The following is a 72,089-nucleotide window of genomic DNA, read 5'->3' as shown; positions in this document are numbered from 1 at the left end:
TGGTATTTTGCTTTCTGAAAAAAAAATGTGTTTTTATTGAAGATGTGTTACTATTAAGAGTAGAATAAGGAATTTGTGTATTTTGATGATTTTTAAGTCTTCGAATCTTGAAGGGAAAGAATCTAACAAGGTTTTATTAAGAACTCAGTTGAGATTTACTGGTTGGAGAGATAACTACGAGTTGTGACGATGGAACAGGGATCAAAGATCTTGTTATGACTCCAACTGCCCCGCCACCCTAATTTCGCCCTTCAGGGAAGAGTGAGGATGAGGCTGAGGCTGCCTACAGGGGATTTATGGCAATCTGACTCTCTGACTGTCCGGTTGGTTGGGCTGTAGGGAGCGGAGGGAACACACATGCCCTCAAATTATCAGTTGAAATGAGGCAATGCACCTTAATATTATTTAAACGAACAGGAAAATAGAGTATTTGCAGAATTAGGACCGGTCTGAATTCTCACATAACCTGGAATCCACGGAGGCCATCCGAATGCCTCTGACGTAGATTCGGTTGGAAAATGGAAACATACACTTCAACAACGGCGAATAATATTTGGGGACTCGCTGATTTGAGATTAAGTTGCCACTTAGATGGACCCTTACCCCAAAGCTATCAGAATGGTGCAGCCAACAGATTTGTCTGTGAGGGGGAAGCAGAGGAAATGCATTGGGTCATTTGAAATTAAATCCCTCGCAGCTGACCCATGAGAGGTGCTGATGGCTTCCAGATGGGGTTTTGTCCAGTTCCCATTGGCCAGATGTCTGGGTCTGTCCGGCAGGATTGTTTTGTATGTCGAGTTGGGGAACCATGGAAATAGCATCAAGATTGACCAAAGTTTTACCCTTGACATAAGAGCATTCCACTCAGAGGTGTGGTCTATAGCTTGAAGCTTATTCAGTGCACTGACTGGCTTCAAACTCTGGCTCTATCTCATCAGAGCTCTGTGCCTTTGGACAAATTATTTAAACTCTGAGGATTAGTTACCTCATCTGTAAGACGGAGGTAATGAGAACACTGCTTCACAGCAGCATTGTGAGGAGCACAAAGATGATCTATGTTACGAGCTGACTCAGTAGGACTTAAGAAATGCTAGCCATTTCTAATTATGAATATCATCATCATCTTTCTACAAACATTGATTGAGCACCTTTTATGTACCCATAACCGCATTAGGTGCTAAACATACAAAAATGCGTAGAGCGTCATTTTGACCTTCTGGTTTGTTAGTCAATTATGGAAGACAGGTGAATAAAAAAAGTAATTGTCCAAAGCAAGCGAGTGCTGATAGGAATCCAAACACAGTGCTGCAGGAGAGGGGAGAGGAACGGGACCATTTATGCACACCCACCATTGCCATTCCCTGCCATCATACTAGACAATGCCATCTCATTAGGTTTAATGCAGCCCCATAAGACAGCCAAGATTTCCCCCACTTAACAGGGAAGAAGCAGGCAAAAGTAATTTACTCACATTCACATAGCTGGTAAATGGCAAAGTTTTGTTTGTCTTACTTTGTCCCCTCTCTGCTCCACAAGGCTGCCTTCTGAGTACCAAGAATGCCCGGATGACAGGAAGTGACAAAGAAGGGTCAGAAAATGTTTCATAAGCGAAGTGAAAATTTTTATTCTTGATGAATAGATGAGTTCTCTAAATGGGTAAAGGGCAGAAAAACACAAAGCAGTGGGAATAATATGTTTAAAAGTATGCAAGTATGAAATAGCAACCTATCCAGAGAACTACAGTTCCACTAGGTCTAGAAAACAAGCTTTGGTGTGAAGGTGGAGGTCTGTGAAGAGCCAGAAAAAAATGAGTGTGATACTGTGAATATCAGTGGGAAGTAGATCACAAAAGGATACTGTTGGGTGCTCAGAAAGCATGTGCTTCTTTGCTATGATTTGTGCCTTTCATCTAGTTATCTCCTGGGCTTAGCATAAGCCATGGGGCAGCCATTCAGTGAACCTACAGCAGAAAGGAGGGATGAGCTGGAGTTGGTGCGAATTATGCAAAGATCTTGACACCTCCAGTGGCCCCAGAGGCAAAGAAAATTGGGTTATGGATTTGAATGCAGTTCTTTTATAAATGCAATCAATTCCAAAGATAGTTACTGAGCATTTACTATGTGGCATGCCTGGTTTTAAGTGCCAGAGGTGTATATGCATGACCAGAACTACTTTCTGTCTTCATGGACTGCACATCTTAGTCAAGAGAGACAGAGACTAAAAGCCCCAAACAAGTAACTCATGCAGGATGGTGACAAGTGCCATAGAAAAAACAGAGCAGAGTAAGTGGGGTACATAGGGCCAGATGGGGAGGCAGCTTTTGCAATTTTAAAGGGGGTGGGTGCGGGAGGCCTCATGGAGGAGATATGAGAGCAAAATTTGAAGGATGCAAGAGAATGAGGTGTAACTGGGAAAAGGCAATTCTAGGCAGAGAGAGAATTCCTGCGCTGGGAATTCCTGAGGCAAGAACATGCCTAGTGTGTTTGAGGAACAGAAAGGAAGTGAGTGAGGGAATGTGAATATCAAGGGGTCGGAGGTGCCTCTGAGGTAAATGGGGAAGGCATTGGAGGGATCTGAGCAAATGAGTGACGGGGTCTGGTTTAGGTCTGGCTGGAACCGTCACACTCTGACGGCTATGGTGAGAATAAACATAAATAACAATTTAAACCAGGAGTAGCTGCATGTCTCAAAGGTCGTACTTGAATGTCTAAATCAATGACTCTAAAACTTTTTGACTGTGATCCATGGGAAGAAGTACATTCGATATGATAACCAGTAATAAATGCACACACCTATGTAACTGACACAAAATTATATACTTAACACTGGTTACTCATGCTATATAAGTTGGACTGATGTTTCCTCTCCTAGTTAAGTTTATTCTGATTCATCCTTGAATTTTCTGCTTGTCACTCAATAAATTGATTTTATGAGTTTATCTGTTACAACCTGTAGACTTAAAAAATACTTGAAGAAGAATCTTTGCACAAAATGTAACGTCATGTATCTCAAGGTGGTTAATAGTAATCAGTCTTGTTGCCTAACACCCTGGGTAAGGCTGGGTAATATTAACACATTAATTTTAATGTAACTGAAATAATATTAAAGTTAAGAGCAATATTCCTCTGGTGGAGGCAACTGATGACAATATTTGTGTTGGGTAATTCACAAAGCCACAACCTATAGATTAAACTATCAGATTAGACAAATTGATGTTGCATATTAAGTGGAAAATGAAATAATACAATACTGCTGCTCATTAGAAATCATGTGTGTATACAGTGGGTTAAAAGTTGAAATAAAGAATGAAATTTTAGGACTTCCCTGGTGGCGCAGTGGTTAAGAATCCTCCTGCCAATGAAGGGGACACGGGTTCGAGCCCTGGTCCAGGAAGATCCCACATGCCGCAGAGCAACTAAGCCCGTGCGTCACAACTACTGAGCTTGTGCTCTAGAGCCTGTGAGTCACAACTACTGAGGTCCGCGTGCCTAGAGCCCGTGCTCCACAACAAGAAAAGCCACCGCAATGAGAAGCCCGCGCACCACAACGAAGAGCAGCCCCTGTTCTTCGCAACTAGAGAAAGCCGGTGCCCAGCAACAAAGTCCCAACGCAGCCAACAATAAATAAATTAATTTTTTTTTTAAATTATTAAAAAAAAATGAAATTTTAGCTTTTCCCATGACCATGCCTGGCTAGATATTTGTACTCAACCAAGTTACTGGATGCTGTTTTTTGTTTTCTTTTTCTTTTGTCATGGAAGGAACATTGTCAATTACAACTGACATTTTTTGTAGCCTTGGAGTATCATGCCTATTGAACCAAACCGCACACCCAGTGCCATGCTACTGGGGACAGCCAGGCAATAGGAGAAGTCGATGCTCACATGGCTGGACCCATAATCAGTCACTTTTTAATTTATCCTAGGAGCACATTATTTATGTAACGTTGAGTGACCCTTTTTCAGGCTCTTAGCCACCCTTTGAACCTTTGCCCATGTATATTATCAACCTTCGGTTGATATGCTGAAATATTTGGATGCAGAGTTTATAGCAGAGACTAAAGCTGGGGGTGTCAAAACACGACAAGAAAGGCTTTTTCTTGTTTGATTTCTGGCAGGGATCAGAGTGGAAGTGATGGAAGGCTTGGGAAAGAGCCCAATCCTGTCAGTGATTCTAGCCAACTTGGCCGACTCCATAGGTTTAGAGGGTTCATATGAGCTTTGTGTCCATAAACCTTTGAATACTTGCAGAGGAACTAATCTTACTGTCTGAACTTTTCTGAGGTTCAACACATCTAATTGCTCTGGAGCCAAACTCCTAGCTCCAATCAGACTCTCTACCACCACCCTCACCCCCCTTCCCCCCGACAAAGGCATTGAACTCTAATCAACTGTGCCAAACCTAAACTCACATAGAACGGCAAGAAAGTTGACCGAGTATAAGTCCGGACCTCACCTGCATTGAGATTGTTAATTACCTGCTCTGCTTTGCTGCATACATACCTTAAAAAATATCTGGCGGCACTGTCTGTCTGTTTTTGTTTTGTCTTCATGTTTTTACAGGTAGTAGAGCTAGGCAAACTAAAAATGGCCTCTATGCCACATATCCTTTAAATACAGAAATTTCTACTCTTCCCCTAGAAGATTTAGGCTGATTTTTATTATTATTTCTAGCAGATGAGGTTATCAATTCATATTTTATAAGTGAAGTACGTGGGTATAAAATTACTTGTGATCGACATACACCCTACATAGGAAAATAACTTGTGATCTACACATACTCCACATACTCAAAAATGTCATGATTCAATTTTTGATAACTGTATTATAATTTGTCCTAGGCAAACGCTTAGTAAAAACAAGATTTTCCAAAGAAACCATGCTATCTGGCAGCGTGTCACGCTGAGAAAAGAAGGAGACGGTCTCGGAAGGAAGATGAGCTTTTTTTTCCTAAATTTACTGTTTTACATTACACAGATCTCAGATATTCATCTTAGGGCTTTGCAGAGGTCTGTGCAAGTCTCCACTTAGATCTAAGTTATCTCCAATGCACACATTTCCTTGAGAGCGTTCTTATTGAAACCACATTTCCATCTTTTACGTCCCTGGCATTACTGTGCCCACGAAGCTGGCTCAGGATCAGAAATATGTCTCACACATTCCTGCCACATTTCCTGAGTGAATTCAGGGTTCCAGTTGCAGCTGCAGTTCCTCTAAATTGCAGACACATTCAAGAAAGACCATGTCCGATGGTCGGAGAATAACGACCAATAATGTCCTCTTATTCTGGCAGGTACTTCCTTAAGGCATGTCTTATATGCCCAATACTGCCAAAGAGTCCTCTGGATTTGTGTATCTTCCAGCTTTGGTCAGCAGGGTGGTTGGCCTTCATTTCCTAACACATCCCAAATGTAGAAGTAGGTCACCGGAAGTGGCCCCTCCTGGCTAAAAGCACAAAGCATTTACTAGAGAAGAAAAGTAGGCAGGGTAGGCAGATTACTGGTGCTTCCTCATCTCCCATATCCAGGATCTCTGGCCAATGTCTAGCATTGAACATCAATCATATTTCAAACACAGTATCAATAATGTGAAGAGTTTACTGGAACTTCCAGCAGATAGGTAATAAGCTTCAAATACTTAAGACAAACCGAGCCAAAGAATAAGAATAAGATAAACACTGTATTTATTTCTGCAAAGCTAGTTTTTTGTTGTTTTTTTTTTAACCACTCTATCATTGGTTCAACAAGAGGAAGCCTCCATTTTACTCCAATCATTTAGCATTAGTGTTTGTTTCCTTCTGTTTCTGCTCTGAGATAGCTTTCTAATGTGCTTATGGATTTCAACCATATTTGGGACCACATCCATGGAGCTCACACACTTTAATTTTAATTTGAAATTAGATTTACCATATGAAACAAAATTGCCAAAATAATTTTTTAAATCAGAAGAACTTCTGTACTTTTGAATGAATTTTAGTGTACTCCAGACACAGATAATTATTAGAAGGTATTTACAGCCTTTTCATAAAACTTTACATCTCTAGGGTTCCAAGAGTCACTTATAGTTACATAGTGTCTTGTGAACATTCTTATTCTGGCCACTGTACAAATAAAAGAAATAAACACACTGCCTTATAGAAGATAACATTTTAAAATTCATACTTAACTAGATAAACTCAGAATATTTACTAAAAAAAAAAAAAAAAAGAGTAAAAAAAACACTGACTCATCCATAACTTAGGAAACCTAAATTTCATTTCTATTGGTCTTTGATTTCACTGAACTGACCAATCTCAAGAGAATCGACATGTCTACATTTTATTGTGGGAAGAAGGTAATACAGAGTCTTTGCAGATTAAAGGCTTCTGGACCCAAAGGAATTCATTTCTAACGGTGCCATTTCTGAAACTGGGGCTGGCAGCTGGTACATCAGCCCAGTGGAAAGGTCAGCCATGTGTGTTCCTTGGCAGAGAGAACCATGGCTTTTCCCCTGCCCCCAGCCCATTCCATGGAACCAGCGCCAGCTCCTAGGAGCATACCAGACAATTAGTGAACAATTTCTCCATTATTCTTTCAGGAGGCACTAGCCACCAACCTAAGAACTTTGGAGAGGAATTTTCCTTGGATATATTTTAGACCTTCCAGACTTAAATGTAGATAGACAAGAGGGTCCCAATTCATCTAGAGCATGTGTATCAAACCACAAAAGAGCGTCAGTGTTGCATTCTTTTCCTACAGGCGAATGCAGGTTGGGAAGAGAGAGTCATGTGGGCAGAGACCATCTTGCCTGAGGGAGGCCTGAGGAGTGACTGCCTTCCCTACTGCTGGTACTTACTCAGCAGATAACCAACTCAGGTTACGTGATGAAGAAAAAGAATCACTACGGAGGTTTTAATCTATGGATTTGCCCAGGTGAAATGAAGAAGATAAGGCTCTCCAGAAGGAAAACGATACTGAGGTTCTCTGCAAGTAGCAAGGGTGTGTTTACCCCATCTGTACAGACTATAACGCAGGGCTCAGCTTCCAGCCAGAGCCTGGTAGGGAATCTGGCTCAACACACACGTTCATTCAATCAGACTGAGCGTTATGCATTTAGGCGTATATAGTAGAATATGCTAATGAAACCTTCCTAAACTCCCTGCTCTCAAGAAACAAGCTGTCTGTGGAGACATCACAGGCAAACTTCTATGATCTACCATTTGTAATTTCACTTCCTGTTGAAAGTAAATAGTGACTGAGAGCAAAAGAGGCCATGCAAGCTACCTGTTAATATTTTACATTTATTTGGGCTTAGATTTCTCAACCACTCCTCAGCTTATTTTGTTTTGTAAGAATCTTGCTTTTGAAAGCATTAAGTAGTTAGTAATAACTAGTAGGTTCTGCATCAGATTCTACATCAACCACTGGAGAAAGAGAGAGAGAGAGAGATCTTTAGAAAACTCATATGAAACAGAGAGCGATCTCCTCAATCAAAATTCTATTCCCGCAGAACACTCTATGACATAAATCACAGCAAGATCCTTTTTGATCCACCTCCTAGAGAAATGGAAATAAAAACAAAAATAAACAAATGGGACCTAATGAAACTTCAAAGCTTTAGCACAGCAAAGGAAACCATAAACAAGACCAAAAAACAACCCTCAGAATGGGAGAAAATATTTGCAAATAAAGCAACTGACAAAGGATTAATTTCCAAAATTTACAAGCAGCTCATGCAGCTCAATAACAAAAACAACCCAATCCAAAAATGGGCAGAAGACCTAAATAGACATTTCTCCAAAGAAGATATACAGACTGCCAACAAACACATGAAAGAATGCTCAACGTCATTAATCATTAGAGAAATGCAAATCAAAACTACAATGAGATATCATCTCACACCAGTCAGAATGGCCATCATCAAAAAATCTAGAAACAATAAATGCTGGAGAGGGTGTGGAGAAAAGGGAACACTCTTGCACTGCTGGTGGGAATGTGAATTGGTACAGCCACTATGGAGAACAGTATGGAGGTTCCTTAAAAAACTACAAATAGAACTACCATATGACCCATCAATCCCACTACTGGGCATATACCCTGAGAAAACCAAAATTCAAAAAGAGTCATGTACCAAAATGTTCATTGCAGCTCTATTCACAATAGCCCAGAGATGGAAACAACCTAAGTGTCCATCATCGGATGAATGGATAAAGAAGATGTGGCACATATATACAATGGAATATTACTCAGCCATAAAAAGAAACGAAATGGAGCTATTTGTAATGAGGTGGATAGACCTAGAGTCTGTCATACAGAGTGAAGTCAGTCAGAAAGAGAAAGACAAATACCGTATGCTAACACATATATGGAATTTAAGAAAAAAAAATGTCATGAAGAACCTAGGGGTAAGACAGGAATAAAGACACAGCCCTACTAGAGAACGGACTTGAGGATATGGGGAGGCGGAAGGGTGAGCTGTGACAAAGCGAGAGAGAGGCATGGACATATACACTCTACCAAACGTAAGGTAGACAGCTAGTGGGAAGCAGCCGCATAGCACAGGGAGATCAGCTCGGCGCTTTGTGACCGCCTGGAGGGGTGGGATAGGGAGGGTGGGAGGGAGGGAGACGCCAGAGGGAAGAGACATGGGAACATATGTATAACTGATTCACTTTGTTATAAAGCAGAAACTAACATACCATTGTAAAGCAATTATACCCCAATAAAGATGTTAAAAAAAAATTCTATTCCCACAATGAATGTCCTCCCCACCACGATGTTATGGACAAGTCGGGGCGCACAGATGTGTGGACAATTCTTTTTTGGGCTCACCCCCTACGTGGACAATCTTGATGTCCACTTTATCAAAGGTCAGCTTTCATTTAGCCAGTCTGGTGGGCCAGGCAGGTGGATTTGCCATTTCAGAATGGAGGAGTGCATGGGGACTACCCTGCTTGAGAGAGAGAGGCCCCCACCTTAGAAAAGGGGTCCAGGCGGCCAAGAGGAGGTTGAACCCAAGAGTCCAAGCAGGGAAACAAAGGGTTTTAATTCCAGTAAGACAGAGACGGAAGACGATCTTTCATGAATGAGCTAGGATGTCTTCATGGTCAAGACAACGGAAAATTGGTTTCACAGTGGGAAAAAAATGAGATGAAGAGGTGATAATAGGTTATGGAGCAAGCTCTCTGATGACGTAAATTGTGGGTGGGTAGACAACAAAAACATGTAACTATTTCTCCCAAGGGTGAGACTGAGCTAACCTTAATAGTAGACTCATTAAGATTACATAATTTAGGGAAAAATGACACACTAAACCTGTAAAATTACAGTGAAGAAAAAAAAAAAGGAAGGAAAGAAGGGAAAGAAAGAGTGACAGCAGAACAGAAGAAAAATATGATATGAAATCATTTCCTGGGCCTAAAGCAGCGTTTCCCTGATCGTCATGGTAGATGAGTGATTTTTTTAAACAATGTTTCAAACAATTGTTTCTATAGTCTTAAAATTCTTCCTCAGGGGACCCCAAGGGAGGTGGAGCTGGGGTAGAGGATAAGAGGAATGAGTTTCCAGGTCCAGGGCTCCACTACCTCTCAAAGAACAGTTCCCACTGGAAATATAAATGGTTCCCATAAAATATTTGGCTTCTGGGGCATGAAATAGTTTGAAAACAACCTTCTAAATGGTCATAACTTATGGTGGCCATTTAACCTTATCCTTGAGATAACATCCATGATGGGGCTTCCTTGGCATTCCTTCAGGTCAAGTGAAAAAAAAAAACTGGAAGGCTTAATTCACCTATCAATTTCTCTCTCATCCCCCATAACACCCAGTTACAAGAGTGTATTAACCCAGGCAACCAGCATGGTGTCAATTTCCTTGCCTCTCTTGGAGTGGCGTAACTGTAAATGGAAATAAGTTTAGTTATCTTAGTAACTTTGCAGGGAAAAGTATAAGAACCAATGAATCCAAACCCCTGGAGTTCTACCCTTGCCTCAGTCTTCAACTTGCTTTATTAAGAGATGGTCTGTGGGTTGTTTTTATATGTCTGGTTCCTGAAAGAACCCCGCCACCATCACCAAATTCCCGTCTTTGCATTCTCTTTGGAAGCTGTGCCCAGCCCCATAAAGCAACCACTTGTTGTCTAAATTCTAAACAAACGGAAAAATGGTCGGCAGCTTTCTATTGCACTTACATGGGAAATTTCAGGCAATGCCACAAGGGTTTAGTTACTAAGTGAGGTTTAAATGAAAACATTTTTCGTTGTAACTCAGACCTAAATCAGTGCAACTGAACACAGTCAAAAATATTGGTCAGAATTAATTCACATGGATGGGAGGGGGTACTCCAAATCTCATTTCTTGAACCAGATAGGTTTCTAGTCCCTTGTAGAACATCCCTAATCCACTATGTTTAAGTGTCATTGAGACATCTCAAAATCCTACCCATTCTGCCATTTCTAATTCTTAATAGATTTATAAGTTGTTTCTGCACTATAATTAGAGTATTATATTTCTAAATCAAAAACAGTCATCAATTTTCCTGTCCTTGTACCAGAATGTCTACCTATAATAGAATTGCTTAGAAACTCCTAGATCTTTGCTAATCACATTAGTGAATTCTTCCTTGGTACCCTATCTTATTATGGCAACAACATGTGCTTCAAATTTTGGCCACTCAAAAGTTATTTCTTACAGAAGAAGGAGTGCATTGCACATGGCTAAATGATGAGCATATGTTAGCACACAGACACACACATGAACATACTTTGAGTCAATGTCTGTTATTGGGACCATAACCCATCTGACAATGAAAGTTACAGATTTGCATTTGAGGGCTGCCTGTACTAATTCACATAATTAATAAAGCTTATTCAAAATGGCAATCTCATATTGTTATATTTACTTACAGTATCTCTATCTTAACTAATAGATTCATTTGCTGTTCCTCATTTCAAGCTGTGGCTTTCTGTTCCTTGGAAGTTTTCAGTCTGAATCAATTTCAGTTTATGGTCACCATGCCCTTGTATTCTATAGCCATCATGTGCCCAGTTACAATCCTTCTTTGAAGTACTGAAGGCATCCAACCAGAAAATATTTACTTTCAAAGCAGTTTCACATGCCCTTGGACACCTGCTAAATCTGACCACCTGTTGCACAACGTTGAAATTTCAAGTGTTTTCTGCTCTTATAAAATAGGAAATGTAAAAAGGGGAGTCTACGCAGGAGCTGGTATCACTCTTAAGTGAACTATTTAGCACACTATATGCCGTTGGTCTATAATTTTACAATGAAAGAATATTTGTGTTTGGCCTAAGATGGTTTAAATACTTAGTGAAGAACAGACTCATACCACAACTGCTCGTCCTGGAACCCAATGAAGTCTGTTTCTTGATGAAATTCACATTGGCAACATCACTTTTGATAACCAACAACCACTGTGGTAACAAAAACCTCTGAGAACAGTCCCCCATGACCAAGTGTAGTGAGTTGAATTGTGGCCTTTGAAGAGATATGTCCATGTCCTAATCCCTGAAATGTATGAACGTGACCTTATTTGAAAAAAGGATCTTTGTAAATCTAATTAATGACCTTGAGATGAGTTCATCCTGGATTATCAGGGTGGGTCCTAAATCCAGTGACAAGTGCTCTTTTAAGAGAAAGGCAGAGGGAGATCTAAGATAGATGACACAGACACAGAGCAAAAGGCCATGGGAAGATGGGGTCAAAGATTGGAATCATGCACCACAAACTAAGAAATGCCTGAAGCCACCAGAAGCTGCCAGAGACTGGAAACATTCTACTCTTGAGTGTTCAGAGGGAGCGAAGCCCTGTTGACACCTTGATTTGGGACATCTGGTCTCAAATCTGTGACAGATACATTTCTCTTAAGTATGTGACAGAATACATTTCTCTTAAGTCACCAAGTTTGTGATAAATTGTTACAGCAGCCCTAGGAAACGAATATACTGTGATTTGCTATCCCTCTGAAACAGCAGATAAAAATATAGGATCATTTAAGTGTCCATAAATGTTACCTTTCATTTTAGGAGGGAAAAAGCAAAGCCTGGGTATAGGTGTGAGGCTGGAAAGAGGAGACTTTTGTTGAATGATATAGAATTGATGGTATGATAAGCTGTCCCATTTCAAAATCAAAATGACATATTGACACCTGGAGAGGAAAGATAACTGACGTGGAAGGAAGTTTAACATAATAAGTTAGACATATTCAATCATCAGGTCAGAATAATTTTTAATAGATTTTGGGTTGCAATTTAAAAAAAAAAAAAGCACTGCAAAGAGAAGAATCTTATAAAAATCTCCAGATATAAGACTGAATAAATAGCCCACCTCCAAGAAAGTATGAGAAGGAGCTGAGGGTCTCCCAGTGTGTCTTGATTTTGTCCTCAGACAGGGTTTCCTTAGATGGACATACACTTTCCTTGTCACTTGATCCCTTTTGCATCTCCTCACAGACTGCACTTTGTGTTGTCTACCAAAGTTGGCACAATACTCCAAAGCTCACCATGTATTTTATTGTTTGTATTGTTCCCATTAATTTTTAGAAATACTGAGATTTTTAATTCAAGTCGTTTTATTTGGGGTTGCATACTGTTATTTCTCACTAGTTGTGAAATAGGTCAGGTGTCTTCTTGACTGTACTAGTCTGTGAGAACTCACCACTCGAGGTATAAAAGCACCAGCTTCCCTTCAAAAGGACCGCGGGATTTCCAGGCTCTACCTGGGGCTTCCCTCTCCAAGAATGAGCTGTGGTTCCATCCTGCTGCCATTTTCATCTTGAGGAGACATCTTGCTTCAAATCAATTGGTCTAGTCTTCTCATGAGAAGGTCATGGCAGGGTACCTCTTGTTGCCTAGAGCCTGGATTCCTTCAAGACGGTGTTAGTATTTTCTGTGTGGTTTTGTCTAAAGTTTGAGCCAGGCTCTGCCTCAATTTCCCAGAGTAATATGAAGACTGGGCTCCAGCCTCTCAGAGACTGCTGGAATTTGGGGAATAACTGAAAGGAAGAAAGACTCAGCAAACAACTTATGACTATGACCAGGGGCTCCTGGACCAATAAGGGTGACATCACTGCCTCACTTGCAGGTTTCCATCATCTTGAAGAGGCTAGTTGCCTCCCCCCCAAGAATTTCTCTTGAACTCTGGTCTCAAAAACCAGGCTCCAAAGAATTAGGAAGGGACTTCCCTGGTGGCGCAGTGATTGAGAATCTGCCTGCTAATGCAGGGGACACGGGTTCGAGCCCTGGTCTGGGAGGATCCCACATGCCGCGGAGCAACTAGGCCCGTGAGCCACAACTACTGAGCCTGCGCATCCGGAGCCTGTGCTCCACAAAAAGAGAGGCCGCGATAGTGAGAGGCCCGCGCACCGCGATGAAGAGGGGCCCCCGCTTGCCACAGCTAGAGAAAGCCCTCGCATAGAAACGAAGACCTAACACAACAAAAATAAATAAATTTTAAAACTCCTACCCCCAACATCTTCTAAAAAAAAAAAAAGAATTAGGAATATCTCAATCAAGTCCTCCTAGTCTTCTCTGCCCCAGCCTCTTGAGAAAGATGGCAAAAAATAAATTGAAAGAAAAACAAAATTTAGTTCAGTTCTGTGGCAACTCCTCCCTCTTTTCAGGTTATCAGGCCAGAAGCCTGGAGTCTTTTCTCAACTATCCCTTTCTCTCAGAACCCATATCCAATGCATCCATAAATCTTGTTAGTTCTACTTTCAGTATATATCCAGAATCTGGACTCTTCTCACAAGCTCCACCATTCTCACTTGCTCCAAACACCCATTATCTTTTTCCTGGGTTAATGAAGGAGGCTCCTACCTCACCACCATTTTTATACCTTGCTTCTTCCATCCCTAACAGCATATTCTCCACTCAATAGTTTAAAGGGACTCTGTTACCATTTAGGTCTGCTCAGAACCCTCCAAGCCTTTTCCAGTAACCAGTCTTAGAGCTTGTGCCCTGGTCCCCACATGTTCAAGCTCCCCTCCACCCGCAAGTTCTGGTTGACAGTTATTTTCAGGGGCCCAAAAAAGGTAATCACACAGAGCCTCTCCTCTCCCCTCCCCTCCCCCACCCCCATAATCACTGTTACCTGAGTACCCTGAATAGGAATCCTCTGACCAAATAGCCCCAGACTACTACTCTGTCTATCATCTCTAGGATAAAGTATGCAGGACCCACGCACACCTCTAAGCTTGAGGGATGGCCAAAAGGTGGGGTCGAGGGTGTGACTGTGGACTTTCATTTGTCCTCTTTCCCTAGCCCCAGAACTGTGAGAGGCTGGCCTGCTCTTCTCATGTCATTCAGAGAAAAGCCAAAATCTTTTGAAGTCCTCCAAGGTTATACGACACCTGCCTCCCCTGTTACCTCTCCAAGTTCATCTGGTCCACGCCCTTGAGTGGTTTCTGGGACACTTAGAGGGGTTTGCCTTTCTGGGCCTTTGCACTGGTGATTCCCTGTGCCTGGAATTCTCCTCCCTCCATCTCTTTTCCTGGATTACTTTTCGCCATAGCACAGATCACCTTATCATATTCCACATTACATACTACCATAATATTTTATATAACTGTATATACAGATTATGCTAATGTATAATTTTTTAAAAGGTAAAATCATAATTCTCGTACAAATATAAAATGAAAACAAATCAAAGATTTTATTTAGTTCTAGTGAATGAATCAGTAAGATTTTAAAACTGGTTCACTGAGAATTCATCTTGCAGATTTATATCCTTTACTTACCAAAATTCATTTGCATTGCCATGCACAGGAAGCATTTTCATTGCTATAGGTAGGCAACTTATAATTGTATCAGTTTCTACAACTTAAATTCTATCCCTACAGAGTTGTAAGATAGTCTAGTCTATCAAAGACAATCAAGGTGCACACCTTATAGATTCATATCATCCCCTGAGGATCTCCTAGACAAGATTTTCCACTGAAAGGACACTCAGTGATCTCTTTTGCCCATTTTCAACTCTTGAAGATATTCAATCCTGCCAATAACTATATACTCATATTCTATATTAATATACTGACTAGTAAATACTATGTCTTCATATATGACTATTTCCCATGGTAGAGTATAATTTCCTTGAGGGCAAAGTTTTTAGACTTTCTTTCATGGCTGTATCTCTTGTGTCTAGAATAGTAGTGAATACATAGTAAGCATTTAATGAATTTTTTTGAGTGAGTGAATACACAACTCCACCAGGATATGTAATAACTATATAGGCATAGAGGAGTCTAAACCTACACAGAGAAAAATAATGGTTATCCCATAAAAGTAGTATTATTCTATGAGGATATCATTCACATGACTCCTGCTCTCAGTTAAATTGTTAAGTAGAATGCTTAACTGCCGACCTTCAGCCTTTTTCAAGGCCACAGTCAATCCCCAAAATAAATATACCCTAGTGCTGTTTAAAAAACAAACTATACACCCAAAAGGTAAATTTAAATTTTTACTGATTGGAAGCAAGAACTGCTGGCTTGTTTTCTTTCCCATCTTCAAAATTCTTGGGATCTAGAAGACTAGGGTGCCTTCTACATATGTGGTTTTTTTTTATAAACTTCAGTGGATATTTAGGAACATGAAATATTTTCCATAAAAGTACTTTTTATTTTGATTTTCAGCTATCCCCATCTTACTAAATTGTTGGCTATTCCAGAGATAGGACACATTTTTTCCCCTCTAATAGAGCATGAAAAAATAACCATTGTAGTTCTCAACACATTTGATTTCTTACCAGAAGGCCTCTTTAGTTCAGCTCCTTGGATTTCAGGTCAGACTTTCAGTGGATCTGTTTTTCCCATTCTTGGGTTGTCTCTAGGACAGCCTAGCCATCTTTACAGATCTCATTAATAAGGTTGTTTTAAAAAGAAAGCAACAAACTAACTAAGCCCTCTTCCAAAAGCTCGTCAATGCTCTAAAAACCTCAAAAATGTTAAAGACATTCTTATAAGTAATGGTCACAGCAAATTTTTCACTCAGCTAAGTGGCTTGTGCATTCACTGAATGCTAGACGCAAACAGGTCAGTCTAGATAAAATCCTACTTCATAAGGAGGAAACCCATGCTTCCTAAGATTCCACCAAAACTGAGATTCTGTATATTGATTTCAGCCCAAGAAAGATGTACTGAAGACAATGTGTGGGAGGAAAGGAAATAAACAAACAATGTTTATTGAGTGTTTATTATGCCCCTGACAGTGGGCTAGCAATTTTCAAACACTATTTCCTTTAATTTTCTCGATATTCCTGGGAAGTAGTTATCATCTCCTCAATCTATCACCATCTTTATATATTAGGAAATTAAGGCTCATGAGGTTGATGACCAGACCAAGGTCACAGAGCTGGGGAGTGACAAAGGCAGAATTCAGAACTACATGTCATGTGCTCCCAGGTCCCTTTTTTTTTCTCACTATAGCAGGCAAGCTACAGCCGCAGTTATGTAACTCCTGCTTTAATCTGTGCATTTGTAAATTGGTAATGATGCTTAAAGTACAGCAGGAAGGAGAACGGCAGAAAAAACAGCTTTTAATCATATTCATACTTTAATATCTACATTTTCAAGGATTTTACGGTGATCCACTGTAGATGCACAGAAATGGTACCCAGTGAACTTCAGATGAGGGCTATGAAGGGTTCATGGGTGCCATAGTCTAAAGTTTCTTTCCTGGGAATTGCTTAATTCCTCTTATTCAATTGAAAAGGGCTTTGCCAATAGAATTTGCGATTCTATACAACTTAACCACTATATATACAGTATAAGGAAGGTTCTTGACTTAGCTATAAACAAAATAGCAGTATGGATTTGGGCATCTCTTTTCTGTATATATAATATTTTGCTTCAGTCACAGGGGACTGATCATAATACTTTTACCTGGCCTCACCGGGCAGTTGAAAGGATACAGTGAGATGGGAGATGAGAAAATGTTTTCAAAAACCTGGTAATAAATTTATTGAGTAACATCATAGTAGGAAGTGATAGAACACAAAAATCAGTGCTTTGAACTTGTCCTTCTCTTCAGTGGACGAGCTTGGTCAGTGAGTCCCCTATCTCTCTTGCTGTTCCTACCTGTAATAACAACAGTCATCATAAGTGTGCAGAGAGCCTCCTCAACTAATCCTCACAAAACCAGGGAACCTGACATCATTCCCACATTCTAGGTGAGAGAACTAAAGGCCAGAAATCTCACATAAATGGTTCAAGATCACGTAGGTGAGACTCAATCTTGTATCACCTAGCTCTAAACTATATGCTTGTTTTCCACACCGTAACACTGGAGATGATAGTGGTTTATTCCACACAGCTATGAGCAGAAATCCTCATTTAAGTGATAGGGTTTAGGCAGTGCCTCAGACTGGGAGATCACCCTCCACCACAGCCGGGCCTCGGCGCTGGAGACCTTGAAGGTCTCAGAAAAAGAATTCCTTTCTTTTGGAACAGACAGCACATCACTAAACCTCTCAGCTACTTTAGCTATTCTTTAGCTGCTTCGTTTAAATGGTTTGTCTAATTAGTTGGTTGCTTCCTACTGTCTCAAAGGAAAGAAAATGAGACATTTAGTTTTTAATCAGTACGAAGTTCAAAAAGGCCAGAATTTTAAATAAGTTCTGAGCTTCACCCAACCCCTTTTGTTAAACAAGAGCCTACGTTCGCACCTAAAGCTTATTATTTCATGGTTGCAATAGATGAATTTATAGGAAGTTCAGTGGAGAAAGAAGACTCTACATTAGACACTTAGCTGGGAATCACTTAGCACAGACGTTGAAGAAAGTCTGAAAATTTGGTTTGGATGAAATCAGCCTCAAGTTCTTCTTTCCTTTATTTTAACAAATGAATCTCATGACTTGACAAGGCAAGAATGTCCTAGTCATAATGGATATGATGAAGTGTGATAAGACAAAAGAAAAGATACTATGAATTGAGAGAAAATGTTTTCCGTTCATAAAAATATAGTAAAAACAAAGGGAAATGAATGAAAAACAGCACGGCCATTTGAAAATCTGGTTTTGTCTATAATGCCTGTGTGCGTAGATCCATATTTTAAAATAAACCTGAATATTTACCCAAGCCTAAATTTAGGTCCTCTATTATTTGTTCTGCCTGTCTTTATCATGATTCAAGCTTCATATTTCATTGTGTGAAAGAAGTATGTGGCAGGCTAATGGTCTAAATACCTAAGTCTCATTTTATAAATATTTATTGCCAACTGATGTGTTCCTATCTTTGAAGTCATATGCATGGCTCACTGTAAGCCTATACTTTCCTCCTCTTCTTGTGAAGAATAACTACACAGCACTCTTGTTTACATGAGGATCGCTTTAACACAGAGTTGATTTTTTTATCCACATCTTCTCACATCACTCATCTTTGCTTTGTTATATTTTCTTCCCCCTTTCACCTCACATTTCATGTAGCAAAGGCCAGAAGTAATAAACCAAACAACATGATCTGTGCTGCTGTTGAATTAAAGCAGTGGTACAGGCTAGGCTGATCATTCATAACCTGCCTGGAGTTGCTGCAGGGGACCTACCAGGTCCAGGGGAGAGAAATAAACAAAACCCAGAGAAGAAACTCAGAATAAAAGAAGCGAGCGTGGCGGATCCTGAACATCAAACCAAAACCGCTGGACATGATTCAATAGAGAGTCATTGGAGGTCTTGAAGCAAGAGAATCGAGTTAAGAAACAGAGCTTCAGGAAAATTAACCTACCTGCATTGTACCTGAAGGATTGCCACAGACTGGAGGAGAGACCAGTTAGGAGGCAACTGCAATAATATAGATGAGATGGGATGTAGAACTGGACATAAACATAGTTCCACTAAAAGTGAGGCGTTAGATGATGACAGTGGAAACATACAGGAAGGTGCCGATGGGAGCGGTATCGGCACCACAGAATTGACAAAATTTGGAAATATTGGATACAGGGCAAACTTGAGTAGAAAATGCAGTAAAATTTTTAACTATAGGGAATAGGAAAATGAGGGAGGCATTAATTAAAATTGAACAAGGAAGAGAAGCATGATTAGAACAGAAGATGATGTGAACTGATCATTTTTTGACATTATAAATTTTAAGTTTTACTGGAGCCTGAATAAAGAGACATCCACAGAAGTAATGGGTGAGAGAGGCAGGCGTGAGCTAAATATTTGGTTGGATAAGACATGGCAGATGAGGAAAAGAAAGGCATGTAGGAATGATTTCTGGTTTCTGGCTTAGATGGCCATATGGTGATAATGACCAGGATGAGTTATTGAGAAGGAGAAGCGTTGAGCAACCACGGGGGAGCCCATATATTCATGTTGAATTTAGGTTTCTCACGGGATATACAGGTGAAAACATTCAGAAAGGTGAACTCACCTGCCTGGAGCTCAGTGGATGGGTCTAGTTGAGCAATCTAGATTTGGGAATAGCAACAAGAATTTAAAACACTGTTAAGGGGAGCAGAGTTCCTCTTCTGGGAAGATGAAGTAGACATACCTTTCCTTATTCCTACACTAAGTAGAGCTAAAAACCCTGTACATTATTTATAAAACAAACTTAGGAAGATTCTTAGAGGTAGAAAGAAGAAGGCAGATCTATCAGGACCTTAGAATGAGAGGAGCAATATGTTGGGAAGTTTCCAGGGTTTTCTTTGTTCTCATACATCTCAGACTTGGGGCTGAAGAAGCTGGCCACCTGGAAACAACAACAGACACAGACAAAAGAGCCCAACAAAGCCTGCTCTTTCCAATCAAAGGAGCAGGAAAGGGGAAACCTATCAGGTCAGAAAATTTTAGACAATGACTGGTCTACTGCATCTAGTAAAGTACCACAGAAAAAACTGTAGCCCCTCCTCAACTCATGCTAGCTAAAGCCAAGTGGAGAGCCTAGACTTTTACTTTCATGAAGTTGTAACAAGGTGCCTCAATACCTTTGATCAGAGAAGGCCAAGTAGGGAGCTAGGACTTTCATCCCCACCAACCAACAGTGAGCTCCATCCAGTCCTATTGTATCAGTGGACACCACATGGGTATCCTGGACACCCAACCCCACTGGGCAGTAATGAGGCACCCCTCCCCTTCCCTGATATAGGGTGGTGTCATAGGAAGCCTAGTAGAGAGTGAGGACTGTCACTGTCACCCAACAGTAATAAGGCCACCATGCAGTGGAGTCTCAGTGGAGACTACATGCAGAGATGGAGCTGTCACCCCACCCAGGAATAACCAGGAATTTCCACCTTGGGTATCAGGGTGACTGGAGAACCTGGACTCACACATCCACCTGGCAGTAACAAGGTAGCTCCCCTTCCTCTCCTGCAGAATGAGTGTCAGTGGAAGCCAGCAAAAGTGGAAGGTTTAATATCCAGAGTCTTATAAGACAATATAAAAATGTCCACATTTCAACTGAAAACCACTCATCAAACCAAGAACCAGGAAAAGCTCAAACTCAATGAAAAAAGGCAATCAATATATGCCAACATCAAGATGGCAGACGTGTTAGAAGTATCTGACAAAGATTTTAAAGAAGCTATGTCAGATAAGCATCTGACAAAATTCGATACTCATTCAGGATAAAAACTCTCTAAAAAAATAGAAGCGGGGGGGGGAACTTTCTTAACTTGATGAAGCATATGAAAAAAAAAAAACCCTATAGTTAACATTATAATTTTAATGGTGAGTGAATGCTTTCCCCTAAGATCAGTAACAAGATACAAATGTTTGCTTTTATTTGACTCTAACTCAACTAGCTTACTCTTGCCAGTGCAATAAGGCAAGAAAAGGAAATAAAAGCATACATATCATAAAGGAAGGGAGGAAAAACTGTCTTTATTTGCAGATTACATGCCTGTATATGTAGAAAATCCCAAGGAATCTACCAAAATATTCTAAATAAACTAAAATGTATGCTCATCAACATCACAGGATACAAGATAAATATTCAAAAATCAATTGTGTTTCTATGTAGTAGCAATAAATGTGTGGACAATGAAATTAAAAATACAAAACCATTTACAGTCACTTAAAAAATAAAATCTTAGATAAAATCTAACAAAACCTGCACAGGACTTGTATGCTGAAAGAAATCAAAGAAGATCTAATGAATGGAGAAACATATTGTGTTCATGGACTGGAAGACTCAACAGAGTAAAGATGCCAATTGTCCACAAATTGATATACAAGCTTAATGCTATACTTAAAAACTCCAAATAAAATTTTTTTGTGGATATAAATAAGATTATTCTAAAACTTACATGAGAGGCAAAGAAACTAGAATTGCTAAATCAGTTTTAAAAAAGATAAAGTGGGAGGACTCAGTCAATTCAATTTTAAGATATACTGTGTAACTACAGTAAAGAAGACTGGGAGGTATTTGCAGAAGGAAAGACACATAGACCAATGGAACATAACAGAGAGCCCAGAATAGACCCACAAAAATATGCCCAACTGATTTTTGACAAAGATGCAAAAGTAATTCAATGGAGGATAGTTAACCTTTTCAACAAATGGTGCTGGGACACGAACACAGGCACTACTCAACCTAAGTATTGTGTGTTATACAATAATTAATTTCAAATGGATAGTGAACTTAAGTGTACAATGCAAAATTTGAAAATTTTTAGAAAAAAATATAAGAGGAAGTCTTCAGGATCTAGGGCTAAAGAATTCTTAGACTTGACACTAAAACCATGATCCATAAAAGGAAAATTTGATATCTTGGGCTTTATCAAAATTAAAAGCTTTTGTTCTGTGAAAGAACCCATTAAGAGGATGAAAAGACAAGCTACAAAGTGGGAGAAAATATCTGCAAACCATGTGTCTGGCAAAGGGCCCTCAAAACTCAAAAGTGAAAAAGCTAATACAATCAAAAGACATGAAGAGACATTTCATCAAAGCAGGTATATCCATAGCAAATAAGCACATTGAAAGATATTCAACATCATTAGCTATCAAGAAAAAGCAAATTAAAACTACAATGAGATACCACTACCAATCTATCAGAATGGCTAAAATAAAAAGCTGACACCACCAAATGCTAGCGGGGATGCAGGGAACCTGGATCACTCATATACTTCTGGTAGAAATGCAAAATGGTACAGTTTGGCAATTTCTTATAAACTTAAACAAGCAAATACCATATGACCCACAATTGCTCTCTTGGGCATTTATTTCAGGGAAATGAAGGTTTATCTAACTACAAAATGAACATTTATTGCAACTTTATTCCTAATAGCCAAAATCTAGCAACAATTCAGATGTGCTTCACTGGGTGAATGACTAAACAAATTGTGGTACATTTATGCAATGAAATAGTCCTCAGCAATAAAAAAAAGGACGAACTACTGATACCCAGAAGAACCTGAATGCAACTTGAGAGAATAATACTGAGTGAACAAAAGCCAACCTCAAAGGGTTGCATCCTGTGTGATTCCATTCTTATAACGTTCTTGAAATGACAAAACTACAGAAATGGAGAATGGGCTAATGGTTGCCAGAGGTTAAGGAGGCACAGGAATGGAAGGGAAGTGGGTGGCACTATAAAAGAGCAACAGAAGGGATCTTTTTGTGAGAGAATTGTTCTGTATCTTGACTGTATCCATGTCCATATCCTGATTGTGCTATTGTCCAGAGTTGTGCATACCCTTGGGAGAACATGGGTAAAAGGTACATGAGATCTCTGTACGATTTCTTAAAACAGCATGTGAATCTATGAATATCTCAAATTTAAAACTTTAATTTAAAAAATACTGTGCAGGTCAAGAAAAATGTTGTATTACCTGAACATGATCTACATGGTGATGGTTTACAAGTCTCTGGTAAGGAGCATAAAACAGAAGGCAAACATGGCCAACTGAGAAGAACCATTATTCAAGGGGCTATTGGAAGAGGAGGATCTTATGTTCATAATATTAATTATTATTATAATAATAAGGTCATGTATGATCAAACCCAAAGATGACTGAGCAAGGATTTTTCTTTAGTGCGTAGAACCAAGAAATAGCTAAAGAAAGAAAGAGACTCTTAGAAAGTAGAACTTAAGCTTATTTTGGAAGTAGAAAATGGATAATAGCTTACATTCAACAATACCCCTTAAATGCCCCCAAACTGCCAACTTTTATAGATTTTAACAAACTTGAGGAGGGGCTAAGTTTCCAGTCTGGTCAATTCAGTGACGACTGAGGAAGCTAAGGAAAAAATGAGGTCAGACCATAAGAAAATAAGCCATCAATAATCCCCACCCCAAGCAGTAACCACAACAACTACTTGAGGATGGACTTCAAGTCAATCTTGTTTTGATCACAAGAGTCACGGGGGGAAAAAAAGAGTCTGGGAAGTCCAATTTGAAATTTGGGTTAAAATTTCAAACAGGCTGAAATCTTTCATTTAAAAAGCTATCTCTCATTTTCTGCTCCTCTCTTAGGGCTGTCTGGTGTCTTTCCTCCCCTTTACAGTTAAGCTCATTAAAACAACACTTTCACTGTATTCACGTCTTCATTTTCCATTGCCTTCTTAAGTCAGAATAATCTGATTTCTGCTTCCATTACTCCAATGAAATGGCTCTCCCCAAAGTTACAGATGACCTCCCTGTTGCTAAATCCAACAGATATTTTTCAGTCAGTATCTTCCTGGGTCTTTTTATTATTGGGGCATTTGTCCCTTTTGAGCACTCCTTTCTTCTACACATGATTTCTCCACCATTCTTTCCTAGCACTATTCCTGCTTCTACAGCCACATCTTTAGACTCTTCATGTCCTCTCCTTTTCTGCTCACTCCTTGAATTTTGATGCCCTGTAGGTTCCTGTCTCAGTCTGTCCTTGGAATTGTGTTCAAAGCCTTGAGTTAATTACTCCCACATCTACACTGAACCAAGATCTCTTTCTCTTGTGATCTGACATACGTACCCAACCCCATATTGGACAGATTCATAAAATGTGCTATTCGTTCGTTCATTCATTCATTCATTCAAGTGTTTATTGGGCTTTTTGTGTCAGACACTCTTCGATGTTAGGGCCAGGTGGACAGAGCTCCTGTCATCAGGAAGCTCGTACTCTGGAGTGGATACAGCATTTATTGCATGTCATTTCTGCTTCTCAGTTGGACTTATGAAAATCTTTGCACTCTCTCTTCTTCTTCAATATCTCATCGAAGTGTCTCTCTGTTACCTATCCTGCCAGGTCCTCCCAGAGAGGACCATCCCCACCAGGTACAGCTGTCTTCCCCTGTGGGCTGTCTTCTAACCCTCAGGACACCAGAGTGAACTGTGGTTGCTGACCAAGTACAGGGGAGGAAAAAATGGACCTCTCCCAGGTTCTGTGCACTGACATCAGATGCCTCTACCTCAAGTCTTGAGGGGTATCTTATCCCATTCAGCTCACCCAACAGTTTAAGCACACAACTTAATTTATTTTTTTTTTTACCATATTTAGGTATATGTTCCTTAAAACCAAAATAAAACAACCAGTCTCCTGAGACTCAGCTCACAACACCAAGTATAATTATTTAGCAGCTCCTCGTGGGCTTTTCACGTTGTCTCATCCTTCTGTTTCTTTCAGCCTTTCCTCTGATCTCTCCCTGTTGGGAGCACTGCTCATTTGCTCCACTCACCCCATTTCCACCTCCCAGCTAAGATGAGCTCTTCCGTCTTCCTATCAACACTGGTCATGTGTTTCTGGCTCAATTTTAACAACTTTCCTAGCCCTAACTACCTCACTGCAAACCTGGCCACCAACCACACTCTGGGTTCAAATCCACAGGAAGGAATCCACTCTGGTTGATCTTTCTCCTAGTGATGTACATCAAGAACTTGTCCATCGCCTGAGGAATAGATAAAGAAGATGTGGTACATATACACAATGGAATATTACTCAGCCATAAAAAAGAACCAAATAATGCCATTTACAGCAACATGGATGGACCTAGAGATGATCACACTAAGTGAAGCAAGTCAGACAAAGACAAATATCATATGATATCACTCATATGTGGAATCTATCTTAAAAAATGAACTTATTTACAAACCAGAAACAGATTTACAGATATCAGAAACAAACTTACAGTTACCAAAGAGGAAACATGGAAGGGAGGGATCAATCAGGAGCTTGGGATTAACATACAGACACTACAATATATAAGACAGACAACCAACAAGGACCTACTGTATAGCACAGGGAACACTACTCAATATTCTGTGATAAACTATATGAGAAAAAAATCTGAAAAAGAATGAACATATGTATATGTATAACTGAATCACTTTGCTGTACACCTGAAACTAATACAACATTGTAAATCAACTCTACTCCAATAAATTTTTTTAAAGAAGATCTTTATCCATGTTGCTAATCAGAACCACTTCCCCAGAACAGCACATCTAGCTTCTCTCTCCTTGCAACTGTTCACCTACCCCCCATCATTCCACCCCCTGCTTCTTTATTCGAAAGCTTTCTAACATGGCGTTTCCTCCATTCTCTTCACCCTGAGTTGACATGTACCATATTTCTTTTCTCTTCTCTCTTTCTTCTTATGAGTATGTAACCACAGAATTTTCCCTGTCCTTTAGTACTCTGCTCCTATGTTCTCATGCATCCCCTTGACCCAACTGGAGGTCCCTTCTTTGCAGGAGTCACTGGAGGAGAATTATAGGGATACCTGTAATCCACACAAATGTATAACAAAAAAAAGAAAAATGTACCCAAATTTCTTATGGGTATCAGTTGACACTAGTGGACAGCGGACAGGCAACGGGTTGAGGATGCAGATATAACTGTTCTGAAATCCTATCTCTGCCACATACAAGCTGAATGACTTGGATAAGTTTAATAAATATATCAGTAATATTAATGATAAAGTCAGCTATGATTGAGGGTCTATTTCTTGTTTTGAACTTTGTATATTTTATATCTAAACTCCACAATGACTCAAGAGGAAGGTATGATTATCTAAACGTATAAAAAAGGAATGAGACTTAAAGAGGTTGGCAGCAGGCTTTGGTTCCTCACCACCCGTGCCTCTCCATGGGGCTTCTCTTGACATGGCAGCTGGCTTCCCCCAAAGTGTGTGATCTGAGACAGACAGAAAGGAAGAGGGAGACGGAGACAGAGAGATAGAAGCCAAAGGCCCTTTTATAACTGATCCCCAAAGTGACATACCATCACCTCTGCAGTATCCTACTGATCACACAGATCAACCCTGGTACAATGTGGCATGTGGGAGGGGATTACACAAGCGTGAGAATATCAAGACGCAAGGTTCACTGGGGGTGATATTGGAAGTTGGCTGCCACATCAACAATATCAGGACGGGTAGATGTTCCTGGTTAATATTTTTATATTCATAAGAGTAAAATTTGCATGCCATTAAAAAATCAGAATAAGTGTATAACGCAAACATCACTTCCCTGTAGGTAGCCTCCTCCTCTCCAACTGTTACAATTCTACTGTCCAAAGATACATGCTTTTCAACATTGTTAGCTTTTTTTGAGTAGTTATTCTAAGGTGATACACAACATACATTTATATGATTTGTGATCACCTCTAGAGATTGTCTTGCTGCTTTGGGTGAGGATGCAGCGTTCTTACCCCCGTAACCCAACAGCCGCCCTCCTGCCCCACCGTGCACATACGCATACCTCCACAATTTCATCTCTCCAATAGACCGTAAAAGCCTTCTTGCCTGATGTGGAGTTGGTTGGTTAACAGAAGAAGCTGGTTAAAGAGAGTAATTACACAAAAGGATATGTACCTTTAACATTTGGTTTTAACTTAAAGTATGTCATTGTACCTGAATTCCCCAAGCTTTTGATACACAGCCAAGGTCTTCTTTTTGCGAGTGGATCTACTGATCGGAGGTTGCCACCATTTTCTTGTATGAATTGCATTTATAATGCATCTTCTACCATTTCCAGTTTGGGAGTCTTTAAAGTAGAATAAGAACTTAACTTAAAGGTCCCTGCACAATTTTATGACTGTAGAATCTTTTCATAGTTTGTCATTTTTCTTCATTCTTCTGCAGCTGTCTCTCCCCTGGCTAATTTAGCCACAACATGTTTTTAGTGATTTTCCTTTAACTGTATAGAAGATTTCAAGTTTTTATGTAATACAATCACAACTACAACTGGCATAAACAGATTCGGGAACAAACACAAGTTTGTAAGCATACAACTCAACCAGTGAGAGCAAATATTGCACAGGTAATGTACAGAGTGACCCACGAGCTATAAGTACTCAATATTCTGAGGATATCAGACAATGTATTTTATGCAAGAAATTGGGATCATCTTTCAATCCCAGAGTCAGTTAAGTGGAATCCATTAAAAGATTTTCTGTGTTATTTCTTCTCGTAGAAAGAGTAAAGTAGGGACTTCCCTGGTGGTGCAGTGGTTAAGAATTTGCCTGCCAACACGGACAGGAGTCCGATCCCTGGTCTGGGAAGATGCTACACGCCGTGGAGCAACTAAGCCCACGCACCACAACTACTGAGCCCGAACACCTACAGCTCTTGCTCTGCAACAAGAGAAGCCACCGCAATTAGAAGCCCACGCACCTCAATGAAGAGTAGCCCCCGCTCGCTGTAACTAGAGAAAGCCCGCGTGCAGCAACAAAGACCCAACTCAGCCATAAATAAATAAATAAATAAATAAATAAATAAATATTTTTAAAAAAGAGTAAAGTTGGGAAAGGAAGGCCATCTGCCCCAAGAACTTAAGTTGTTAACATCACAGCAACTGAAGAGACAAAATATTCAGAAGAGCAGCCATAAAATTCCAAAAGAACCGTGAACTAGTTAAAGAGCAAACCAGCTCTGCCCACCTAAATAGTAGTTGATGAGATTATCACTGAATAATAATCTCTACCTCTTCATCTAAAAAAAAAAAAAAAAGACTAAATTATGATCAGTGTAGTCTATTTCAGGATATGGAGAGTGGGGACATGGTATAAAGATTTCCATCCAGAACATGGAAATAAAAGTTTGGTACCTGTGATGTGTAAGTCTCTACCATTCACCTTAGGAACCCCACATATGCAGCAGCAATGCAATTTAGGGAACTGATCCATTCTCAGAAAGTTGGTTCTGATTTGTCTTAGTCAATCATAGTCTTCTGTCCTTGTGATTGGCCTGTGCCCACTTAGGCCAGAAAGTCACCAAGAAAGATTTACTCTCCCTAACTTCTCTGAAATTTCTTCATTGCTTTTAAAATAAAGCCATGGGAAGCATTCTATGCTGAACGCAAATGAAGATGAATAAATAATGCCCAGGTTTTTCCTAAGGGCTTTGTTGAGACCATGAACCTGATGACAAAGTCAAAATACCGATGAGGGAAGTGATTAGAGAATTACAAAGAAATCGAGCCATGATCACCCTATGGCAGAAAACTTGGTTCCAAGTTACATGAGCAACAAATGTCCTTATTATTTAAACTTGTTTGGTCACATGTCTACTCCTTATATCCAAACCTGCCCTATTTTCTTTTTCAGTATTTAAAAGACTCTTCTTCAATTATGAAAAAGAATTCTCTATAGGGGGCACTTCAGTTTCTATCAATTCAACAAAACTAGGTATTACTTTAATTTATATATTAAACTAATAGAATTTGTTACCTCAAGAGGTAGACTAAGCTGAAAAAGACAGTTATAACAGGGTTATTAAAGAAAGCCCTTTGGGTCAAAAACAATAACCCTCTATGTTTGACATCATAGCAGGCAACAACATCAACTCTCAAAATATCCTGTGGGGAAACTGTCAGAACTCAAGTTCTAGAATGCATGGGCCAAGGGTCTAACTGAAGGACATGTTTCTGCTCACTCTTGGAGGGTGGAGCCATTAAAAACATAATTAGATATTTCTAGCTGGGGTCAATGGTAAACTCACCACGCCAGACACTAAGCTCTACCAACCAGAAGTCTTTCCAGTGGAAAAATATCTACCTAATATTACTTTTATCCTAAAGTAAAGGGGAGAAAGGAACATGGTTATTGAAGTTAAATAATTTGCCCAGCGTCACAGTACCACTAAATAGCTGACCTAAAATTTCTGTTACCTAACCTAGAAGTTATTCTATTCACCACTATATGTTTAACTGAATTCATTTCTTTAACTCAAAAGCTAAAAAAAAAAAACTTGGAAGCCAAGTATTACAGGGCATGCATAACTATAATGATTAGAAATATCTTCCAACACTTTCCTTTACTGACAGTTAACTCAGCTTCCTTTGTACCCTCTCAATGGGCCAAAGGGGTCCTTCTGCCTTTTCAAATAAAAGAGCTTTCTGTTGTGGGTTTCTGGAAAGTGGTACAATAAATGCGTTTGCAGTGACTTTACCTTGGAGTGAGATGGTAAATGTATAGCACATCAGTCCAAAGGGCTTCCGAGGCTGATTCCACTATTTTATGGAGAAATAGCTTTTCAAGTTTAGAAAAAAACTACTATCAAAAATCCAGCTTGATGAAGGTTAGTCACTATCATTCTTTAAAAACTATATTCAAACAGATTGTGCTTTTTCATCCACTCATCTCACAGTGGTGTGCTGAGTGGTTTGGTTATGACATCAAGTTATTGAATGAAAAAAATAAAGGTTAAAAAAAAATGGATGCCTCGGGAAGCAGGCTGGAATTGCTGGGGAAGATGGCGGAAGCGTAAGACGCGGAGATCACCTTCCTCCCCACAGATACACCAGAAATACATCTACACGTGGAACAACTCCTACAGAACACCTACTGAACGCTGGCAGAAGACCTCAGACCTCCGAAAAGGCAAGAAACCCCCACATACCTGGGTAGGGCAAAAGAAAAAAGAATAAACAGAGACAAGAGAATAGGGACGGGACCTGCACCAGTGGGAGGGAGCTCTGAAGGAGGAAAAGTTTCCACGCACTAGTAAGCCCCTTCGCGGGCAGAGACTGCGGGTGGCGGAGGGGCAAAGCTTCGGAGCCGCGGGGGAGAGCACAGCAACAGGGGTGCAGAGGGCAAAGCGGAGAGATTTCCACACAGAGGATCGGTGCCAACCGGCACTCACCAGCCCGAGGCTTGTCTGCTCACCCGCCGCGGCAGGCGGGGCTGGGAGCTGAGGCTCGGGCTTCGGTCGGAGCGCAGGGAGAGGACTGGGGTTGGCGGCATGAGCACAGCCTGAAGGGGCTAGTGCGCCACGGTTAGCCGGGAGGGAGTCCGGGGAAAAGTCTGGAGCTGCCGAAGAGGCAAGAGACTTTTTCTTACCTCTTTGTTTCCTGGTGCGCGAGGAGAGCGGATTAAGAGCGCTGCTTAAAGGAGCTCCAGAGACGGGCGCGAGCCGCGGCTAACAGCGCGGACCCCGGAGACGGGCATAAGACGCTAAGGATGCTGCTGCCGCCACCAAGAAGCCTGTGTGCGAGCACAGGTCACTATCCACACCCCCCTTCCGGGGAGCACCGCCACTACCAGGATTCCGGGATCCAGGAACAACTTCCCCGGAAGAACGCACGGCGCGCCTCAGGCTCGTGCAACGTCACGCAGGCCTCTGCCGCAACGTCACGCCGCCTCTGACGCCGCAGGCCCGCCCCGCACTCCGTGCCCCTCCCCCCGCCCCCGGCATGAGTGAGCCAGAGCCGCCGAATCAGCGGCTCCTTTAACCCCGTCCTGTCTGAGCGAAGAACAGACGCCCTCCGGCGACCTACACGCAGAGGCGGGGCCAAATCCAAAGCTGAGCCCCGGCAGCTGTGAGAACAAGAGAAAGGGAAATCTCTGCCAGCTGACTCAGGAGCAGCGGATTAAAGCTCCACAATCAACTTGATGTACCTGCATCTGTGGAATACATGAATAGACAACCAATCATCCCAAATTGAGGAGGTGGACTTTGAGAGCAAGATTTATTATTTTTTCCCCTTTTCCTCTTTTTGTGAGTGTGTATGTGTATGCTTCTGTGTGAGATTTTGTCTGTATAGCTTTGCTTCCACCATTTGTCCTAGGGTTCTATCCGTCCGTTGTTTTTTTTTTTCCTTAAAAAATTTTTTTTCTTAATAATTATTTTTGTATTTTAATAATTTTATTTTATCTTACTTTATTTTATTTCACTTTAATCTTCTTTCTTTCTTTTTTTCCTTCCCTCCTTCCTTCCTTCCTTCCTCCCTCCCTCCCTCCCTCCCTCCTTTCTTTCTTTCTACTTCCACTAATTCTTTCTTTCTACTTTATCTCCCTTTTATTCTGAGCCGAGTGGATGAAAGGCTGTTGGTGCTGCAGCCAGGAGTCAGTGCTGTGCCTCTGAGGTGGGAGAGCCAACTTTAGGACACTGGTCCACAAGAGACCTCCCAGCTCCACATAATATCAAACGGCAAAAATCTCCCAGAGATCTCCATCTCAACACCAGCACCCAGCTTCACTTAACGACCAGCAAGCTACAGTGCTGGACATCCTATGCCAAACAACTAGCAAGACAGGAACACAACCCCACCCATTAGCAGAAAGGCTGCCTAAAATCATAAAAAGTCCACAGACACCCCAAAACACACCACCAGACGTGGACCTGCCCGCCAGAAAGACAAGATCCAGCCTCATCCACCAGAACACAGGCACTAGTCCCCTCCACCAGGAAGTCTACACAACCCACTGAACCAACCTTAGCCACTGGGGACAGACACCAAAAACAACGGGAACTACGAACCTGCAGCCTGCAAAAAGGAGACCCCAAACACAGTAAGATAAGCAAAATGAGAAGACAGAAAAACACACAGCAGATGAAGGAGCAAGATAAAAACCCACCAGAACTAACAAATGAAGAGGAAAGTCTACCTGAAAAACAATTCAGAATAATGATAGTAAAGATGATCCAGAATCTTGGAAATAGAATAGAAAAAATGCAAGAAACATTTAACAAGGACCTAGAAGAACTAAAGATGAAACAAACAATGATGAACAACACAATAAATGACATTAAAAATACTCTAGATAGGATCAATAGCAGAATAACTGAGGCAGAAGAACGGATAAGTGACCTGGAAGATAAAATAGTGGAAATAACTACTACAGAGCAGAATAAAGCAAAAAGAATGAAAAGAACTGAGGACAGTCTCAGAGACCTCTGGGACAACTTTAAACGCACCAACATTCGAATTATAGGGGTTCCAGAAGAAGAAGAGAAAAAGAAAGGGACTGAGAAAATATTTGAGGAGATTATAGTTGAAAACTTCCCTAATATGGGAAAGGAAATAGTTAATCAAGTCCAGGAAGCACAGAGAGCCCCATACAGGATAAATCCAAGGAGAAATACGCCAAGACACATATTAATCAAACTGTCAAGAATTAAATACAAAGAAAACATATTAAAAGCAGCAAGGGAAAAGTAACACACAAGGAATTCCCCATAAGGTTAACAGCTGATCTTTCAGTAGAAACTCTGCAAGCCAGAAGGGACTGGCAGGACATATTTAAAGTGATGAAGGAGGAAAAACCTGCAACCAAGATTACTCTACCCAGCAAGGATCTCATTCAGATTTGATGGAGAAATTAAAACCTTTACAGACAAGCAAAAGCTGAGAGAGTTCAGCACCACCAAACCAGCTTTACAACAACTGCTAAAGGAACTTCTCTAGACAAGAAACACAAGAGAAGGAAAAGACCTACAATAACGAACCCAAAACAATTAAGAAAATGGGAATAGGAACATACATATCGATAATTACCTTACATGTAAATGGACTAAATGCTCCCACCAAAAGACACAGATTGGCTGAATGGATACAAAAACAAGACCCATATATTTGCTGTCTACAAGAGACCCACTTCAGACCTAGAGACACATACAGACTGAAAGTAAGGGGATGGAAAAAGATATTTCATGCAAATGGAAACCAAAAGAAAGCTGGGGTAGCAATTCTCATATCAGACAAAATAGACTTTCAAATAAAGACTTTAAAACAAAGAAGGACACTACATAATGATCAAGGGATTGATCCAAGAAGAAGATATAACAATTGTAAATATTTATGCACCCAACATAGGAGCACCTCAATACATAAGGCAAATACTAACAGCCATAAAAAGGGAAATCGACAGTAACACATTCATAGTAGGGGACTTTAACACCCCACTTTCACCAATGGGCAGATCATCCAAAATGAAAATAAATAAGGAAACACAAGCTCTAAATTATACATTAAACAAGATGGACTTAATTTATATTTATAGGACATTCCATTCAAAAACAACAGAATACACATTCTTCTCAAGCGCTCATGGAACATTCTCCAGGATCGATCATATCTTGGGTCACAAATCAAGCCTTGGTAAATTTAAGAAAATTGAAATTGTATCAAGTATCTTTTCCAACCACAATGCTATGAGACTAGATATCAATTTCAGGAAAAGATCTGTAAAAAATACAAACACATGGAGGCTAAACAATACACTACTTAATAACGAAGTGATCACTGAAGAAATCAAAGAGGAAATTTAAAAATACCTAGAAACAAATGACAATGAGACATGACGACCCAAAAGCTATGGGATGCAGCAAATGCAGTTCTAAGAGGGAAGTTTATAGCAATACAATCCTACCTTAAGAAACAGGAAACATCTCGAATAAACAACCTAACCTTGCACCTAAAGCAATTAGACAAAGAAGAACAAAAAAACCCCAAAGTTAGCAGAAGGAAAGAAATCATAAAAATGAGATCAGAAATAAATGAAAAAGAAATGAAGGAAACAATAGCAAAGATCAATAAAAGTAAAAGCTGGTTCTTTGAGAAGATAAACAAAATTGATAAACCATTAGCCAGACTCATCAAGAAAAAAAGGGAGAAGACTCACATCAATAGAATTAGAAATGAGAAAGGAGAAGTAACGATTGACACTGCAGAAATACAAAAGATCATGAGAGATTACTACAAGCAACTCTATGCCAATAAAATGGACAACCTGGAAGAAATGGACAAATTCTTAGAAATGTACAACCTGCCAAGACCGAATCAGGAAGAAATAGAAAATATGATCAGACCAATCACAAGCACTGAAATTGAAACCATGATTAAAAATCTTCCAACAAACAAAAGCCCAGGCCCAGATGGCTTCACAGGCGAATTCTATAAAACATTTAGAGAAGAGCTAACACCTATCCTTCTCAAACTCTTCCAGAATATAGCAGAGGGAGGAACACTCCCAAACTCATTCTACAAGTCCACCATCACCCTGATACCAAAACCAGACAAGGATGTCACAAAGAAAGAAAACTACAGGCCAATATCACTGATGAACATAGATGCAAATATCCTCAACAAAATACTAGCAAACAGAATCCAACAGCACATTAAACGAATCATACATCATGATCAAGTGGGGTTTATTCCAGAAATGCAAGGATTCTTCAATATACACAAATCAATCAACGTGATACACCATATTAACAAATTGAAGGAGAAAAACCATATGATCATCTCAATAGATGCAGAGAAAGCTTTCAACAAAATTCAACACCCATTTATGATAAAAACCCTGCAGAAAGTAGGCATAGAGGGAACTTTCCTCAACATAATAAAGGCCATATATGACAAACCCACAGCCAACATCGTCCTCAATGATGAAAAACTGAAAGCATTTCCACTAAGATCAGGAACAAGACAAGGTTGCCCACTCTCACCACTCTTATTCAACATAGTTTTGGAAGTTTTAGCCACAGCAATCAGAGAAGAAAAGGAAATAAAAGGAATCCAAATCGGAAAAGAAGTAAAGCTGTCACTGTTTGCAGATGACATGATACTATACATAGAGAATCCTAAAGATGCTACCAGAAAACTACTAGAGCTAATCAATGAATCTGGTAAAGTAGCAGGATACAAAATTAATGCACAGAAATCTCTGGCATTCCTATACACTAATGATGAAAAATCTGAAAGTGAAATCAAGAAAACACTCCCATTTACCATTGCAACAAAAAGAATAAAATATCTAGGAATAAACCTACCTAAGGAGACAAAAGACCTGTATACACAAAACTTTAAGACACTGATGAAAGAAATTAAAGATGATACAAACAGATGGAGAGATATACCATGTTCTTGGATTGGAAGGGTCAATATTGTGAAAATGACTATACTACCCAAAGCAATCTACAGATTCAATGCAATCCCTATCAAACTACCACTGGCACTTTTTACAGAACTAGAACAAAAAATTTCATAATTTGTATGGAAACACAAAAGGCCCCGAATAGCTAAAGCAATCTTGAGAATGAAAAACAGAGCTGGAGGAATCAGGCTCCCTGACTTCGGCCTATAGTACAAAGCTACAGTAATCAAGACAGTATGGTACTGGCACAAAAACAGAAAGATAAATCAATGGAACAGGATAGAAAGCCCAGAGATAAACCCACGCACATATGGTCACCTTATCTTTGATAAAGGAGGCAGGAATGTACAGTGAAGAAAGGACAGCCTCTTCAATAAGTGATGCTGGGAAAACTGGACAGGTACATGTAAAAGTATGAGATTAGATCACTCCCTAACACCATACATAAAAATAAGCTCAGAATGGATTAAAGACCTAAATGTAAGGCCAGAAACAATCAATCTCTTAGAGGAAAACAGGCAGAACACTCTATGACATAAATCACAGCAAGATCCTTTTTGACCCACCTCCTAGGGAAATGGAAATAAAAACAAAAATAAACAAATGGGACCTAATGAAACTTAAAACCTTTTGCACAGCAAAGGAAACCATAAACAAGACCAAAAAACAACCCTCAGAATGGGAGAAAATATTTGCAAATGAAGCAACTGACAAAGGATTAATCTCTAAAATTTATAAGCAGCTCATGCAGCTCAATAACAAAAAACAAACAACCCAATCCAAAAATGGGCAGAAGACCGAAATAGACATTTCTCCAAAGAAGATATACAGTCTTCCAACAAACACATGAAAGAATGCTCAACATCAATAATCATTAGAGAAATGCAAACCAAAACTACAATGAGATTTCATCCCACACCAGTCAGAATGGCCATCATCAAAAAATCTACAAACAATAAATGCTGGAGAGGGTGTGGAGAAAAGGAAACCCTTTTGCACTTTTGGTGGGAATGTAAATTGATACAGCCACTGTGGAGAACAGTATGGAGGTTCCTTAAAAAACTACAAATAGAACTACCATATGACCCAGCAATCCCACTACTGGGCATATACCCTGAGAAAACCAAAATTCAAAAAGAGTCATGTACCAAAATGTTCATTGCAGCTCTATTTACAGTAGCCCGGAGATGGAAACAACCTAAGTGTCCATCATCGGATGAATGGATAAAGAAGATGTGGCACATATATACAATGGAATATTACTCAGCCATAAAAAGAAACGAAATGGAGCTATTTGTAATGAGGTGGATAGACCTAGAGTCTGTCATACAGAGTGAAGTAAGTCAGAAAGAGAAAGACAAATACCGTATGCTAACACATATATATGGAATTTAAGGAAAAAAATGTCGTGAAAAACCTAGGGGTAAGACAGGAATAAAGACACAGACCTACTAGAGAATGGACTTCAGGATATTGGGAGGGGGAAGGGTAAGCTGTGACAAAGCAAGAGAGAGGCATGGACATATATACACTACCAAACGTAAGGTAGATTGCTAGTGGGAAGCAGCCGCATAGCACAGGGAGATCAGCTCGGTGCTTTGTGACTGCCTGGAGGGGTGGGATAGGGAGGGTGGGAGGAAGGGAGATGCAAGAGGGAAGAGATATGGGGACATATGTATACGTATAACTGATTCACTTTGTTATAAAGCAGAAACTAACACACCATTGTAAAGCAATTATACTCCAATAAAGATGTAAAGAAAAAAAATGGATGCCTTGGGAGATTGTATTTATTGACCAAAGAAAATGGAAAGAGCACTTTGACATAAGCTCAGTCTTATAGCACCTCAGGAACATAAGCAGAATAGGTATCATCAGCTCCCACATACAGAAGAATAAATCTAGAATGCGAACATCTGGTCACATCACCAAGTCCAAGGACAGCCTGGACCAAATACCTTTAGTGTTCACTTCATGATCCACTGATCTTCTATTTCTCCATGCGTACACAATTTCCAGCAAGGTGAATGCAGTGTGCAACCAGGTTGATTTTTTTCAGATATGAATTTATATGATTATAAAAATTGCCTTCATATTAAATCTAAAGGGAAAACAAGGAGGTAGGAATATATCACTATATATAGAGTTTAAAACCTTATCCATCTCTAATTAGATAACAACTACTAATAATCCATTGAAGAAAGTGTCTACTTCCTCATTCTTTACACCATGGGCTCATATTTCCTACCCACATTTCTGGAAAAGACTGTTGGAACAGAGAAAAAAACCCAGACTGGGCAGGTATAATTTTTAGCCACACCACCTACTACTTGCTCCCAGAGAGGAAATCAGGGTTACCAATACAGTATGGCAGGTCGCAACTTTTCTAATTTGGCTACCTCCATTCACTTGGAAAAACACCAAAACCAAAACCAAACCAATAAAACTTCATCCTCGCTGAGCCCTTCCCCTTTATTGACTTGTTGAATAATTTAAAAAGTGGAAAGCAGCAAGCTACTGCTCCAGAACTTTTATAAAATAGATTCCTGGTCCTATTCCAGACCCACGGTCTCAAAAATCTCAGTGAGTGGAACATGGAAATATGTATTTTTAAGAAGGTTTCCAGGTGATTGTGTATGTTAAAGTTGGAGAATTTCTGGCCTTGGGCATGAAGCCCCATTTGAAACTTTCTCTGCCTAAATGTTTTACTCTTAATGATCTTACCTTGGCTTTCAGAAAAAGACAGAAGAATACTCGAAAGAAATAAAGAATGATTGAAAATAAAAACACAGAAGCAAAAACTTACACTCTCTTTATAGTGAAAGAGAAAAGAGGTAGAAATCCAGTGATGTGCAGAGTGAAACACAGTCCAGAAATATATAAATGCATTCAAGAAACAGCCAGATAGGCTAAAAAGAACATTAAGTTGTACATAAATACATCTGCCATGTAGCCAAACTTCATCTCTTTGCTTTGACCCCTTCTTTCAAAGCAACATGAGTAATTCTGAAGCAAGTCTTCTAGCCAATTTGGTTGAGTGTTTTTGACAATTATTTTTTCCACAAGAAGTAATTAAGCCAAATGTTTCACTGTTGTTCCTGTTACAACAAAAGCACTGAATGGGACATCAAAAACAGAATGACAATCAATTTAAAAGTATATCTCATAATTAGGTATGTCCTTGGGGGTAATATCTGTTACAAAGGGGGAAGCAGGGCCTTTGGCCAAAAGATATGTGTCTAACCCAGATCTGGACAGTTTGGATGTTAGAATCTTGAGGCTGAAATGCACTTGGGGAGATTCTAACTCAGTTCTTTTTATAGACAGGGACAATTTGAAACCCAAAGATGTGAATGGGACTGAACAAGACAGAGTTATTTCATGACAGAGGCTGTCTAAAGCTTGGATTTCCTGACTCATACTCCAGCATTTTATTTCTCCTCGCTAAAATGTCTCTGCTCCGCAGGTTACCAAGTGAAGAAGTAGTTGGTTGTATCAGCTCTAAATACACAATCCACAGGCAGAAGTAGAATAAGGCATTTGTGTGTAGTCAGCAGAATCATAGGGTAAGAGCAGTCACGCTCTTGGAGGAAAGGCAATAAAGCATATGGCTGAGGGTGCAATGGTGGGTTCGAGGCTTCCTGGGGTTGAAACCCAACTTCTTGTCACATGCTAGGTGTTTCACCTTGAATGGGTTATTTAACTATTTTGTGCCACAGTTTTCTCACCTGCCAAATGGTGGCTATGGTCCATCTTTGAAAAGGAAGTCCCACCTCCTAGAGTTCTTATAAGGAGTTGCTTTTAAAGACTTTCATTAATAAGACCAATACGTTTGTGACTTGTTTGAATTTGTGTTCAAAAATATTTCCTGAGGACCTACCACACTTTTCTGTGTCACCATATATAATGCCAATGTAAACCCAGTTGCCTCCACCCTTACAAATCTGTAGAAGCAGAGATGGTAGCATTGAATAAAACAGGCTGAATTTCATCAGCTCTTGCCCCACCTTTTCAAAGATGGAACTGAGTCAAGTCCATAGCCCATCCCTAAATTTTATCCAGTTCTGCCTAGGAAACTTCAGGTGTTTCACATGTGCCCATAAACCAGCCAGTCAGCTTCAGTTCCTACAAGGTCTCTCTCAGGTTCTTCCATACCTCCAGTGGGGATCCATCATAATGCCACTGCTTCCAGAGGCCACCTTGACAATGCCAAAATCTGGTGAAGGTCCTATCTCTCACGGCTCCCAAAGCTGTTGGACTATTTTCTATGCATCACCCATAGTGTTATTTTCAATGCATAATTTGGGAATACGGTCCTCTTTTCCATAGAGTATCGCAGTTTGTTTCTTGGGTACCAAAGGAATAGCCCCTTTACATGGAGTCATTGATTCTTCCTTTTCTGCCTGCAGCCTCTTCTCTCCACTGGTCTAGACCCAAGTCCTGGAAGTCTGACAGGTGGAGGGTGCAGCTTACCCCACCTTACTTTCCCCTGGGCACATACTCCTCCTTCAGGAAAACACAAAAAAACCCTCAAGCAATCTGATTCCTAGGGGTCAGCACATGTACTGATCAGATCACTTCCTGATGAGGCTAAGTCACAGTTGACCTCATCCTTACCAGCCCTGGGTTTCATCTCCTTTCCCCACCCACCACCCACCATTTTTCGATCATCTGAAAGGTGTTTTTTAAAGGGATTTCCATAGAATGTACTTCCAGGGCCTAATCCATGTTCTCCCAGTTCTGGGATGACTGCTTTGAACGTCAGTTTTCCAAATGATGGATGGATCGAATCAGAAGCATAATTGGGTACTTGTTCCTTATAAAATGGGTTCACATTACATTTCCTGTCTTGTGAAGTGGTTAAAGCCCAAAGATAAAAGCTGCTCACCTTCACCCTATGATACCTGGTTGCAGGAGTGATCTGGAGGGGCCCCAGATACAGGCATGAGAACAAGCTCTCTTGGGAGAAGGAAGCCATGCTTATCCTGATTCTCTGTACCCTGTTGACACTTGGCTTGCTGGGACATTGATGGGGCCATCGAGCATTTGCTTTCGAGGAGTCACAGGGCCATCCTACCTACTGGGCAACATTTAACTTGGAGAAAACTCTTTTGAGTCCTCTGCCCAGACTGCTTTTGTAAAGCAGCTAAATGAATGATTAAATCAACCAAATTAGCTAGAATCTCCAATGTAATTCAAATCTTATCCCAAGTCCAAAAGGAAGAGGCTGTATTTGCTTGCTCCATGTTTTTAATCTGAGGCCATTAGTAGTAACTTCCTGGCAACATGGGCCTGTCCATGATCTTATGGAGACTGGTGATTTAGTTAGTTGAATTCATAAGGGTTAGTTGATTTCAGGATTGTGAACCCCCATAATAATTTGGCATAAAAATAGCTACTAAGTGTATTATTGCGATACCATTTCAAGCCATTTCATCTAGTTGGCAATTTGATCGTGTTTGGGATATGATTACTCAGATGGAAAATTAGTTTTATCTTCTAAAATAGCCTACTTAATGACAATTTTACTGAGAGTCTTTGAAGGATTAAAAAAAAAATTGACCATGAAACACAAACATTTGTTATTGAGATCAATGGTGAGAAGCCTCCCTGGTTCCATTTAGAAGGGTTTGATGATTGTCTTCAAAGTGCTTGGCAACTCTAGGACAATAAACACTTTGAAGACCAATGCTTTGTCATTCCTCTGCCTCAGGCCTGCCCTTTCTGGCATAAATTAGCAGGGTTTGCTATTTCTTTCTTTCTCTCTTTCACAATGGAAGAGTTTCCTCATAATGAATGTTTTTCTCCCATGTGAGTACCAAGCTTTTCAAACAGCTTAAGCTATGGTCCTGAACTGTGTGGACAACTTCATTGATGAGAGGCGTACTCCCTGGGATCTTTGTTGCCACATTATTGTATTTGTCTTAAAACACTGTGTCCCCCACATGACAATGATGTGGGCACCACCACCACCATGACAGTCAGAATGACAGTAGCAAATTAACTCTTGCCCTGGGTGACTCTTTCGATGCTCTTTTCTAACAGTGATTAGACCTTCTCTCAACACTTCCTCTAACTGCTTCCCGAGCAGAAATCAGTTTCTTAAAAAGACGATCCTTCGTCGTTTTTATTCAATCAGTTGGCCTAATATTTTGCAAAACTGTTTTCAGATTTTATCTGCCAAGTCTTCTGCAAGAAAAGTACTTCTCTGGTATCCCTCTAGTGAATTGAAGGCGTGGTAGGATTCATAGGATGACAGGCTCTTCTCAAATGTGGACACTGTCAAGTGGGGCAATCGTCTATGTCTAAGAAGTCTTGAAACAGCTCTGTGAGACTTGCTTGTGGATAAACAATTTGTCTTCCTTATTTTTTCTTACTGTAGGCACTGGTGACATGACAATTAAAGAAACCCTGAAAGGGAGTTATGGAGAATTTCTATGGATCCTGCCTTTTCATGGACCAAAGAGAAGAAAACATCGGATCATAGAAGAAACACCAAAATTCTTTTAAGGGAGCAGACACTTGATTTGATGCAGGAAGGAATTGCTGCACTGCTCTCTTCCCTTTTGTTTGAACACATCCTCAGACAACTGTTTTCTGAGAAAGGATCAAACCTCTAAATGAAATGGATTTAGATGTTTCCTTTAAATGATGACAAATTCTCTCTCTCTCTCTCTCTCTCTCTCTCTCTGCCCCATAGATATGTATATATACATCACATATGTTAGATGTGTAATATATGTATTACATGTACATATATGTGTTTTTACACATACACGTATTTATGTATTTTTCTATAACTGACTTTTGTTTTCTTTTAGTTATTTTTTCTTACTTATGATAACATCTGTATAAATTTCATAATAATGTTACTCATTTGTAATTCAGTGGGATTTTTACTTAGTTCCTAATTTACATTCATTATTAAACTTGACAGGAGATGAAGGCTAATGCATGTGCTAATGTGTGCACATACACACAATTACACACACACACAGATCACTGAGCCCATAAAGTAAAATACTTCGGACGAAAGGTTTCCTCTAGCAAAATATAAGCATAGAAAAGACAAATTAATAAATATAAAGCAAAACTATAACAATTCTCTTTTTCTAATTTTAAAAACTTGTAACTTTCCTACCTAAAACAGATAAAAAGGGTTTGGTATGAATTTACATAAACTGGGCATTTCACTTGGAGATAAGTAAACTGTCTGGTGAGTATAAATAAAGTACCTGTGTTAAAAAGTTAGAAGTGTGTTCAACACTCAACCCTCACCTCCACCACCACCTTTTTTTCCTTGGAACTAACAAAGAAAATGGAAGTATGGAACAGCAAAAAAAAAAAAAAAAAAAAAAAGAAATTAACTTGAGACTTGAATACAGACCTGGCTTGGAATCCTAGTTCCAATTAATGTTACCTAACCATGCCTCAGATTCATCTGTAAAAGCAGGCTTGTCAATATCTACTGTTCTGGTTGGATGAAACAACAATGTGGGAACAGCAAATAAGATGATGAATGGAGACATGCTTGTTCATATGGGCATTTATAGAAGTTAGTTTCTCCATATAACCCCTGGGATGGGCACAGATAATAAAGAAAATCCTGTAGAAGAAAAGGGTGTACGAGCAATTCATTCTGGACTGTACTTGTGTGATTCCAAATTGGTCTGGTTGGTCCCAGTACTTTTCTTTCCTATGTATGTAGTTCTTGAGCCCTGGTTGTTCCATGCAATTCCAGTTTTTTATCCAGAAAGAAAAGAAGGAAGAAAAAAGAGAGGGAAGGAAGAAGGAGGGATGAAGGGAAGGAGGAAAGTGGGAGGGAGGGAGGGAAAGAGAGAATATCTCTTTATTTCATGTTACTTGCCACTACAAGAATTTTCCCATTGAGAAATGGGAAATTTAAAAAAATGAATCGAATATAAATATTGCTGGTCCAAGTACCTGCAGCCCATTACAAACCTCTACCACAGCAATATATATTCTTTTTCTATATGCGCTCTCTCAATTTAGCTTTTGTTCTCTCTCTCCCACGCGATCTATTTTTCTCATACTCTTCCAGATAATTACAGTAGCAATGAAATTATCACCTAGCAAACAACGTGGCAATATGTGTGCGAGGTTGATCTTGGGAAACCAATAAGACAAAAAAATAAAAATAATAAATCCCAAACAGGTCTTTTTATTTAACATAAGGCCAAAGAAGCTATCAGGCGTTGCTGAATACTGTCCACTAACTGTACAAAATATTAACTGCATGCCTCGCAAACACCAAAATATCCGCTGGAATGCCATAGAAATAAATAACTTCTGCTATAAACACATGAAAACATATCAAACTGTTATCTCTTTAAACATATTGTAAATAAAAAAATTACCAGTACTTCTACACAATAAATATTAAGAAACCATTGACATAGTTGAAATGCACTCATATAAATTAACAACTTTAATTACATTAGCCAAACAGACATTGGTTAAAGAACTGCATGTGGTATGCCAAAAAAAAAAACCAAAGAAAAAAAAAAACCAAAATAAAAATCAAAATAAAACAAACAAACAAACAGACAACATAAACCACAGAACATAAAAGGTTTTAAAACGAAACAGGCTTCAGATTATCTTGGCTTTCATAATTATATTTTTCTTTTAAAGAAAAATATCAACCCATTGTCAATGCACTGTTTTTCAAAGCATTTAAATAGAGGGTAAACCCCATCGGAAATTAATACAGAAGAAATGATTCACTTTATGCATAAAAAATAAATAATAATGTAGCTGAGACATGTGGTTTGCTTCTGCTCTTGAAGACGTGAACAGCTTCTAAGCATTCATTTTTCTCTGACCCATACAACAGCTTCTCAGTGATAAAGGGTTTAATTTAAACACACACAGTGTCCACCCCCAAGACTTCTGCCCACTTCTACAAGTTCCATTTATTGTGTAGGTTTTCAGGGTGACTAAGTTTTCTCTACCTTGAAAAGGGAAGTCGCCAAAAGGCCCACAGGAAATCATTTTATCAAGTGAACATGATAATTTGAATCTAAGCTTAATACCTTCTCTGATTTTTAGAGTCATCTTGATGTCCAATCCCACGAGGGTGACCAAAAATTCACTTGCTCTATCTAAGAGGAGAAGGCAGGTACTCTCCTTAAAATCAGAGTGTGGAATCAATCTTAAATAAGTATGAAATTGGTTGACCTTCAGACACAAGAAAATCCCAACTCAGTGTGCCAGAATTCACCTTACTTTTTGGAAAAGGAAAGAAAAGAAAATGTTAATCCAATCTACCACATATTTATCATTCTTAAAAAAATATTTGGTAATAAAGGCTTTTCAGAGCTTTGAAGATTGGTGTGGGTAGATTTTTAAAAGCCTAGAGATGGCCCTACAGAAACAGTAGAGAGATGCAAAGATCAAAGGAAGCCACACTTGTTTTAGGAAAACAGACAAGGAAGACCCAATCTGGTAGAATTTAAAAGCTTTTTCTTTTGACCTCATGCTATTCCATGAAAAGTGTGGCTGTTCACAGAGCTGCATAACTTCCAAGATTATTAAAGATAGTAGCAATTTATCATTTTATTTCAAGGCCGTATACACTTAATAAAATATTTTGGTTGAAGTTCAAAGATGTGTAATTTAATGTAAATGAAATCTTCCCATTAAAATATTGTCGTATGGAATATCATTTAGCTCTGCTTCTAAATACTGTGGCCACTCATCAAACCCCATCGTACCTTCAATACGTCCAGGACTTAAAGGCTTTAGTAGATGGCATACGTATTTGAGATGAATGGAAGCCACAAAGGGGGATCAGCTGTTTTTTTAACCTCTTTTTCTTTGGCCATTGCCTGGGCCAGCTCTGTTATCACACAGTGAACTACGACTGGGTTTCCCAGGCTATTTACAGGTTCCCATTAGCTCCAGTGCCAAAAAAAGAGGCAGTTCAAAAAGCCCTCCAACCTCTAGACTTTAGTAAATATAGCCAGGTAACGACATTAAATCTGCCTCCATACAGCCTAGTGTGATAGCAGACTGATCCGGTCTATTTCTCAAGAAGAGCTAAACCACCTTGAGTAATATTTGGTTTCTCACTGCTATTTTATTTTCCTACTATTAATATTTTTTAAAAATCTATGAATTGACATAGGGCTGAAAGCTTCAATATTTTGCAAAATGCTAATAATGTAATTTTCTGAATTAGACTTTGTGTTTCCAATTTTTGCAAACTTCAAACAAGTCAGTACAAGTAAGGTTCTGTATTTTAAAAAGCACATAAATGAATAACTTCTGATCTAGGCAAGCTAAATACTGTAGAATAAATTAGTAACAATTTAGCTTTAAGCATGTACTTTGATATTTATAAAACACAGTGGTTTTTGTTTTTTGGGTTTTTTCCTTCTTGCATCCGAATCAACGCATACCAATCTATACATCAAGAGTTTTGGCTGTAAATTAAAATCTTCGCAATTTTTACTACTGCCCCCCCATCCCTGCTCTCCATTCTTTTCCTTACTCCTACTCTCTTAAACACCTTCCCCCGAATTATTTTTCATTTTACTAGTGACAACATGATTATTGAGCCCAGCTGTGCAGGTAGTATATCTCACAACCAGGCCTTAATCATAAAAAAAAAAATTTAAAAAAAAAACCCCAAACACAACCACCTCTTTTATCCTGGCCTAAAGGTTAATTTCTGTCTGAAAAGCTTCTGATTTAAGATTGATTCCAACAGATAATACATATGTTATCCAAAAATAATCAGCCTAGATTGAACATGAGTTTCCTGTTTTGTTTTCCCAGCAGGGAGTAAATAACTTGTAGAATGGGGGTGAAGGACAAGAGAGAGGAGGGAACTGGATCCCTGTACATCGAAAGAGGGTCTTGTTGAATATTCACTGGAATTCCGAGGCTTTTTCCCATCCAAATTTCTGAAATGTGCCCACCTAGTTCAGAGTAAAAGCAAAAACGATAGCCTATCCTTCTTAAAAATACTGTGTTTTGCACACAAACATTCATTGCTTTAAGAACATTAAAAAATGACAGCCTGAAGTGCTTAAAATGTGTATGGACACGATGCGCCACATGTATACATACACACAGACATGCATGTGCCCGAGCACTGTATATATACACATACAAGCATGGAGCGTTCCATGAATCTGATTGAACTTGATAGCCAACAGTGTACAACTACTGTACATCCAGTATGAAATGTCCTGTTTCATGGATGTAAAAGGAGTCAAAAAACCAAACTTCTCAGGTCTTTCAAGCCTGAACACAATCCACCTTACTCAACCTTGGATCCCAACCCCTGACTCATCGACGGTGAATGATACCAACCACAGACAGACTGTTTAAAGGCTCACACAAATGTCTTTGGTGTATGTGTCTATTTTTTAAGGTACAAAATAATAATAATAATTAGAATTATAATAATAAAAATAGCTATTTTGTGTGCTGTAGCAGTTCTTTTATAGCTCACATTAAGTGCAGCTCAGAACCCGCCCCGCCCCACCCAAAGAAAATACTTGTTAAATAAGGATTAGACAGGTCGAACACCATTGTAGTGCAAATAGTAAACGATTAAAAAAAAAACACAACATTTACAAAATATAGAAATGTTTGGATCCAACAGATGGACAAACATATTCCTTTCAAGTATCTCTCCTTGAAGAAAATAAAAATTAATCAGGTTACTTCCAATACAAAAAAGTCTCTCTTTTTTGTTCTCTCTCAGGTAAACAGTTTCAAACCTATTAGGTTGCATAGTTCTAAGATCATAAGCACCTTAACGAAATGTAACTTGGTATTCTTTTTTCCTTGATCTTTCATGCCTCCCATTCTTGTTCTCAATTTTTTTTTCATGTTGGTTTTTGTTTTGTTGTGGAAGTGGTGCAGAAAAAGGTGTGACCACCTGCACACTGGTGTTCTTTTACCAGAATGTGTGTGTGTGTGTGTGTGTGTGTGCGCGTGTGGTGTGGAAATGCCTCTGTGTGTGTGGTGTCTGTATGGTGTGTGTGTCTGTGTCCGTGTGTGTGTGCTGTGTCTGTGTGTTTGTCCGTGTGCGTGGTGGGCTGTGTGCGTTTGTGTGTGGTTGTGTCTTTGTGTGTGTGCATGGGCTGATATACACAGAGAGAGGGTCACACAGACATACCTTACGACCTGGGTTACTGGGTGGGAAAGTGCCTATAACTGGCCCTTTCAAACTCATGGCTTTCTAGATGCTACTTGGGTTATGTCAGCCCACATTACTGCAGACCGGACAAGTTGACTTCGAGGCTCATACCGAAAGGGAACCGAAAAGGAGAGGACAATATTCCCATTTGAGCAACTGCTGTCACCCCTTGAATGCTGGAGGGAGAAGTGAAGGGCACCCCATTTTCCCTCTCCCCCCAAATTCCCACCTCCTTCACTGTTTCATCTCTGAGCCCTGGCTAAGGAATTTCCCCACATCTTCCTTCATCTGCTTCAGGTTTTGTTTTTAGTTTATTTTTTTAAAAATTTCTATTCTTCTGGTTGTTTCAGTCGGAAACCTTAAACATGTCTTCATGTCACCACTGTCTTCTCTGGACCGTCTTGCTCCCATCCCCCCTGGGCTGAGTGCTCTATGAGCACCCACACTCCTCCACAATCATGTTCTGGATGTCCTTTTTGATGATGTTCTGCCCATCATCATAGTACAACATGGACATGGGTCTCAGCTTGGTGGGCACACAGCACGACTTGAGGTTGGCAAAGGGGCTGTGACCCCGCATGCGGTAGTGGTTGATGACCGTCGAGTGAAAGGACAGGGATGAGCCCGACGTTCCTGCTATGTGGCTGGGGCACTCACCCTCGCAGTAGTTGGCGTGATAGCCAGAGGGAGCGATGATCCAGTCATTCCAGCCAATGTCCTTGAAACTAACAAAGAACTGTTTCTTACAGCAGATGTTGACCTTGCCGTCACACTCCAAGCCCCGCCGCCGGCGCCGGTGAGGGTGGTCTTCAGACTGGCGGGCCTGCAGCATGAGGAAAGGTCTGTGCGACTGTTCCTTCTCCTCATCCCCTCCTGCCCCTCCTTCTCCGTCCCTTTTCTTCCCTTCCCCCTCCTCTTCTCTCTTCTTCTTCTTGCCCAGCAGCACCAGGCTGGCGCCGGTCTCGTGGCATTGATCACAGGCAATCCGAATGTCCAGGGAGCTCTTGCCCTGGTCCAGCAACCGCTGGATGCAGCTGGAGACGGGGAAGATGTGCCAGGTGCTCTTCCGAGCATCCACCACCTTCTCTGATATCAACACTTCATTCCTCTCCCCCATTAAGCCCACTTCCTCGGCCTCCTCCCCTGCGTCCCAGCCGCCCTGCGGGTGCTTCTGCTGCTGAAAAAGATGGATGGTGACTTTGGTCCGGGTCCTGTTGGCCTTGGGGACTTTCAGGAAGAGCCAGATTTCTGCACGCTCCACCACGGACAGGTCACTGCCTTCTTTGGAAATCTCAAAGTGCAGCGTCTTCCTGGCTGTGCCTGAGGACGAAACAGCCCAAGAGAGAGCAGGGATACTGTTAGTTCTGGGGTTCATGGCCACTCCCTAATTTCAGGCAAGCATGGGGGCCTCTGTTACAGACCCTCTCCAACCGGGCTCCTGAAATGAAGGCCCACAGATCTTAAGGACGGTTTTGACATTTTTAAATGGTTGAAGAAAACTAGGATGCTGTGACATGTGAAAATTATATGAAATTTAAATTTCAGTGCCCATAAAGTTTTACTGGCCCACAGCTAGGCTCATTTCTTTATAGGTTGTCTACAGCTGCTTTTGCACTAGAACTTGGATTTGAGGAGCCGTGACAGACAGCGCCCGTCTGGCCCACGAAGGTTAAGTGATTTACTCTCTGGCCCTTTCCAGAGAAAGTTTGTCAACTCTTGCTCTAGAAAGAAAAGAGTCTGGATCTGAGTGTGTCTGGGACACCGGGTCTGTTAACTAACTAACTTAACCTCAGTTTCATCTTTTATAAAATGGGAATGACATAGTGACATTTGACCCATTACCCCATAGGTTTGGAAGGACCCAATGGGATAACATAGATGAAGACACACTATAAACTCTAGCAAGATGTGGAAATACTATTTTCCCCAATGCAAATATGCACACACACCCCGCTGTGTAAGTCTGCATGGCGTGTACCCACAGAGCTAGCCTACTCTTCCTCCTTGGCCACAACCCAGCCTTTTCTTTTATGTGCAAGCAGCCAGGCCGGCATGGAGTCAGGGCCCCTCTCCCATCATTTCTCCATTAAGCAGGTAAAGGGATCTTTCCCACAGGCATATGTGTTTGCATCACTTGTTCCTTCCAATCCTTTACTGAGTTCTTTTTGCCCTCAGTATAAAACAGAAACTGCACAGAACTCTGGGCTCTGCCTGAGCTGCTCCCGCCTTCCAGTTCAGCTGTCTCCCACTGCCCCATCCTCATGGTACAGCCACGCAGCATGAGCATCTCATACAATCTCACACCTCCAGGCAGTGACACTTGCTGTTCTTTCTGCCGAGAAGACTCCTGCCCCCAAAACACCATCCTCAGTGGCTGCCCTTAATAAGGTTTCAGTTTTCAGACGGGACGACCCTCTTCCTAAGCCACCTCTGCCATCTCCACCCACACCCTCCTGCCAGTCTAGCTTAGGACGCCCCAGGTCTGAGGTCCTGTCTGTGTCATTCACTGTCATAGCCCAGAATTTAGCAGAAAGTAGGCAATTACTTGCTTCCTTATTAACACATGGAGGCGCCCTTAGCATTGAGTTAGATGAAGAGATCCATCTCCTACCCCCGACATCCCCCAGACCACTGCCGGCATGTACCTGCTTCCCACTCTCCCGAGTCCAAATCTGACAGCCATCTGAAAGTTCATCTTAGAACTCACAACTCCCTGGGGAGTGGGGGGGGGGTGGGGGGGTCTCCCCGCCTGGATGTCTATAGCTAACGGAAATCCAGCCATACTTATCACTTGCAGCCCTGAGATGTTTACGGTACTATAAATTTTAGGCCCGGTTTCAAGTTCTCTGCGGCAGAAAGCAGGCTCTTCTGTGCATGGCGAGCTGTAGATTCTGTTCTTAATTTAACACACCCTGCACAGTGTGACTGTGCTAGTGATAAATTCACGGAGGCCGGGGCCGAGAAGGTTTGCATAGGAGAGGTGCTCCTCCTGCATCTCTGTATAAACTTGGGAGGAACACTGGCCCTGATGGCGGTGGTGGTGAGGGGCAGACCTCGCATCTCTGGCGGGAGTTGAAATGAATCATGAAGTTACGTTTATGATTAGATCACCGGAGCGGGGAGCAGTCAGAGGAGGAAGCTGTCTTTTCTTAGGAAGCATGATGACTTTTTTTTTTTCCAAAATGGGAATCCAGTACTCCCCTTTGCTAAAAAAACGGCAGGGGGGGGGGGGGGTGGGGGGGGGGGGGGATGGTCGTTATTGTTTGTCTTCTAAGAGAGCAAAAGAGGAGAGTCCAGGAGACCGAGCTTCATCATTTCAATCTAAAAAGACGGTCGGCTGTAGACTTAACGTGGTAGGGTCCTGCCGAGACCGGAGGAAAAAGCTGCCGGAAGCTGCCCTAGGCTCTGCGAACCGGCCCGGAGGAGAGTGTGGTCCCCTCCAGCTCCTGCACATCCGCCCTGCTCCACGGAGGGTGTTAACAAGCTCCCCGCTGTTCTCCCTTCTGCTTCCGCCCCCGGCCGGCTTCTGAAACCCTAAACCGCACAGGGTGCCACTCTAAAGACAAAGAGGTAGTAGCTGCAAAATTAGAGAAGCCAGAGGCCACAAGGTTCTGTTTTGTTTTTCTAGGAAAGAGTGTGAAACGGGAGAGTCTGTCCGTCCCCAGGCTGGGAGAGCCCTCTGGGTTTGACGTAACTCATTCCCACAGGCTCTGCTCTGCTGTAACCCATGTTTGCCAGCGGGGCGCTGAGGGTGAAGGGAGATGGTCCCCGGGTAAAGAGAGGGTCCAGGCGGCAGGGTGGACCCACCCACACTGGACTTTCCTGGAATAAAATCCAGAGAAGTCTACACATGCTGGGAGGAGGTGGTGAGATGCTCAGTGGCCGACCTGTACAAGCGACAGCGCGTGCAAATTGCCTTTGGAGGGTCAGCGAGGGCGAGGCCCCTTGCTTCCAGGAACAGCCTACAGGGCGGCCCCTCATTTCACAAGAGCTGGTTTCTAATACAAGATATGCCTCCGCCCCTTCTTCGCAGGCAGCCTTACTTGGAAGCAAATGATTTAGTGTTCCTGAGAGAGGATTGTACAAAGAGAGTACTCATTAGAGGGGGCTCAATCTGTCAGGTGCTGTTATATTAGGATCAGAGAGTCATCATAAAATGACTTTCATCCTGGTCCTGGCTGGTAATTAACTGCATGGCATCGCCTGCGTACTGGGAAGAGGCACCGTGCTGAAATATGCATCGGTTTAATGATCTGAGCAGAGAGACTCGGTTCCCTGTATTTGCCTCCACTGCCTGCGTACGGATCTCTCCCCCATATTTCTGACATTTGGATTTTCCCCCTACTAATTGACATGCCTGTCGCCTCCTTCTCCTGGTGTCCATTTCTGGAACTGCTATTTGTATATTGCATGAGGTTTTATCAGGGAAAAAAATAAAACTGAGATCCAATTTCACGAAAATGCTGTTGCCATAATGCTCAGGAGAACGGGGGGAAGAGAGAGATTCAAGGCTTCCTAATGTCTACCTTACATGCAGGTACATTTTCAAAGTTCTATTGTATTCTGACTTATTAAGCAGTGCATATTTTTTTTCTTTTACATCTAGCTTTCATTGCAGAAGGGGGTTGGGAGAATGAGACAGCTAGACGCTGGATGGAATTCATATATACCAGGGCTGTAGGTCTCCGAAAGATATTACAACCCTCAAATTTCTTAGGCATGAAAAATATAAGTAGTCACTTGATTATATTTGCTTTATCTGTGTTTTACCTGAGACAGATGGCTATACTGCAGTGATGCTTTCAGGCGGCTCCAAGCCTCAAATCTCTACGCACAGCAACTCGAAAAATGGAAGGAGGTTGCCTAAGGCTGAGGTGTTTAGGATCAATTGCTAGTCAGTTTCAGGTTTGACTTAAATATCTCCTGCTATAAAATCTCAGAATGGAAGTCTTCCCATAGTGCTTTGTGGTACAGCATCAGTGTATACAGGTGTGCACTGGGTTCCTACACTGTTACCTACCTATCTAGATATCGCTGGAGGCTTTGCTAACCTTTCATTACCTACTCTCTGATAATATTCTTTTCATCCTCTGTGCTATTTTTTCTCTCCTGAGGCTTGTGAGCAAGGCTTGTATCACAGCCTGCTCCGCCTGAGTAATTCACTAAGAAAGTCCCACGCAAACGCATGTGGGTGATAATATTTCATCACTTAAACCTCTCTTGAGCTCGGTGGACACATACCCAAGGGAGAGAAAAAAAGGGCCTAAAAATGGGTAGGAGGGATGACTACTGCACCTCATAGGGAACACCTCAGAAATGTTGCCGGACGGGAGGAAAGACTTTGGAAGGCTGGAAGGGAGAACACCTGAAAGCACGTTTTCCTTTGCTTTTGTGCTTTCAGAATTTTTCAAGTGTTTTTAAGAACTCACTCAGTGAACCGGCATGCCAAGGGTTAAGCGGCCAAGCTCCTGGCTGTTCCCCTCCACCCACATCAGGATACAAAATGCTGCACATCCTTCCCACAGCCCCCTCCAGCATCTCAGGTTCACGGGCGCCTGAACAACTCCAGTGAAACAAGCAATAGTAATAAGCAGTGCTTCATTTTTGATATGGTTTTTTCCTCACCGGGGTCCTGCTCAAAGTATGCTGCCCTTCTCCATGTGGGTAATGATTAAATCCCTAATGTTAATGTAAAGAACCTTGTTGTTTATGGAGAAGTTAAAGTCACCATGGCGGGTGGAGGGAAGCCTCGGCGTAAAACGCGGCTATGACTTTAATTTTCCGTCCTTCACCAAGGTTTCCCTGTGCCTAGACGTGGTATAGTCATTGGTGGGAGAATACAGAGCTATCATGTGTGTTCCCTGAAGCACTAATTTTGCATTTGGACTGTTTCCAGGGGTTTCTGCAAAAAGCAGCCAGTGAGGCCTTAAAGGTTATGCCTCCTTTAACCTACAGGAGAGGGTCTTGCCTGTAGCAGAACTACACGTTTGGTTATAAATTAGCTTTTGATTTTTTTTAGCCTGACTATCTTTTCTTAGGATGTGCTATTGAATTGTAAATGTTCAGCCACTTTCCTGCATCTTTCATTTAAAGGGCGATGCAAAAGTTTAAATATTTAGAGAGAAAGGGATTTTAGTTTCCTAAAAGAAGTAGAGAAAATTCGGAAGGTTCAACCCACAGTCTTTCAGAGACTTCTTTCAAAGTTCCTGAGAACTCTTACACTATGGATTTTGGAGCTAGGAATCAGTTGGGTAGGAAGCATTCTGAACTACAGCTAAGGGATCGTGCTTGAGTATATTTTAGCAGAAGAGGGGGCAAGACGATTACGTGTTTTCAGGAAAAGTCCTGGGAAGGTACGATTCCTGGCTCACCAAATATGAAAACTGCATTTCTACCCTGACGCTCTACTCCAATGCACCTCCTCCACCGGCCCAAACCACTAACACATCTCTTTTCCCATCTTTTCCCAACCATTTCTCTCTAACACTCCCGGTTCGGAAACAAACACATACTCCAAAGCCATAAGCTCTGTTCCCACAAGGTGTTAAATAAATAGACTTTCTCCTCCCTGTTCGAAGTCACTTGTCATTTGTCGCTGTTGAAAGCCGTTGATAAGACAGGACAACTAGGCAACCACATCAGGGGAGATGGAAGAGGTTTTTTTGTAAAAGCCCAGGCGGCCGTATTAGGGAGAGATGTGTGAGCAAAGCAGTCTCGCTGATGATTCATGGTCACATTTCTCCCCGCTCTGCTTTGTTTGCTTCTGAAATTTATCATTCCTCTGTCTTCCATAGAGCTCCGGAATGTTCACTTGTATCACTAGAATTCCCATTTCCTTTCCTTCTGTCTCATTTAAAATGTTACAGGTAGTAGTCATGTCCCTCCCAACCCATAAAATCCTAACTTTTCCTGCAGAATGATAAGAAGGAGGGGGTAGCTGATAATCACCAAGATTAGGGCGATTCAGGCTAGGGCTTCCAGTAGGTGAAATTGTTTCCCTAAAAGATTAACTGGTTAAGGAGCAAAAGCCTTTGGAATGCGCCCTCTTGTGGCCGATCATTTCCCATTATTCCGCGAAGAAAGCGTGTAACCCCTAAAGACACCCTCCAGTGAGGGTGAACTCCCAGGCAAGTTCAGAAGACTGGCGTGGGGTGATGGGAGTCAACTCCACCTTGAGACGGCTTTCTTGGGGTGGAGGAAAATAGTCATCCCAGCAAGCTGCCTTCGACCCGTTTGGGAACATTTGTGTACATTTCTAACTCAAAGCTTCTGTACCTAGTATCTTCCAAGGGAGGAGCTTTATGTGTTGCTTTCAAACCCACATGGCTGGGCTATGTGAGCATTTTCTATTTCTTGGTGCTTGATCTGTCTTTCTTCGCCTATCCATTCTTCAACAAGTGCTATCAATTGCTAACTTCATTACCAGAATCAGAGTATAAATTTGGCCTCATAGGAGGACTCAAGGATACAAGGGTGGAGGGCTCAAGGGTGCTTTTGACCAGCTATTGTCACAAATGAAAAAAAAAAGAGAGAAATTAGGATAGAGCGGTCAAGAAGACCAGTGATTTTGACTTCAATGACAATTATGGTGAGAGTTGGCTTGGTCCTACCCATCTCTTCCTCCTTTCCTTTAAGGCGTTAAAGTAAACAACAGAGGATTATTCTGTTGCCAGCCTTGCAAAGAATACAGTCACCTCAGTGAGCAATCTGGGGTGACAGACTTGAAAATCATTTTTGTTTGTGGGAATACATGTCAGAGAGCCTGAGGGCAAGGCTTCGCTGCTTAGTCAATAACAACTCATATCAGCTTTACCAAGATGGGGTGCTTTCCACCTAAGCACAAGGGGACAGACTCAGTTCAACAAGTCCCTGGCCCTTGAGTTTTTGGAGTTCCTCAACTGCGGTGGCCATGTCTTGGCCTTATTCAACCATCCTGATGAGAAGAGGCCACAATTAAACAGGAATCCCCAAATGAGGAATCTTGAGGCTGAAGGATGCATCTAGGGGTGAACATCTGTGACATGCATGCAGGTGACAGATGACTTACTGACTGGATTCTATGCTGTACAGAACAGTTTCTAAAGGAAAGAAAAATGAACGCCCTTTGCTACCCCCCCCTCAGAACCTTGACGTTTGACGTCGTTTGAGCATTGCTAAGGTTGAATTGTTCCAAAAGTAACACGACATTTTCGTCTATTCACTACAATCAACCTGAAGATAAATCTCTTTCCTGGGTCAGCAAAAGAACAGCAAAATACTCACATGGTACTTACTCTATTTGGAGAGTAGATTGTCCACAGAGCAGTCGTTTTTGTGAAATCATACAAAATCGACTTAAAGTTGAGGCGTGAAACTTCTCAAACGAGAACAAGCAAGCGCGTCATAAACCTTTTCTAAGAATCCAGCGGCTCACCCAAAGTCAACTTGTAAACTCAACCAGGAGGACTTTTGCATTACAGACTTTAAACTTTAGTCAACATGTGAGTCAAATGGATCCACCTTTTCAAAAAGTAGCTCAATTTCTTTCAAACTAAACACCTACCGGAAAAGATCTTTTTAAAAATGACGAGATTTCATATAACTGAGAAAAAGATTGGCACTGAGACGAGGGCCATAAGTAAGAAAGAAGGTAAAGAGTCAAATTTTTTTACTGCAAAATCTCTCAATGCCAAGAGAGTGATTTGCTACACAAGTCAGAGAAGCCAGAAAGTGGGCATATTGCTAGCATCGGGCGTAGAGTTAAAAGTGGCCAAAGGCAGAGGTCTACCTAGTCATATGATGTGGGAAAAGCCAATTGAGGAAGAGCTGCAATTAAGGTCATTCTGTGTGGCAACTGGTATATAGAAACATATATAGGGTCCCTCTGTGGCAGAAGAAGCAGTCCCTAGACCACTGGAATCCCCATTCCCAGCTCAGGACCCCAGGAATGGTTGAGAAAAACTGGGTGGCAACTCAAAAACTCCAACCTGCCTTTTTTCACTCAATAAGCTTCACAAGATAAAGTCAAAAGTATCATGTCCTTTGCAGCTGCATCCAAAAAAAAAAGCTTTAAGCAAAGGAAGTCAGACGTTCTTGAAAAGAAAGAAAGAAGCTTCTGGTGAGACAGCTGAACTGCCCGCAGGACACCAGGGCTTTTCCTACGGGAAGCCAGCAAGCCTGCAAGCTATCTCCCCCAGAAGGATGCCCAGGTCTCTCATGGTTTTCTTGGAAATATAACATCTGAGTCAACAGGTTTTCAGGACTGGAAATTCTGAGTGTTGCCTTAATTGTTTATACTACTGCGGCAAACTTTTAAACAGCAATGCTGGGAGTCCCGGCACATACTTTACTGGCCATATGCTCCACCAAACAAAACAATGGCATTCCTTTCAAATGGATTTGGCAAGGGAGACAGTTCTTTAGCCTGGCATTACCATGAAAGTAACACGAAATTAACACATCTGTGTGCCTGGGCTGCATGCAGGGGCTTGTAGGCTGGCAAAAGGATCTGGGTCACCTAACTGTAAAAATAACCTGGCCCCCAGGGTCTCCAGCCCGCCCTTTTGACAGGTAATTTTTTTCTTCAGCAACAGGTTAGCTCGGTCCTGAGCCAACGTTGAGAATCTATTTATTAAAGTTCTTCCTCTTAAGGATTGAGGGAGCGCTCAGCGTAGTATCTGAGAGCACTTTGTCAAGGTTGCATTCCTTGGCCGAGAGCTCTTAGTAACTTTACAGAGAACAAAACTCTTTTTTTCTTTTTTCTTTTTTTTTTTGGTTCAGAGAGCAAAAGTCAGTGCTCCGAAAGGGACTGCTGGTTCAATGTCATCTGTTCCCTAACCCCCCAGCCCCCAAAGTTGCTTTTCGCTGCCTAGAATGTGATGCTGTGCTCTTACAGGCAGAATTTCTAAAGGTCAAAATGACTGTCACTAATATGCCCTGCTTCTCGGATGTGGCCCCTGATTGGATTTTTTTTAAAGAAAAGGGGTTGTTTTTGAGACAATGACTTCATCTGTGCCATGCCGCCCCGATCCCGCGCTCGCCGCCCCTCCCCTCCCCCCAGTAAAAACTTGGGATGGGGTCCGGAAGCCTCCAGGCTCCCCCGACACCCCCTCCCCCCGGCCAGCACCCGAAAATGCCCCGGCTTTCCTCCGGGCTGCTCTGATCTGGTTTCCCCGGCAGGCCGAGGGAGCCTCTCTCAGAGCGGCTTCCTGCTGCAGATCCGGCCGAGAGCTTCCTCCCGGGCGACGGGCTGAGATACGCAAGTGTGACCTAGCCACCTCCTGCCGGGGCTCAGCCCAGGAGCCCGGCTCTGTGCGGTCCTCTCCCCCTCCCATGCCGTCCGCTAATAACTCCTGACCTTGCCCGGCAGGGTACCCCTGGAGGGCAAGAAGTTCCTCCCAGGACTGTCAGAGCAACGTGACCCCCCCCCCCCCCTCCCCCCCGGGCCAGCACCCACCTGACTCCGCGAACGTGATGATCTCCGAGGTCTGCTCCATAAGTTCATTCATTTCTGCCCTTCTGCCGATGTCATCCTCTATCTCCACGTACCCGTTCTCCCCGACTTTGCCCACATGAAGCTTTCTGATCGCGTTCAGAAGCGCCGCCTTGGGTACCGGCTGGGTGACATCGGGTCTCTTCTTCAAGTGCAGCATGTTTAAAATGTGCTTCTTGACGGCCTCCACCATCTCCGGCTGAGAGTTGGGTACGTCCTTTGGGAGGGTGGCCAGCGCACAGGACGGGCAGTCGGGGGTTGCACTGTGCCCCTCGGATCCCGGGGTGGGGGAACTCCTCACTATAATCCAGCAACTCGCCAACAAAAATCCTCGTAGCCAAAGCAAGGGCATCCTGGCAGCAAAAGTTGTTGTGATTGCCCTTTTTAAAGGCTCTGCTTTTCCTCCCCCCCACTCACGCACAGGTTTTTTTGTTTTTTTTTTTCCTTTTTGGGTTTTTTTTTTTTCTTTCTCCTCTTCAGTCAATTCTCTGGAACAAGAACAAAAAGTTTTCTGTGAAGTTTTGTTTGCAGGTTCCCTCTCTGAATGCAGTCAGTGCTGTAGGTTTGTAGCTGTCAGGGAGGAGAGTTCTGACTGTCTCCCAGTAAAAGAGAAGGAGGGAGGGAGGGAGGGAGGGATGGAGGGAGGGAGGGAGAGACAGGGTGGGGGGGGGGAGACAGACAGAGACAGAGAATGGATGGGAGGGAAAGAGAGACTGGGAAAGAGGAGAGAGGGGGAGAGAAGAGAGAGGGAGAGAAGGGGGAGAGGGAGAGGGAGAGAGGGAGGGAGGGAGGGAGGGAAGGAGGGAAAGAGAGAGAGAGAGGGAGAGAGAGAGAGGGAGAGGGAGAGAGAGGGAGTGATTGGCCCTAAGTGAGTGAGTGAATGAGAGAGGGAGGGAGTTTGTCTGTGAGTAAAGGCTGTGCTTAGGAAGGGGAGGGACAGCCCTTTCTGACAGGCTGCCTGCCTTCTACTCACTGCTCCCTCACACACACCTCTCTTCAAATATCACCGATCTCCTCTGGAGTTCTACTTTCCCTTCTGCAAGAAATTCTCCTGATTTGCTGCTCTTGCTGTTGCTTCTTTCCCCTTTCTTTCTCTGTCCAGAGTCCCCTGGCTTCACCTTCTTCCTCTTTTGCAGGGGAAAGCAAAGCCCCAATCAATGGCCTGTCTCCATTGACAGGGAGGACCACACGGAAACAGCCTGCCCCCAGCACCCCTCCATCCTGCCCAGCCACAGCCTGGAAGGTGGGGCTCGGAAGGAGGGGTCACTGGGGGCAGCCTGATCGTGCTGGCCAGAGGGAATCCCTGCAGACCCTCCTTTTCCCCCATTCATTCATATTTCAATGTTCAGGGCCATCAACACTGGCAGGCTATCAGAGGGGAGCGCAATAGAACTTTTGTTTGGGGTCATGTAATACACTCTACTTTTCCCAACTGCAAAATGCAGCCGGGCATTGAAAGATCCACAGGCAGGCAGGCAGCATGGTACACGCTCTTGTCATGTGAAGCTCTGTCCCCTCTCTTTAGCCGCCGCCCCTCCTGCCCGGCACACACACTCCCGGATGACAGCTCACCACTGCTGGCCCTGACTTCACAGACAAAATGCAAAATTCCGTTGGCCTTTCCCACATTATTTTATACAAATAGTGCACTCCTGTGACTTGACTAACTGGTCCTAGGGGGAAAGAATCTCTAAAATATATTGGCAAATTATTTTCTCTGTCATGTGGTAGTTTGTTCAGCCTGCCCCCTACCCCGATCCCGGACCAGTCTGTTCACGGACTGGCCTCTTGATGGCTTCTTTTTCTCTCAAAGGAACAGCACAGATGAAATCATCATGGATTTCAGTGTTCACGGAAAAAGAAAAATGTGAATTTTTAAACAATGCCTCTCTGAGTTTTTTAAATTCTCTTCCCCCCTGCCCCCCCTTTTTTTTCATTTTCTGTCTTATTGCTTTTATCTTGCAGAAGTATCTTTAAGAGGTCCATCTGTTAAAGCTTCCCTTCCCTCTCGGGTTTTTTTTTTTTTTTTCCCCACACATAAGCCCTCTCAGTTTCTGTAGATACAGTCAGCTTATATCTGACACCTAGTGTGTTCACAGCATTAGAGTCAGGCAATGCACTTTGGGTGGGAAAAGTTAATAAACAGCATTACTTGCAAGCATAAGAGCTGAAGACAAGGGGAGGAGGGTGAGGCCAGTGTGATACTAAGTTACAATTACAGTTTGCACAGGTAACAATGCTTTTCTGAACTGGATACCCTGCCCACCTTTGCTGAAGCATCTGCCTTCGAGACTTTCTCTGTTACCATCAATTACACTCTGCTATTATTGTTAAGATTTTGTTGAACTTCCCTAAAGAGTCTAATTTTTTTTTTTAATTGGGGGATGGTGAAAGAGAATGGGGAAGGAGGGGGAGCATTTGTGTTAATCGTCGCTTAATAAAATACCCTGGAAATAGAAGACTTATAATCTACCTATTTGGCGTCACATATGCAATACCCAAAGCATTTTGTAGCCCAATTAAGTTTTACAAGAGAGGCTGAACTAGAACTCAAAGTTTCACGACTACAAACAACTTGAGAGTCCCAATAGCTGCATTTAGATAAGAGCAACTCATCGTTTGAACTCTCTCTGTATGTGAGTTTGTGTGTGTTCCCTGAATTTGTGAATGTAACTTAAAAATCAGCTTTCTCTTTGGCACAGGTCCTTGTAGAGAGGTGCTGAACTGGGTTGTAGAAACGCATAATCTATTTGCATGCTCTACTATTAAAAGCTCTAGTAACTTGCTTGAATACGTAAAAAGGTACAGATCACAATCTGCATGGAAGTGCCAGTAAGTTGTAAATTCCTGCTCGCCATTCTGACTATGAACGTGGAAAGAGCTCAGAAGTAAGAGTGAAAAAGCATTACCTTTCCGGTCCTCTCACCAGCAGACTCTTGTCTCATGTGGTAAGAGCTGTCCAAGTTCCTCTTCATGCTATTGGCACTGAGCAGTTTTATACTGTACTACTTACTTGTACAGTCACACACGGGTACCAGTCAACCAGAAGAGGGCTGGGGCTTTGTTTGGGATTGGTTAGGAGCAACATGACATCAGCAGATGACTGGTTTTTCCAGTGTGAGACATATTTCATAACTCATTATCTAATGGAAAGCCTTTCTTGGCTGCTGTGACACTACTGGGTGATCACTGAGGCAGTGAAAAACCTCTGACTGACTGGACTCCCTTTTAGAAAAATCCCGGAATCCAACAGCTCTTGCTCACTGAGTTTCCAACTTTCAACTTTTCTTTGACCAAACATGCACACACTTCTCATTATATTCAGGCTTGGTTTTATATCTTCACATAAAACATCTGTTACTTCATGAAGTTGCCTCTATTTACAAAGTATTTTATTGTTCCTAACAGGGAAGAAAAATTCACAGTGATTTTCAGAGAGATTCTGAGTTTACTTTTTAAAATAAGATAGTTCAGGAAGGGGGGAAAAATAGGAAAATATGTATACCTCAATGGGATGATCTCCCCTCCCCTGACTTACACTATTATTTTCCATCTTGAATAACTTAATTTTAAAAAATAAGATATTGTATTGAGAAAAAGAAAAGGAAAATATGTATACTTACAGGCTGATAATCTCCCCTCTGCTGACTTACACTATTATTTTCCATCTTGAAGTTGAATGCCTGCTTTATAAATCATTTATCACCAAGAACTTTGGAAATAGTCATTCTCTGCTAGCGAACTTTATGTGTATCCTTCCCAGTCTTTAGAATCCCAGTCTAACTAGCAAAAAAAAAAAAAAAAAAACTACATCATTCTTCTTTACCAGAACGTCAAGTCCTATGATTTCTAAATTGTTACAAATATAACATGAGATTAATGAAAAGAAGTGAACGTTTCTTGAAACGGGAGTTAAGTTGGTCAGGGTGTTTAGGGGGAGGGAGAAGGCAGTGTTAGCAAGCCAGGGAAATAACACAGGAGAAAGGACTCCTCAGACAAGAATGCTGGGGAAGGGTTGTTTGAAGGAGTATAGCTGAAGCCTAAGCTGGGCACTCATGACAAGTTGAATAAAATGTGCAAAATTGGGAGCTAATGAAAGCCATATGACCAGATATGCTGTTTTGTATGCAGGATTTAACATGCATAAAATAAACTTTTCACTGTGCCCACAAGCAAAATATAGAGGCTCTGGCCTCCTGATGTGTAGTTCAAGCAGGTTCCTTTAGGACACCAGAAGTCTGTCTCAGGGGGTCTGTCCTGGCTAAACACAGAGAAAGTGTGGGTGCTGAGCTGTGTATTGGGGTGGGGGGGAGTGTTCTGAGAATTGCATATGCAGAAATGAACTAGGAAATAAAATCTTTAGGTTTTACAGGAACAGAGGGAATCTGAGAAGGAAAGATAGAAACTGGATCAGTGTTGGTTAACTCCAAAGCTGCCCATCAGTTTCAAACTGGACGGAGCCAGCCCCTCTCTAAGAAAGGAACTTCCCCAGCCTTTTCGCATGAGCAGTCCAGGACAGCAGTGTCTGGCCGGGTATCTAAACGCACCCCTCCCCCCAACATGAACGTTGGTGTCCTGGAAATACCACCATGTTTATGAGTTTGGGGGCACAAACCAACCCGGATGAGACCCTGATTCCACTGCTTACTAACCAGATAACATCGGGCCTCAGTGTCTTCATCTATAAAGTGGGATCCACAATACTCCACTGCAGGGTCAAGCACGGTGCTCAGCAAATACTAGGTGATACGATTTCGGAGATGCCCCGGTGCCTCTCTCTGAACATCTGTGTCACAGGAATCTGCGGCACCCCGACCAGAGGAGACACCCTCTCTCGGGTGACTCGCATCGCGTTGGCCACGGATGCCACCGAAGGGCCCACCTGCCTAGGTCAGCCCACCAGCTGTGATGTCATTCTCCACCTGAATCCCCAGCCTCAGAGCTGAGCCACGCTGGAAATGCCTCCTCACTCAGTGGAAATGAGGTGGGAGTGGGAGGGGAAGTTGGCAGGTTAAAATAACTTCTGTCGACTATTCTGGATGGCGGAATGATCTTTTCCGTCCCGGACTCCAGGGCCCAGGGGCGGGGAGCTGTTTCGCCCAGCTCCTGATACGCATCTCCCGTTCCTTCCTCGGCTTGGTTTCTCTTTCACTTCCTGCCCCCCTCCCCCCGCGGCTCCCCGACCCCGGCCCTGCGGTCCCGCTGCTCGGCCTGCTACTGTACCTTGAGCAACACCTGCTGGCAGCTCCCGGGGATCACGCCGGATCGCGGCCGCTGCTCGGGCCCGGCTCGCGGGGCCGGAGTCCGGGCCAAGCAGTGCGCAAGCGGCCGCCTCTATTTTTACCCCGAGCACCAGCAAGGGCAACTTCTTTTAAGAGCAGCTCTTGATTTTTTCCCCCCTTTTGGCAGCTAGAGAATTCAGAGAGGGAGGGGGGAAAAAATCACTGATCAGTGAGGGCGGCTGGGAATCTCTGAACCCAGCCATCAGGGCTCAGGGTTGAAAGCACGGCCAATGTCAGGGACCGGGACCAGGACCTGCGGGCTGGCTCCGGGGCGGACAGACGCGCGCGGGGAGCGCTCCTGCCCCGCCAGCTCTGTCCCCTTTCCGATCGCGGAGCCGGGTCCTCCCAGCCAGTGCGCGAGCGCGGTGGCCCGCTGCCACCGCGCTTTTCACCTAGTGCAGGCGGCCTGATTTACTGGCGACTTCACAAAGCTCCCCGACTCCTCGCTGGAGCCTTTTGCAGGGCTCTGTTCTCGCCTGGAGGAGCGGCCCCTGGAGAACCCGGTGGAGCAGCTTGCTTCGAGGAGCCGGGAGGGAAACTGTGGTACCTTATTTTACTGTAATTGCAAAAGGCGCGATGTGCCAGAGATGTATATTTAGAAGTTGTATGTTTCTACTTTTATGTAAATGGAGCAATTAGGGCCTGTCTTGCTGCTGCGAAACTCCAGGGCTTGTGCCTTGCTGGGAAAGCTGGTGTTTTCAATCACAATTAGTGAGCTGGTCAAAAACCAAAGTTCCTTTAAGGATAAGGGCTCAGTGGCGTAAGCAGGGGAGAGACCAGCGTCCCGGTGCCACCCTGGGGCCCGCGGTGACACACACGTTGGGGCACGGCTAACCTATAGTGGCGTTTACCCGTGGCAACAGCTGTCCCCGTACAAAGTTGGCATAGATCAAGGAGCGAGAATGTTCATTTTTTCTTCTCAAGCAAACCGTCTGTCCTTCGGCTTCCATCCATGCTATTAATTGGTCTCTTTACTCACTACTCCTGGAACAAGGAGACAGGCCTAGAAAAGGGGCCCGTTTTTCACGGCTCTGTGGTTTTAGCTTTGCTGTTATTCTGTTTCAAAAAAAAAAAAAAATAAAACACCAGGAGGCGTGAACGCCCCAAGCAGGTGACTGGGAAGTTGTCATCTGATTCAATTGAAATGGCACGAGGCTGCGGGGTTCAGAGCACTGACTAGGCTGCTGACGACTCAGGGTGTTTTAGTTCCTTCCTGTGAAAAATCTGTTCCCCCAAAAGCAGGATTTCTGGTTCATCCCGTCTGGGAAACGGAACATAAAACGTGACTAGAGGGAGAAATCAAAAGGACTCGAGGTGCTCTCAACAGCTGACGTGTTATTCTGGGCTCAAGGCAGGAAAACCTTGCCCCAGTGGGGAGTGGACTCCCTCGAGAGGCAGCTCGGGATCCAGAGAACGTGGGCGGGATCCAGAGTGATATTTGCCGCAGCGAGATTTCTGGAGTCTCATCAAATGGTTTGGGTTGAATGCAAGATTGGCAACCCCTGCCTGTTTCCTGGACAGCTGGAGTCTGCCCATTGCCTGGGATCTAGGTTAGGTAGAGAGATTTGGGACAATGAAGGATGAGCATTTCACATGCCAAACTGAGTTAGGAAGCTGTTTGCTTTTATGTCAACTCAATGAATGAATACAGCTAAACAGAGAGAGAGAGGGAAACATTAAAATTCCTCCAAGGGATGGACTGAGAGATTGAGATGAGCAGATGCAGACTATTATATATAGGATGGATAAACAACAAGGTCCTACTGTATAGCACAGGGAACCATATACTTCAATATCCTGTGATAAACTATAATGGAAAGAATACGAAAAAAGAACGTATATATACGTGTAACTGGATCACTGTGCTGTACGGCAGAAACTGTCAATCAACTATACCTCAGCAAAATAAAATTTTAAAAAATCCTCCAAAATTCATTAGGAGACAACAGGGTCAGAAATAGTTAATCCAAAACTCTTATTCCTAAGCCTCCCACTTCTCTGAGAACCACCAGAATATCCCACAAGGCTTTGTGCTATGCGCAACTGCTCTGTTTTAAGTGTATTTGGAAGTGCCTTATCTGAACCAAGGGAACCCAGATGCTAGAACTAAAATGACTAAGGAAAGAAAAGCAAAAGCAAAAGCAAAAGCAAAACCAAAACCAGGGCTTCCTTGGTGGCGCAGTGGTTGAGAGTCCGCCTGCCGATGCAGGGGACACGGGTTCGTGCCCCAGTCCGGGAAGATCCCACATGCCGCGGAGCGGCTGGGCCCGTGAGCCATGGCCGCTGAGCCTGCGCGTGCGGAGCCTGTGCTCCGCAACGGGAGAGGCCGCAACAGTGAGAGGCCCGCGTACCGCAAAAAAAACAAAACAAAACCAAAAAACCCCAGTAAACAAACTGCTATCTCTCCATCTACAGCAGTGGTTCTCAACTGGAATGATTTTACTCCCTAGGAGACATCTGGCCATGTCTGAAGACATTTTTGCTTGGCCTAACTGGGAAGGGAGGTGCTACTGGCCTCTACTGGGTAGGAGTCAGGGATGCTGCTAAACATCCTAACAATGCACAAGACAGCCCTCACAAGAGAGAAATTACCGGCCCCAAATGTTAATTGCTTTTGCAGTTGAGACACCCTTGTTTAGAGTTATCATTTAAAAGTTTCACCTACTTTCCTTCCCATCCATGACCCAAGGGGCCTTAGCAACCAGGCAAGAGACTAATAATTCAAGGGATTCTGCTTCCTCATGTGTCTGGTGCTTCCTGATTAACGGAGGCCCACACCACACAGCAGATACTGACACAGTGACGGTACCTCTCAGGCGTCCTCACCAACTTTCCAGTGTGGCCTCCATGTATTCCCTGGTGGCTTTGTGTTCTAGTCAGAAGCAGAATCTTGGTGACCAGCAACAAAATGAGACGAGCTGGCCCCCACCCAAGTCGTTAGGAGGCAACAGATCATGGAAAACAAAAAGTGAATGAGGAATGAGTTATTCATTTGAGCAATTCAGTATCAGAGAAATCCGCGCACTAGTGAATTCCCTGAAGTTAAATTCACAAAAGCGAGATTACCATGCCTTGCCCCCAGAGCAAACAAATATGATGTGGCTGATTTTATTTGTTTAATACCTCAGGGGAATGACACACAATCAGTATCCACAGAGAGAAAACAGAATGCTTTGCTAGATCCTAATGCATGTCCCAAGCAAGAACATGACTTCTCCAGACTTCCTTAGGAAGGCCACAGGCCTTCAGGTGTTACTCTCTTGTGAGAGTTGGGGGAAGTGTTGTGAAGGATCCACATCAAGGAAAATCATTATCATCATCAACAAATGTTGGTGAAACCCACAAAAGGGAATTTGCCTGGATCTAACTAGCTTAGATGTGAAATGCTGTTGTCCGTACGATGAGGCCAACTTCCCAGGCTTATCGTTTAGTCCCTGAGTGACCTGGATCATCTGAGAGGAGAGGGTCCGTCAGAGACTGGGCTGAGATGAACAAAGCACGAGGGGAATGTCTTAGACACTCGGAAGCCATCTCATCAACTCCAACACCTGAATCACTGTCTCCTCAGGTAAATGGTTATTTTAGAACCAAAGACCAAATGATTCAGAAAAGCCCGCATTTCTTCCCAAGAAGTAACCATTTAGTACTTGTGAAGAACTCAATCTAGAGAGAGAAATACGCATTTTTAACCTCTAGAGAAAAATAGATATTGAAAAAGAGGAGAAAAAAAACAAAACCCAACACTAATGCAGATGGAATAAACATGCCCTCAAAGGCCTTCCTGACCAACATATATTTCCAAATTGTTTATCAAAACTCAGTTCTAATCCAATCAGGAAACATCTGATTGATCTTCCTATTGCCCCAGAAGACTACGAAAAGTACTTACAAGAGAACGGATAACAGATTGTCCTAATCGTGTTTCTCACCTTGATGCCCTTGGGTTAAAAGTTCCATGTTGCTGACTTGAGGACATATAGGCTTAGCCTATAGATGCCATCGGACGGTTGAAAGCAGAAATCTTGATCCTAATCCAGTGTTGTCTCTCCACAAAGATGCCCCACAACTTGCTCCCAAGTTGTAGCTTTGGAGGGAAGACACAGAAAAGGCTGGGGACAGTCCTGTGTGTATTTCTTTTTATCAGTGAGTTGCTGCCTCCCTCGTGTGCTAATAGAAAGAGTCCAAAGGTTCTGCCCCTCTATCAGAGCACCTCCAAGGCCCATCCAGGCCTGCAGGATGGGAGTGCCCTTGTTCTGGGCACCGTGTTCTTTCATAGACACTGGCAGTGTGCTCTGGCAGTGCCTTGGCTTGGTTAGTAAATATTTACAGGTGCCCCACTCTAATTTTAGGAAGGTCAAGTTTGCAAAGGTGTCTTGGCAGGCAGGACTTCTGTTAGTCTTTATCAGCTTGGAAAAGCAAACTATAATTAAGCACAGTGTTTGGAGAGTTTCACTGAAATCTCTGGAGTCTACAACTAGCCTTAAACTTTCAAAAATTAACTTACGGCCACTGTCCCTTTTTTTTTTTTTTGATATTCATCGAGTTCCTCTTTAAAGGCGATATGGAATGATAGAGGAAGGAAGAGCCATTGTATGTGAAGGAAAAAGGCTTCAGAGCACCTCTCTCCCAACAGGCCAGGGGTGATTTTGTGATCACTTAATGAATGGGAATTCATTAAAAGTACAATCCTGTACTTTTGCATCATTTGAGTATGAAATGAGGATAAATAAAATGGTGCTCCCTGTAGAAAAGAGTTCACCCAGTAAGTTCCCCAAATTTCAAGGAGCTTTTGTTTTATTAGATGCTGTTAGTTTCATGTTAGTCACAGGGAAAAAAAATGCCCACATGCACACGCACGACTAAATGTAGTCAGTTTGCTCAGCTGGTGCTGAAGTCACTACTGCCCACTAGGAGTGAGTTACTGTAATAATCCCCCTTTTATTAATCATAGGCTGGAGGAAGCAGAAAGTGGGTGACATCATTAGGCAAAGGGCCGGCTAACTCATGTTCCAATTTACTCAGCTTTATTATAACATCTCTCAAGTGTCATATGAAAGCGATTAGCATTTCACACTTTCCTCCTCTGAGCCGTCATCCCTAACCTTCAAATCCAAACTCCCATAGAAAAGCTAAGCTCTCAGATGGAGGCACATAGAGGCCTCACCAAGGGTCCTTGTCCCAGGGAGGAAGGTTCTGCTCTGAACACCTCTTCCTGGTCTTAAGATGCAGATGAAGGTGGTCCCTAGAACCACAGCATCCCAATAACTCTTGGCTTACTCCAGCCTCTGACGGCAGAGGACATTTCATCCTGAAGAGGACCAGAGGACCTGGGTGGATGCAGCTCCCCATGGCCTCATGGTAACCAAGGGCGTAGGCTCTGCGCCCCAAGGATCTGAAACGTGAAAAGCACCATTGGAAGCCGTGCTCAAAGGTGGTGGTCAAGTGTGTGGGCCCCGCAGCTAGACAGACTGGGTTCAAATTCAGCGTTCGACACTTTTGAGCCGCGGGATGCTAGACAAGTTACCTATCGCTAGCTCAGTTCCCAATGAATGCTAATACCAGTATCTCCTTCATAGGATTCTTGTGAGGGATCAATGAGTTAATGCCTGCAAGGCATGGAGAATGTGCCTGGTAGAGAGTAAGTGCTACTTGGTAGTATTACTTCTCCTTTCTCTAAAAGGCTTTGCTGACTGAACTGACCTTTCTGGATCCTGCCGTGTAGACCACTGGAAAGATGGGCAGATGTGCTATGAGAAGGCATTGGGCAGACTGGTCCTGGTGAGCCCCGACTGCACGTTTGGGCCATATCACTGGCTTGACCATTACTAGTCAGTCCGCCTCTCTGGGGCCCGGTTTCCCCACGTCCTATTTGTCCGATAAGGATCCTCTGACAACTGAAAAAGACACGTGACTAAAGTCAAAAGGAGACATTGGTTTGAAGATGTTCAAGAGCTCGGACTCAAGACACTGTGGTTCCTTGAAAACGTTTTGAACAGACAAAATTGTCAAGCTGGGTAGTGGTGCTCGCTCTCCCTGCGTAAGTTAAAAAGGAGCATCTCCATGATGCGTATGCATCAGAAAAAAAATGTTTTTTATCAGGGCCGAGTTATACTTCATCCTCTTACACTTGGGCCCTCGCAGAAGCATTTTATACATGTCTTCACTCCTCCCTTTACTTGCAGTCCCATCCTGAGGGTATTTTAAGGAGTCAAAATGAAGCTTACTTAGGTGTGTGTGACAGACAGAATGATAGACCAAAAGAGAAGGCTGGGGCTCTGTAATATTTAGATAGTGATGAGACTGACTCGATGAAGCAGAGCGCAGTAAGTACGCTTTATTACTTGGGTTCACCTTTGCCCGGTGTTGAATTATAAGCACTCTAATAGGTGAGAGGTTTGGTTCCCAAAGATCATCAGCTGTTGCAGGAAGGAACTGCCAGACCATATTCCATAAGTGAAATAGTCATACATTACACAGCAACCTTAGGATCTCCAAACTGGAAGCTTCCTTCCGACAGCAAAGGATGCCGGGATATCTGCTGCCCCCTAACTGATACCATGAAGAATAGCAGGTCCTTTTCAAGGAGCAAAGGAGGGTTCAGGTACTGAGTTAAGTCTATTAGGTTGTAGGTGTGAATTTGGCCACTTTCACGAATCTGTTTGTGGCCGGGAAGGCAAAGCCAGGGAATAGAGTCACGCTTTGCCTCCATCTTCTCCTAGTGAGGAGGGGCTCCTGATTTCTAGCGGCTGCCGCGGTGGAACTAGGGCAAAGGGGTGACAAGCACAAGTCATCAACACTGGGTTTTGTTTGTAACAAACCAGAAGAAACTTTCACGGGGGCATTCAAATCAACATCTCCTTCTTCTATTCAAATTTCTGGGAGACCCAGAAAAGGGATGTGACCTCCAGGGAAAGTGAGACTCCTCAAGTTAGAATCTGGAGCGTCCTACCAGGTGATGCAGCTGTTATGCAAGTGGGAAGAGGCTGAGGCGCCCTCTTCTGGTGCATCGGGACAGAAAGAAAGCTCATGAAGGTACCAATAAGGGGAACCCAATAACCAAAATTGGTGCTTTTTAAATAGCATCGGTCCTGATTTTAAAAGTAACACAGATTCTTTGCATAAAATGTGGAAAAAATAGATGAATATAAGAGATGTAAATCACATATAATCATCCCTACCAGAAATAACCATTATTAAAATGTTGCTATATATACATACATACCTATATATCTATAGCTATATGATTACACATACTCATGTATATGCTTATATATGTATATATAATATATATACATATATAAACACAAGAGTATGCACATGAGTATGTGTAAGATAAAATTGGAATCAGACTGTAAATATATCTTGTAAATATAATTTTGCACGATGGTGTTTTTCACTTGTTATTTTCAATGGTCCATTTAGTCCTTGAAAAATATTAATGGCTGGGGAGTAATCTAGCATAGAGATGTGGCTTTATTTTTAAACCAGTCTACTATTATTGTTCATTGAAGTCATTTACAAAATTTTGCAACTATAAATAGTATTACAGACATATTTTTACATTTTTGAATGCATCTCTGATTATTTCCTTCAGATAAATTCCTAGAAGTTGAGTTATTGGATCTAAGAGTACGGATGTATTTCAGATCGTCATATATATTGCCAAATTTCTCCCCTGAAGGGTTTTACTTGTTTACAACCAGTAGTGTAAGGGCATAGCTCTTGCCCCATGATCTAGCCTGTAGTCTTTCCCCCAGCCCAGATATGGTATATGGTTTGTTTTAACTTGAATTTTTAAAATTATTAGTTAAAATAAAACATTTTATTGTCTATTCTCACAGTTTTCTTTTGAGTAGCTGTTCATGTCCTTTGCCCATTGTTTATATTTTTTATCTATGAGAACTCATATATCAATAGTTTTATATTTTAAATAAAATTAATTGTATTAAATTTATATATATATGTATGTATTTAAAATATTTTTATTATTAATGAGAACTCAATATTAAGGATCTTAACCCATTGTATTAAACCCATTGTTTTAATTTTTCCCTGTTTGTTCTTTGCTGTTTAATTTTTTTTATAGTGTTCTGACCAAAAAAGAATTCGCATTTTTAAATAGACTAATCTAGGAATCTTCTACTTTTTGGCGAAGCTCCTTCTCCAGCAGGAGATCAAATAGATATTTATCTACACTTTTCTCTAAATTTTGTTTTGCATTTTATTCTTTAATCCAGAATATCTGGAATATATTTTGGCATACCTAGAAGGAAGAGCTAGAACTTAAAAATTTTTTTCCAAAGTTTTCACCAGTATCATTTATTCATTTGCCCTTTTGGAATGCCATTTTTATCACGTATTGAACGTGTACAGATATGAACATTATACTTTATTCCAGTGATCTGTTGCTGAGCTTTCTATTCCATTCATATCTTTATCCAACTTAATGTTGTTCTTTTAACTTTATTTTTATTTTCATGCTGTATATTACATCCCCAGAACTTATTTATCCTATAACCAGAAGTTTGTGCCTTTTGACTCCCTTCACTCATTTCACCCAACCCCAACCCCACCACTGGCAACCACCAATCTCTTCTCTGTATCTGTGAGTTTGGGTGATTTTTTAGATTTTACAGATAAGTGAGATCATACAATATTTATCTTGCTCTGACTTATTTCATTTAGCATATTGTCCTCAAGGTCATCCATGTGTTGCAAATGGCAGAATTTCCTTTTTTTACGGCAAAATAATTTTACATTGTTTATATATACCACATTTGCTTTACCCATTCATCTGTTAGTAGACACTTAAGTTGTTTCCATGTCTTGGCTATTGTGAATAATGCTTCACTGAACATAGGGCGCATGTATCTTTTTGAGATAGTGATTTTGTTTCCTTTGTATATATAAATTCCAGAAGTGGAATTTCTGGATAATATGGTAATTTTATTTTTAATATTTTGAGGAACCTCCATACTGTATTCCGTACTGGCTGTACATTCCCACCAACAGTGCACAAGGGTTCCCTTTTCTCCACGTCCTCATCAACGCTTGTTACGTCTTGTTTTTTTGTTTTTGTTTTTGATAACAGACTCTAACAGGTGTGAGGTAATATCTCATTGTGGCTTTGATTTTCATTTCCCTGATGATTAG

At 41.9% G+C, this 72,089-nt stretch overlaps 1 protein-coding gene across 5 annotated transcripts; it reads right to left on the bottom strand.

Annotated features, from left to right (window-relative positions):
* Positions 1-46,678: 46,678 nt before the first annotated feature.
* INHBA (inhibin subunit beta A) lies at positions 46,679-67,014 on the bottom strand. 5 transcript variants are annotated; one of them, XM_029234441.1, is made up of 3 exons: positions 66,866-67,014; positions 57,619-58,142; positions 46,679-48,503 (listed from the first exon to the last, which is right to left on the bottom strand). In XM_029234441.1, the coding sequence occupies exons 1-3, from the start codon at positions 66,910-66,912 to the stop codon at positions 47,614-47,616; spliced, it is 1,461 nt and encodes a 486-aa protein (XP_029090274.1). In that variant the 5' UTR covers positions 66,913-67,014; the 3' UTR covers positions 46,679-47,613. The 5 variants fall into 5 exon arrangements, with proteins under 5 accessions (XP_029090274.1, XP_029090278.1, XP_029090275.1 ...); XM_029234445.1 differs by lacking the exon at positions 66,866-67,014 and adding an exon at positions 65,746-65,845; XM_029234442.1 differs by lacking the exon at positions 66,866-67,014 and adding an exon at positions 62,878-63,193.
* Between the last annotated feature and the right edge of the window lie 5,075 nt (positions 67,015-72,089).

Source organism: Monodon monoceros, unplaced genomic scaffold, assembly GCF_005190385.1.
Source record: "Monodon monoceros isolate NGI ecotype Baffin Bay Population unplaced genomic scaffold, NGI_Narwhal_1 Super_Scaffold_2, whole genome shotgun sequence".
NCBI classification, from domain to species: Eukaryota; Metazoa; Chordata; class Mammalia; order Artiodactyla; family Monodontidae; genus Monodon; species Monodon monoceros.
This window is presented reverse-complemented; position numbering and strand designations above follow the sequence as displayed.

What these genes read in the sequence shown, in the direction of transcription:
- INHBA (XM_029234441.1), bottom strand. Translation starts at nt 66,912, where the DNA reads ATGTCCTCAAGTCAGCAACATGGAACTTTTAACCCAAGGGCATCAAG. An exon ending in TTTAACCCAAGGGCATCAAG is followed by an intron (nt 58,143 to 66,865) that starts GTGAGAAACACG and finishes TTCTTGTTCCAG; the next exon opens with AGAATTGACTGAAGAGGAGA. An exon ending in CATCACGTTCGCGGAGTCAG is followed by an intron (nt 48,504 to 57,618) that starts GTGGGTGCTGGC and finishes TTTCGTCCTCAG; the next exon opens with GCACAGCCAGGAAGACGCTG.